Source organism: Amborella trichopoda, chromosome 2, assembly GCF_054954075.1.
Source record: "Amborella trichopoda isolate Santa Cruz 75 chromosome 2, AtrichopodaSantaCruz75HAP2 v2.0, whole genome shotgun sequence".
Taxonomy (NCBI): domain Eukaryota; kingdom Viridiplantae; phylum Streptophyta; class Magnoliopsida; order Amborellales; family Amborellaceae; genus Amborella; species Amborella trichopoda.
The window spans coordinates 34335399-34407487 of record NC_142337.1 but is presented as its reverse complement, the minus strand read 5'-3'; the positions used below and the strand labels follow the sequence as shown (position 1 = coordinate 34407487).

Sequence of the window (72089 nt, the reverse complement as noted above, 5' to 3'; positions counted from 1 at the left end):
TGTCTATAATCAATACACAATCTCATAGTCCCATCTTTCTTTTTGACAAACAGTACTGAAGCACCCCAAGGTGACACACTGGGCTTGATAAAACCTTTATCTAATAATTCTTCCAATTGTTGTTTCAGTTCCTTAAGTTCTGCAGGAGTCATTCTGTAAGGTGCCTTAGAAATTGGAGCTACCCCTGGCAATAATTCAATGGAGAATTCAATTTCCCTATCAAGCGGTAATCCTAGCAATTCTTCTGAAAAAACGTCGGGAAATTCTCGGATAACCGGAGTGGTATCCAAATTTATTTCTTCCTTCCTATCTTCTTTGATATAGGCAAGAAAGCCTTGACACCCTTTTCGAAGGAGGCGATTAGCTTGAATACAAGAGATTAAATATGATGGGAGTCTTCTCTGACACCATTGAAGTAAAATACTGGTTGATTCGGAATACTAAAGGTAACAATTTTCTTATAACAATCAATACTTGCATGGTATGAAAAAAGCTAATCCATGCCTAAGATTACGTCAAAATCTTGAATTTCCAGGAGTATTAAATCAACCAACAGTTCCTTTTCTTCTATCTTTATTATACATGATTTGTACACTATATTGGTATTAATTGAATTTCCCATCTGTGTGGCTACCTCTATAATGTATTCTAATTGTTTTGGTTCTACCGTTAAGTGGCATGTAAAGTGTTGTGACACAAATGAATGAGTAGATCCAGGATCAATCAAAACATGAGCTACTTTTTGGAAGATAGTAAGAGTACCTTGGATCACTGATTTTGAGGCCTGAGCGTCTTGCTCGGTAATCACAGATACTCTTCTCTTCATCAGAGGCTGTGGAGATATCTCTCCCTGCTTTGGAAGTTGTTGTGTCTGTAAGCTAGGACGTTGTCTAATTTGGTGTCCCAATTTTCCACATTTAAAACAGGCTCCGGTATTATAATAACAAGGGCTTGATCCATGGTTTTTCTTACATTTTCTACATAGTTCTATTGGGCTTTGAAATGGCGAGGGCCTTGGCTTCTTGTTTGGCGAGGGCCTTGGCTTCTTGTTTGGCCTTTCAAACTGTTGTCGATTAGATGATGTAGGTCTAACATGACTTTTCAGATTTTTCGTCTTTTGGTAATCTTCAAAATCTTTTTCGACAATTTGGGCTCGATCCACTATTTCAGCATAAGTTCTTAATTTCAAGACTGATATTCTGCTTCTAATAGCTGGCCTAAGACCCCTTTCAAATTTCTTGACCTTTCTTGCCTCATTGTTAATCATATGTGGTGCAAACCTGGCCAATTCAGTAAACTTGGCCTCGTACTATGCTACTGCCCGATTTCCTTGAATTAATTCCAAAAATTCCATTTCTTTTTGGTCTCGAATAAAATCTGGAAAATATTTTTCATTAAATGCCTCTAGAAATACTTCCCAGGTCAAGGGTTTATTTTCTTTGACCAATACTCCTTTTGCCATTCGCCACCAGTGTTGTGCTTCACCTTCTAACATAAAGGCTGTCAGGGCCACTTTCCTGTCATCAGGACATTCCATTACCTCGAATATTTTCTCCAATTGCATAATCCATCCCTCGGCTTGCAGTGGGTTTACAACACCCTTAAAAGAAGGTGGGTTTAATTTCTTAAATTGTTCGATATTACTCCCACCATTTCCTGTAACTGACTGCCTGGGTGGATTATTGTTTTCCATCTGATGTTGCATTAGAGCAACCATATTTTCCAAGGCTTTGTGAATTCCTTCCATATTGGCCTCAGCTATTCTGAATCATGACTTTATCCCAGTCTGTACACACAATAAATGTGATTTTAAGTACAGTCTTTTTAAATTTCCATTCCTAAGAATCTTAAACCTATTGCTCTGATACCATACTTGTCACACCCCAAGAATTTACAATACTGTTATTCTTGAGATGTGACAGACAAAACATATATACATCTATTGATAGAACAAATTTACAGTGGCGAGGTCTTACAAAGTAAATAAAGAAAGCTAGCACAACAACAGTATCTTCCAAGGTTGATCTTGACTAACACTCCAAATGAATCCGCAGTTATCCTGAAAAAATGTTTACCATAGTTTGATGAGTTTGGCTACTCAGTAAGTGATCATCATAATCCTAAAAAATAATCATGGTTTAAAGATATCAATATTTTCAAAAAGAAGATCTATTAACAGAAATGCATCAACAGTTTCACTTTCAATAAATGCATAATTAAGTATAATCCAAATAATTGAAATGCACATAACACTTTAACGCGTCAATGCATAATTCAAAGGATTTTACAAAAGACCCTACTGGCGTCTCAAGTAGGTCACCTATATACCCCATCAGCGTCCTGATAGGTCCACTTAATCCCTATCAGCGTCCCAGATAGGTCCACTTAATCCCTGCAGGTCCACTTATACCTCACCGACGTACCGGATGAGTCCACTTAATCCCTACCGGCGTCCCGGATAGGTCCATTTATACCTCACCGGCGAACCGGATCAGTCCACTTGCATACTTAAATTATTTCAAAATCTCTTTAAACATTCGAAAGCAGCAAATATCATGTACTCAACATATCACTGAAATCACTAATATGAATTTCACTGACACCATTAATAACAGTCACTTTCAATAACATTTCAACCAATCAAATATTTTGGGCTCAAATTTAGAAAGGTAGCAATTCGTAAAGACATTCTAGCATAATTGCCAATCTAATATGTATAGAAAAACTCTTATAGAAATTCAAGAATATGGAATTATCATAATTTATGAGATGTTAATTTGTAAATAAACATTTCACAACAATGCTATAATCAAATGCAAAAATATCAATTTTCAGATAATAAGGCAGTCATTCGCATATGAAATTTATAATGTCTAAATATTTAAAAAACAGTAGAAAGAAATCTCACAATTTTACTAAAAGCAGAAATATCACATTTATTTCTAATAATTTGATAGTATCTAAAATTTTCTGACAATTGAAAAATAAATAAATTTATTTTTCTAAGAATTTACAGCATTTAAAATTTCTAACATAGATAAAATATCACAATTTTTATTAAAAAGATTATTTTTCAAGATAATGAGGTCGTGTGCGCATAAAATTTATCGCACCTAAAATTCATGATAATAAGCAGAAATAATTATTTCATTTTATTTTTAAAAAGAATAGATTATTTTTTGAGACAATGAGGTCACTTACACACAAAACTGATAAAATAAAGATCCTAGACGAAAATATCACTATTTATTAAAAATAGACTATTTTTCAAGAAGACGATGTCACTTACATAAAATATTTAAAAAGGAACTTCAATAAAATTCGGCTAGAGAGAAGAGCGGTGAGAGCACCATGGGTAAAGTCCTTAGAGGAAGTAAAGCCGAAAGGCTTTTCAGTGACACTATTTAGAGAAGGACAACTTCTTTTATAAAACATACATGGCTTAACACGCATGATGCAAAACGTCACACATCATTTAAGTGTGTCAATAGAGGGTTAACTGCAATTTATGGCATTGCCACCACACAATATTACAATTAAGCAGCATCTTATGGAGGCACGTCAGCTTTACTTACGCTGGCAAGAAGAAAAGTTTTGGACGCTTGCATACAATTATGATAAAAGAGCTGATGGACCAAAGGTCCACCTTAAAGGAATGGACTAGCAAAAAAAAAAACTATTTGAAAAATAGTAACGATGAATTATTAATCAAATATCCAAGAAGCCTGGGTCCATATTTAAATTGAGGGGTAATTTTTTTGCGTAAGAGAAAGATGGTCCCCGTTGTGCATTTTGCCACCATGAATTATCGTTCTAAATATTTCACTATGTATTTTATTTTATTTGATTTATTTATTTATTTTTATTGTATTTATTCTATTAAAACTATTATTATTATTATTATTATTATTATTACTATTTTTTTAAAAAAAAAATTCCAGGATTATTACAAAGCTGTATCAAGAAATGGAGTTCTAGTAGGGCTTGAACTATTAGAGCTCAAATGGGACTGTTGAGGAGATATTTGAATCTCTTGAGCTTGCTTTCTTATTAAAACATTTGGATTTGATGACGACCCCAGGGATTTTTTTGGGGTAGAACTATTTGTAGCCATGTGTTTTCCTGGGCTATTATATAAAGTTAGGCGTTTTCCTGAAATAGGGACTATATCCATTGGCTGTATTCTTGGCTGTTGGCGTCTCCTTCCCTCCCTGCAAAGTTATATATATGGGAAAAGATGTTGTCCAGAAAATTTTCGGAGGGTATTTTGGTTATTGGTTTTTTCACGAATTATTTTTTTATAAATTTATTAAGTGTACCTTGATGAGAAGAACACACATCAAAAATTTCAAGTGATTTGGATTTGTAGAAAAAACTTTAAGATTCAAATACTATTGAACATCCGTTAGAGTTAGATCGACCAGAGAATGACCTAGCTTCAATCTCGGCCATTCGCGTATGGGCGTACAGTAGTGAATCCATATATATATATATATATATATATATATATATATATCTGGAAACAGCTTGGGTGAGCCCACTAGTTCACAGAAAAAAAGAACCCAACGGTCTATATTGAATTTGGGTCGATTTGACGATCACAAATGTCTGGTAGTGTTTAAATTTAAATTTTTTTTTACAAATCTAAATCACTTAAAATTTGAAGCATGTGTACATAAAAATTAGGTGAATCTTAGAAAAAATATCAAAAAAATATTTTACATAAAATAAATTGACCAAAATACCCCCGAAAAGTTTTAGGGGAATTTTGGTAAATTATTTTTTCACGAATTATTTTTTTTTATATTTTTATTAGGTGCGGCTTGATGAGAAGAATACACATCTAATATTTCAAGTGATTTAGATTTGGAGAAAAAATATTAAAACTCCAACACTACCGGACATCCATGATCGTCATATCGGCTCAGATTCAATCTGAGCTGTTGAGCTCATTTTTTTCTATAAGCTAGTGTGCTCACCGAAGATTTTTCTTATATATATATATATATATATATATATATATATATATATAGTAATAATCCTATGAGATCCTCCTATACCTATGTGTGAAGGACCCTAAAGGATTACCAATAAATTTGACACAGAATCAAGTCCCACACTCATGTGATAATTTTTCTCGAGATCTGTGCCAATGGTGATCATTTGGGGTTCTACACATGGATGTGGGAGGGTCTCATAGGATTATCACTATATATATATATATATATATATATATATATATATATATATATATATATATATATATATATATATATATATATATATATATATATATATATATATATATATATATATATATATATATATATATAAATGATAATCTAAACATCAAATTACAAAAGTTAAAGATATAGAGAAGTCTTGAATGGTGAATTTATTAATTTTGTAGTCTATTTTTTAAAAAAAATTATTTTTTGTTATATTTGCATCATTAAGTAAAGGCAATTTTGTAAATATTACTACGAGACAAAGAATACTTTTGTCATATTTATAAAGGGTAAAGTTGAAATTTTTACTAAAAGACAAGAGCACTTTACAAATAAAATTTCAGAACACTAACTTCCAAAATGACATTATACTGTTGTAAAAATTTCTTATTTGCCATTATTTAAGTTATCTATTCAAATAACATTTTAAACAAAAAGTAATGATCTCTTTCATAAATACACCTATCACAACTCTTTCTAACTTTAACATTTGTATTTTGAGAGGTTGTTAACTCTAGACAATAGGCCAAGGCCGAGTAACTCGGCCGGGTCCAAATTTCCTCAGCCAAGTCTAAAAACAGTGACATAAACCATAGACGCATCTAGGGCATACTCAATCATCTTTCTCTCTCTCTCTGACTGAAAGAGAGTCATACATACAGTGTACTCAATCTTTTCTAGAAAAAACAGCTTGGGTTGCCGAAGGATCACACCCCACTTTGGCATCAGCTTTTTAAAAGGTTATTCGGGCCTGATCCCGGCCCATGGTCCTAATGTGACCATGGGCACTGTTAGAAAATCAGGCCAATGCTCAGATCTTAAAAAAATTTGGGCCCACTAGTTACAAACGTCCAAGCTGGGCCTAGGTCCCTCTCGACCTTGACCATACCAAAGAAGGCCTGGCCAGGCCTTATCAGGGCCAGGCAGGGTCAAATAAAAACGAAAAATAAAAACAAAAAAAGAAAGGTTGTTGAGCCGGCCATATCCCAAGACCTGATTTTTTGGGGCCGGGCCAGCCAACCCACCTTGGTACTCCAACTCATCAAACTTCATCTAAAATTCGTGCAGTGGTGTGAGATACACTTACAACATATGCAAGTTATTGTGTACCAAATAAATTGGGGAAGCTTTTCTTTGTAACCCCACCCAGCATATGTGACTCATGATCTCAGCCGTTGGATCTAAGTAGATGGTTGAGATAGCTTGATTCACAATATCACAAGTTGTCTCTTAACAGTCAAATCTTGATTTCATAGCTATAATTTTTTATTTTTAATTTTTACTCTATAAATCATTTTGAAGCAAATTTTGGGGAATACATATATCTGATAGGGGCGCACATGATAAAAATTATACAAAATATTTTTATGGGCAATATTTCTTTTTAATTTTTTCTAGTTTTTCCATAATTTATGCTGGCACACCCAAAATTTCATCCAAAAATGTATTATAAAATAAATAAATAAATAAAACAGTGTCCCACATTTGTTTTTTATTTTTCTAGTTTCATCGTAATTTTATGCTGGCACACCCAAAATTTCATCAAAAAATGTGTTGCAGAAAAAAATAAAAAATAAAACAGTCTTTGGAGTGACATTGTGGCATGAACAATCATAGCTGTCGACTTCAGATCAAATGGCTAAGAAAATGGTTAAGAAATGGGGCCATATATAGCTTATATGTTGAGGTGTCGCACATAAACATTTCCCAATAAATTGCACATGCCTTTTAACTTAAATAAGTTTGAGGGGAAGGATACTCTCGTTATATTTATCCTCACATGTTTTGTCATTGCATGTAACTGAAGATTAGTTTTACCTACGAAAGTAGGCTTGTCATATTCATAGTAGTGATTCCAAAAAATATTTATGAAAGACATATAAATAATATCCTTCCATTTGTCAACCCTGAAACGAGGGAGAAGAAATTGGATTTGCATACTAACACCCATTCATGGCGCCACTATTCAACTATCATCTTTATCCACCCGAAAATCGATGCCAACCGCTTATCACATAAAAATTATTGGACAAAAATATCACATAATAATAATAATAATAACAATAATAATAATAATAAAGTCGTGGGACTTCAAAAGAGCATATATATATATACTATGCTACCGTGGGGAGCATATATTGTGCATCTACTCCCTAGCTCAAAACACTTATGTAGGAAATTTTTTGGTCTAAAATTTTGAGAACTATACAAGAATTACTACAAGATTTTTTTCAAACAAAAAAAATTGAATTTTGTTTTATGTGACACTTAGATGTAGCCTTTTAAAAATGAGAAAAGTGCATATAGAGCCGAGGCTACCTCAAAAATTTCACTAGAAGATGTTGTTTTGATGCCCAAATATCCTCAAATTGATCATCTTAACATCAAGATGCATGGGCATGAGAAAAAAATAGATTTCAAGTTTTGAAAATAGTGTATTTTGTAACGCATTTTTGGACTCTCAATTTTCAAGATTTTCAAGTTTTCATATATCTCTCAATCTACACTATTTTTTAAGCTTTAAACTTTATAAATAGAAATGAAAATATATTTTAAGGCTATCAAAAAGATTTCCAGCATTGAAATCACATTTTTCGACACTATTTGAAGGTAGGCTCTAATTTGATTGTTTAGAGCCTAGGCCCTATACAAAGCGCAGCTTTTAAAAATTAGACGATCTCTATTGAATATTGAGGCACTAGTTTGCTCGAATTTATTTTTAAAAAACATCTGCTGAGATTATTCTATGGTCGGTGGAGATTCCACCGAGTTAAAATTTCTTGTAAAGCAAAAGACTTCCTACCTGCGGGATTGGAAAACACATGCCATTGATACTTTTTAATGTGAAATATTGGCGATGGAATCTCTACGAACCATACAATAATCTCATCAATTTTTTTAAAACAATAAATTAGAACAAATGTTTGTATAAGGAACACCGTCAAATAGTATCGAGCAGTGGTTTAAAAAATGGATCGATGCCTCGGATCGAGCACCTCAAAAACCCATCCGAATCGATAAATCGGCGATCCAGATCAAGAATCGGTCTGATTAAACCTTAAAAAAAATTCAAACAAATTATGAAAAATTCATTATAAGTGTTATTTTTTAATAATCCAATAAGAAATACGGGTATTACATTATTAACTTTTATTTTTAATCAATTTACGAATAATGAAGATGTTCTTTTCTTGTATGAACTTATGTTAACCATTAAATTTGCATCACTTAAAACAAAAAACATAGAATTACCATGGATAAAGTATATAATCATACATAAACTACAATAAATAATGGATTAACTCGATGAAAAATGACCACTAAAATCTCGAATTGACTGAAAACCCTAATCCACTAAAAAAAAAAAAAAAACTAAATTATTACAGCCTATCTAACTATAATATTATATATTGCAACAAAAATTGTTGGTTTATATTTTATTATATAAAGAACAACAATTTTAAAATATTTTATAATATTATTTAATTTAAATTGTATTATTGACAACTGTGAGAAAAATAATACATTACAAGATTTATAATGCAAATAAATAAATAAATAAAATATTTGATTATCAATATAGAAATTATGCGAATGCGCATCACTTTTCGAAACTTCAAATTTTTTAAAATATAATATTTTAGAATTCTAGAATAAATTTAATGGAAGAGATTGTTAGAGACAGATAAAAATTTCAAATGTGTATGAATCATATCTTAAAATTAATATTCTTAAATTTATGTTAAAGCTTACCATATTATAAAAATAAAAATTATAATTAGATAAGTTATTCCTAGTTTGTATTAAAAAATATTTATTGTATTAAGAAATATCTTTTATTTTTTTGACAAGAAATACTTGTTGTATTTTTTTTTTAGAATAAAATATGATATTTGTTGTATTACCTTTTTTTTTTTTTTTACAAGAAAAAAAAGAAGATGTTATATTACCTTTTTTGTTTGTTTGTTTGTTGTATTACTTTTTATTTTTTTTATTTTTTTCACGATATTATTTTCTTCATTTTAGTTTTTTTTTTAAGACAAAAGTAAAAACCTATCTTCTTTTTATTTGTTTTTTTTAACGATATTATTTTTTTATTTTTTTATTTTTTATGAAGACAAAAAGTGAATATTACACAATAGGAATTTGGGATTCGAACTTGGGACATCAAGTATAAAAACACTACTGCTAACCACCGCAGCCCTTCACGTGCTCAAAAGAGTTCTCGATAATAATTATCTATATTGAATAAATTTTCAACATAATATCGCTTAACATAAGTCCCACATCGAAGAATTGGAAAAAATTTATATGGTATAAAAACCTTTACAAAAGCCCGCGGTAATATTGTGAACAAAATTACCAAAATGTCCTTAGTTAAGGACTGGCCCTGTGACATCACTAGGCGGTTGGAATCGTGATTTATGACGTAATCAGCATCTGGCATCGCGATTTATGACGTAATTGGAGCGATTCACTGTTCAAAATCGCCGATTCTCTTCTATCCTAGTTTTACAGAAGAATCGACGAGGGGTGACCCATTCCTGTGCGAGTTCGTTGCGACTCGTCGATTTTTAAAATCCTGGTATCGAGTGATATCTTTTCAATACTAGAAATCTTTGTGATAGCCTGAAAATTTATTTTCATCTCTAATTATAATATTTAAAGTTTCAAAAATAGTGTAGATCAAGCATATCTTTGAAAACTTGAAAATCTTAAAAATCGACGGTCCAAAAATACATTATAAGATGTACTATTTTCAAAACTTGAAATCCATTTTTTCTCGTGACAATGCATCTAGAGGTCGAGATGATCAATTTGAAGATTTTTGAGTCTCAAAGCAATCTTTTCTGATGAATTTTTGTGGTGCTTCTTAATTTGTTTGTTATATAAACTTTTTCCTTTATAGCCCTCGTTGTATGTGTTTTCATGCGGAGATCATAAGCGTTATATTTAGGAAAAATAATTTATTTTTTTTCCTCCTATTTTTTCAGCCATTCTAGAAGGTCGGAGCCGACGGTACAAGGGTAAAATCGTCAAGGACTATTAAATAATTGGGCAGCTTGGTATCGAAATCTGAACCTTATCATGCTTGATCAGGACCATCAGTTCATCCCTTGGGAGGAGTGTAGATCTCAACCATTCATTCTATCTTCCCACTTGCACATTTTGCAGTGTGCACATGCATGCACTGCGCACGATCTGTTTATATATTATTTTGTGTGATGGATGATGGGGAAAGCATGCATGCATGCAGGCATGATGATAGGTGTAGCATCTGCCACATGTATCCTCATGAAAGATGGATGAGAGCAGTTCATCCTAACCGTCTGATCTTGACACGGAAGGTTGACGATACATGCTGCCTCTGTTTGTATGCTACGTGCATCAATAATAACGACTGATTATATGTCATTATGCTACATGCATAATGCATTATAATATAATGATAAAAATAATTAATGATGTAGTAGCAATAATTAATGGCAGATAATATGTTTTTCTAACAATAAAATAAAAAATAATTATTTAACCGACTCTAAATAATTACGAAAAAAAAGTACAATAATAACGATAGAAGATGATTTCATATAAAAATATTAATGGAGTTAACACGGAAAGGTAGCAATAATACATTTTAATATAATGGATGATGGATAACAACTATAAGGACAGATAACTAACTAACCCAAAAAATAATGACTGATAATATGTCACTTTTAATTTTTAACACTTCTTTATAATTTTTAACAGTTCTTTTTTTTTTTTCTAAGGCTATTTTCAACAATTCAATAGAGAGGAGATTTATAATAAGAATATTAATGGAGTTAACAATAAAGGTCATGACAAAGATCACACGTGGAAAAAGGGACCAAAGGTAAAAGAACAAGTGTAAAAATATATAATATAATGCCACATGCCACTGATTTTCTGGTAAGGAAATTAGGTTACTGTCCTTTGCTTTTAGAAGCATGGCTCTCTTTTTCTCTCCATCATTTATGTTTTTTTTTACAATATTAAAAGACTTTATTGATATTAGAGTCAAGAAACATAAAAAGCACGGTCACAAACAAGAACACCAGGTAAATACATACCCCTTTGGGCGAAACTATGAGCCACATCACACCCCGTTGGGCTAAACCATCAGCCACATCATACCCCTTTGCGCTAAACCATCAGCCACATGGTTTGTTCGTTTGTGAATAGATGATAGATGTAAGTCAAAGAATGGAAAAATTATAGATACCCTCAAATTTGTATTTTCTAGGTATTGCCTGGTATTTTTTTTATACTACACTATTAACTCTATACTATTCTTTTGCAATCACCTCTAAGTATAAAAATTGACTTTTTTTTAGACCAAATAACCGTTTTCCTTTTGTTTCGGACCGGCACAACACATTTTTGTGCGACCTACACGTATTGGGTGTCATGTTTTGTATAGAATGAGACGATTTACTTTTAGTACAAGGTGTTTACGATTAATCTTGACTGGTAGATGTGAAATTGGGTGATTGCATTTATTCCATTGACCAAGCTCAAAGTTCAAAAGAAATTTTGTCAAACTTTGTGATACATTCAAGCTATAAAATTTCACATCGGAACGCTGGCGACCGCTATGAAAGTTACATACGGTGGCAGTAACTTGTCGATAACGTCTCTGTAAGTGTGGGTAGTCCATGTCCCACATCTTTTGTGAAGCCAATATGGTGGCTGATATTCTTGCAAAGAGGGCTACATCTTATCAAAGAGCTACTGTTTGACGTTCTCGTCCGCCGGATTTTACTTGTCTTGCTTTAAGTCATGATTTGGCACAGGTGCCTTGCTCTAGGGTTTTACGGTACTGAGCTGCAAACTTTTTATTTCTTACTTATTAATGAAAAATGGGTAGGGGGCTTTCTCCCCTACTGACTTACCCCAAAAAAAACAAAAAAAATAATATTCACATCGGATGGTTGTAAGTAAGTGTGACTACTTTGGACCAAAGATGCAACATAAAAATTATATACTTTCCCAAATCCAACCGTCCATTTTGAATTGAGGGTTAAGATGGCCCAAATCACAATGTCATGTCTCTACACTATTTTATTTTTAGTTTTTTCCATAAAATATTTTGACACCAAATTTTGAGCGTCCAATCCTCTAATAAAATTGTACATATAAAAAATATAAAAAATAGTTTTTAAAAAATAAAATAACCAAAATAACCACCAAAAGTTTCAAGTGTATTTTGGTCACTATATTTTATCAAAATTATTTATAATAGTTTTTTTGGAGGAAGTTAAAAATAAAATACCCTGAAACGTCGGATCTAAAATCAAACAGTGCGTGGCCCACTTTAACAAAATTGGATGGCTGGATGGTAAGGAAAGCATAGATCTTCTATGTTGTAGGAGAAGTATAGAAACCTTTCCCTTGTATATAATCCCCAAAAAAAAAAAAAAAAGTATTGAGGTTAATAATTTGGTATCACAAATATTAAGAAGAAGATGCCTAGAAAGTACAAATTAAGGATATTTATCATTTTCTCTATAGAGGCCAGCATCTTTCCTAATTTGGCTCGAATTAAGGATATTTATCCTTAGGATTGGATGAGTAAGTTAGGAGAGGGCCCCTGCCCTTTGCAAGATTTAGAGCCCTACCCTTTTGTAAGAATTGAATTGAGCATAGGACATAGCATTTCATATCGTCAAGCGCTAACCAATTAAGCCCAAGATCCTTTCCTATAAGTTTCAAAGTATAATATATTATTTTCAACACCACTTTATAAAAATGAGAGAGTCCCCTTCTCCAATTAAATGTCTTGTCACGAAAATTAAGAATCCCTTGTAGGAGAGACTTACTAAAAACAAAACATACTCTGTTCCTTCACTTCACGGGTTCATGAAAAATACTATTCTCCATCACTCTCGCTTTCTATTTTTCTCCTTTTTTTATTCGGTTAAGTATTTCTTATTTAAATCTCTCTGTCTCTTTCTCTCTCTTCGTTCTTATTCATAATCTTCACATAGTTTTTCAACGATTCAGGTCCCCAGAAAACTGTTTTAAGCTACCGGATTCTCACAGTTCACTAAAAATAATGGAAAAAACGAATACTAAGCAGTTGCCATGGAAATTCAGCATTTTCATAAGGAATATTAATAAAGTAGCCGAAAATACTGACTGCAATGGCTTTTCCAAATATAGAGCACGGCAAGTGTCTATCCTCCTGTCCAAAAATAGGAAAAAGCTGATGTCACTTATTCACCAGTGATCCAATCTAAAGCATTGTAACAGACACGAGTTAATCATCTGCCGTTAAAATCCACCCCACCCTTTTCAATAAGAAAAGAGCCCATCCCCATGACTGCAACAGATTTAGATCTCAAAAAGCAATTTTCATTTATGAAAAAAAAAAATTTAGATGATAATAAGAAGGAAGGAAGAAGCTTCTGTATCTTTGTTTGTTTCTTTCGTTGGAAAAAACAGATGTTATGTCTATCCAGACACCTCAGTGGTCCTCCTGTTATAAATTGGGCACACAGAAAGAGAGCCTCCATTATACACATCATCTTCTATTTAAAATCCTTTCCTTTCTCCTTTCTAACACACAGTAGTTCCAACCATGGCTGCAGCATTCTCAGGACCTTCCCTGGTGAGCCCAAGAAAAGCCTAACTTCTTTGTTTTGCTTATTTTTCTACCCCCTCCGCTTCTCTCTCTTTCTATTTTTTTTTTGTCTCTCATGTAATTTTTTTAAGCTAGGAGAAAGGTCTATGTCAATTGCTTCAATTAGACAAGAAAATAGAATTTTTTTTTAAGCTAGGAGAAATGTCCAAGTCAATTGCTTCAATTAGACAAGAAAATAGTCAAGGTTGTCTCAATCAAGGGCTTTTCACACCTTGAGAAACCACCGGACAATTCTCTCATTGTAATAAGCAGGTTATCGGTTTAGAAATAGTTAGTGGTTTCAAATGCGTTAGTAGGAATGGAACCTAGACCAATGTCTGAGACTCGGTGGTGCTACCACCACGACCTCAGCCCAGTTCCCTATGTATGTATAGTCCTTTTAGATCGTATTTGCTTGTTCTAAAGCCATGCATTAAACTCTTTGCTAGTTTTTACAATGAACTAAATTTGAAAGATTTTTAAATGCCATATTGCATTCTATAACGATCAAACCACAAATTCATGTTGATAGGGAAAGCAATTGGTATGATCGTTGTTTCTCTATGGTCATGAGTGTCAGCATCATAGTAAAGAGGCTGGGTCATGATGGCAGCACCTCCATACCTAGTTACCACGTTGTGGTTTTCAATCTTGCTGACAACACCCACTGACAACTTAAAAAAAAAAGTTCTCCATAATCTATCTGAGAAAATGGGTGGGCCAGTCTTCCCCACTGAATTATCCAAAAAAAAAAGTGTTAGCATCATCAAATTAATAGGTTAGAGAGCAATGGTACGTACAATTTCATGAAAGATCTAGACAATGATGACCCTAAGCACGATCATATAGTTCATAGTAGAAGTCCAATATACATATATGAGAACTTATAATAAGTAATCTAGGGTCTATGTAAATTCGTAGACCACCCAAATGATGGATAGTGATGGAGATGCTAGTACTTTAGCTGCGTAAAATACTTTGTTATATTTCAAAGTAATATAAGGTTTAATGTAGGCTTCCTAATCTTTTAATAATTTTGAGAGATAAAGTAGTGGGTTTTAACCCCACATTGAAGATTTGAATGGGTATTGAGTGATATTTATGTGAGAGTATTATCATATATCATGTTCATAGAATAAAAGTGAGAGTGCCGCGAAGCATGCGGAGGCATGACATTGGCTACTTTAGTTGGAAGGTGATTGTTGGGTTAGTAAGGCACCATAGTTCACTACTTTATCAAAAGGATTGTTTTTCTCACTTTTTACTTTCTTTTTCTCTCACTTTCACTCTCCTGTACTGTATCTCTCTACCCAAGTTTCTCTCATTCTCTAATTTGAAATTCCTCTCTCTCTCTACTATTACACTACTCTCGTATATAATGTAGGCTTCTGGTTCATGTGCATAGAACTTAAAATCTAATTTGAGACTTTTGTTAACTACCCAAACAAAAATTATGTTTTACACTCTTTTTCTCTTGCTTTCACTCTTCCGTATTCTCTCTCTCTAACTAATTTTATTTCTCTCTAAATTGAACTTCTCTCTCTCTCTCCTATTATAATACTCTCGTGCAAACTGTAGGCTTCTGGTTGACGTGCATAGAACTTATAAGCTAATTTGATACCTTATGTCTTCCTATATCTTGAGGACAATCCATTTTAAGCACACTTATTTTTAGTACACAAAAAGCGCTACTGTGTGCCTGTATTTCACCCAACTTATTCCAACAGCAGATGCACTGTTTATCACCAATTACCTCATAAACAAGTTACATCCCCTCGCCATTACAATTCATCATTTCAATGGATGTGATATCCTAATGACCATGTTAAAACATAGGACAATGTATACACCCCACATGTGCATGAGCATAGAGCACGCACATGCACGATGATTCTCACAAGCAAGATGATCCTTTCAAGTACGTAAATTGGTAAATAATCCTAATTTTGAAATGATTGCTAGATGATGGACGAGGAAGGGAGGTTTGGGGCAGAAGTCGCTGACGTGCAGTCATGGTGGAGCTCTGAGAGGTTCCGGCTGACTCGCCGACCCTACACTGCCAGAGAGGTGGTGGCATTGCGAGGGAGCCTGAGACAGAGCTATGCATCAAATGAGCTTGCCAAGAAGCTTTGGCGAACCCTAAAAACCCACCAAGCAAACAAGACAACCTCGAGGACCTTCGGTGCCCTAGATCCGGTCCAAGTAACCATGATGGCCAAATACTTGGACACTGTGTACGTGTCTGGGTGGCAATGCTCCTCCACCCACACCTCAACCAATGAGCCTGGGCCCGACTTAGCGGACTACCCCTATGATACAGTTCCCAACAAAGTTGAACACCTCTTCTTTGCTCAACAATATCATGATAGGAAGCAAAATGAGGCTCGTATGAACATGAGTCGAGAAGAGAGGGCTAGGACCCCTTACGTAGATTATTTGAAGCCTATAATAGCAGATGGAGATACTGGGTTCGGTGGGGCCACCGCCACGGTTAAGCTTTGCAAGCTCTTCGTGGAAAGGGGCGCAGCCGGGGTCCATATTGAGGACCAATCATCTATGACCAAAAAATGTGGCCATATGGCAGGGAAGGTGTTGGTCTCAATCGGAGAGCACATTAACCGGCTTGTGGCCGCCAGGCTCCAATTTGACATAATGGGGGTTGAGACTGTGCTCGTAGCACGCACCGATGCGGTGGCCGCCAACCTCATCCAAACTAATGTGGACTCAAGGGATCACCAATTCATATTGGGGGTCACAAACCCTAATCTTAAGGGGAGGGCCTTGGCCACTCTCCTAGTAGAGGCCATGGCTGCTGGGAAAAATGGCTTGGAGCTACAAGCCATAGAAGACGAGTGGTTGGCTAAGGCCGGCCTCATAACTTTCTCTGAATGTGTCATGAATGCGATAAACAGGTTGAATATTGGAGAGGGAGAAAAGCGGTGGAGATTGAATGAGTGGGAGAAGCTCTCAGGTTACAATAATTGCCTCTCTAACGAGAAGGCTAGAGAAATAGCCACGGGGTTCGGGTTGAAAGACTTGTATTGGGACTGGGATTTGCCGAGGACCCGAGAAGGATTTTATAGGTTCAAGGGCTCAGTAATGGCGGCAGTCGTTAGGGGATGGGCCTTTGCCCCTCATGCTGACCTCATATGGATGGAGACCTCAAGCCCTGACTTGGTTGAGTGCACCAAGTTTGCACAAGGGGTTAAGTCGGTGCACCCTGAAATAATGTTTGCTTACAACCTCTCTCCTTCTTTCAATTGGGATGCATCAGGAATGACTGATGCACAGATGAGGGATTTTATACCTCAGATTGCGAGGTTGGGCTACTGTTGGCAGTTCATAACCCTTGCTGGGTTCCATGCAAATGCACTAGTCATTGACACTTTTGCCAAGGATTTCGCAAGGAGGGGGATGCTTACTTATGTGGAAAGGATTCAGAGGGAGGAGAGAAACAATGGGGTTGATACACTTGCGCATCAGAAGTGGTCTGGTGCTAATTATTATGACAGGGTGCTCAAGACAGTTCAAGGCGGTATGTCTTCGACTGCAGCCATGGGCAAAGGCAAGTATCCCACCAGCTCAAAGAATAGTTTTATTTCCTCTTCTTCTTGAATATCAAACTAAATTTCAGTATAATTAATTTCTTAAAAGGATTTTTTTTTTCAATTGCAAAAATTAGATGGCTGATATGTGAAATTTCAGTAGTCTTAAATTTGAAGAAGATTGACACTACAAATATGCTCTAGGAACTTTTATTCAAATTTCAGTCAGAAATAAGATCAAATTCCATCCAAAGTTCAATTTAAAACGGTTAATCAGCACATGGGTGCTGACTGGAAATATGAGAAGCCAAATCATGCTTTGACTTCAATTTGTCTACAGAAGCGAACACCACTGCTACTTCAGAGACAGCAATTGTGCTATTTACGCCACTTCAAACTGTTTTTATTTATTCTGATCATTGCCATTTTTTATTTAATTATTGGTAAGTTGCATGCAGGGGTAACTGAAGAGCAGTTCAAAGAAACATGGGGAAATACCAGAGCTATTGACATGAATGGAAGTGGAGAAGTGATTGCCAAGTCAAGAATGTAGCAAGACTGTTAAAACCAAGATAGTAGAGCCTTGGTTTAATTTCACGTGTTTTATCGATGGGTGGCAGACATTTATATTCCTTCTCAAATGCAGCTTACTAGAATAATTTAATAAATAATTTCCAATTGGGATTTCACTCTCTATTATTCTCACTGAGCCACCAATTGTTCACTAGAAACTTACCTAGATATTATATATTCAGTTGAAATTTTGGAAATTTTATGAGTGCTGAGCACTTCCATCTTTACGGGTTGGGTCGTGGTGGTAGCACCCCCACACCTCAATCACCACGTTGTAGCTTTCATTCCTATTGACACCACCCTACTAACACCTTAAAAAAAACCTAACTCCTAGAATATTTGAAAAACGGGTAGGTACCTGTCCTCCGCATTGAAGTAACCAATAAAAACTCACCCATGTAAAACTGAGCTTCAAGTCTTGCTTTCAAACAGAGCACCTTAGTATTGTTTGTGTGTAGGGATTGCATATCATTTTACATAACCTATGCTACTTGCATCCTTCAGATGTTGGCCACCATCTTCTCAACAATATTCTACCACTGAAAATTCTTCACACATTGGAAGGATTATTCCAGACTGTCACAGGAAATAGGCATTGGAGACTGACATGAGAATACAAAAAGTATACAGTAAATATACAACTTCAGGAAAAAAAAGGTAAATTGCCGATTCGCTACTGTAGAATCCCTGATTGTTAGCTAATATGCTTTCTTCAATAAATTTCTAGTTTGTCTTAGTTAATAACTTTTTATATTTTAAAAACCTGCTAGGCCCCATCGATCTCCTCCACATGGAAGTCTTATTTTTAAAATCCAACCGACACATGTAAAAAGGATGGCCTCCTCCATACTTCACGTTGCAAATTCCTTGCCCACATTTACAATGTGGAACTAATTATCAACTCTCTCTCTCTCTCTCTCTCTCTCTCTCTCTCTCTCTCTCTCTCTCTCTCTCTCTCTCTCTCTCTCTCTCTGGTCTTACTTTTAAAATCCAACCGACACATGTAAAAAGGATGGCCTCCTGCATAATTCACATTGCAAAGGCATGAGTCAATTTTTTAAAGCCGCTTGGTTTTCCTTTCCTTCCCCACATTTACAATTTGGAACTAATTATCAACTCTCTCTCTCTCTCTCTCTAGTCTTATTTTAAAAATCCAAACCGACACATGTAAAAAGGATGGCCTCCTGTATAATTCACGTTGCAAAGGCATGAGTCAATTTTTTAAAGTGGCTGGGTTTTCCTTTCCTTCCCCACATTTACAATGTGGAACGAATTATGACCTCTCTCTCTCTTTCTCTCTCTCTCTCTCTATAGTGTAGACTTTGGAACTCAATTAGTAGTTGACTTAAAAACCAACGCTTGCATTAGTTCTTTCTCTCTCTCACTAACTAACACTGGGATTTGTTTCTACTCTCTCTCAATTATTAGATAGAGAATATTTACTCTTAACTTATTAGGTAGAGAGAATTTACTGTATGGTCACCTTTACATAGCTCATGTGTAGTTTTTTTGGAGGAAAAATAAGTTGAAAGTATGATTAAAGGGCTTCAATCATTTTACAAAACCAATAGTGGCCTTTAGAATTTAATTTTTAAGTTTTATTTCATAAAAATATTTTCTCAAAAAATTTGTTGAAAATTTATAAATTAACTCAGGGTTGAGATTCTTTAAGAATTTAGGACATTTTGATAATGTGACAAACTTAATTGTACTGAACGAAATTACAAAAATAATATCAGTTGTAAAAGTCATATATCAAAATTAATTTAAAAATAGTATCAAAATTAATGTTAGTATACACTTAGACAAGAAACAATGTCTCATTTTTCATGTATTTTTGTAAAATAATAAAAGTACATAATGTACTACCCTCGAAAAAAATTTAAAATATTAAAGCACAATATTTTAAAGGATTTTTAGTATTTTTTTAAAATAATTTCAAACTAGATCCGGCCATTCCAATCGGGACTGGCGATCTAACCCAGTTTTGCATATGGATGATTGGAGTCACCTATCAGCTTTTTAAAACCTTGCAAAAAACAATTTAGTGCATTAAGATTAGAGTGTTAAATAGAAAATCATTTTTCTTCTCACATTTAACTTTCTAAAATCAGCCACTACATTATAAAGTCAGGGGCAAATTCGAGGGAAATCCCTGACCTTATAGGAAATGGACATCATATAGAATATCATGAAATCTGACTAAAGACATGACTCTTAATAGAGCGGAATAAGAATAAGATTTGTGTAACCGACCCCAAATAGTTGAGATAAAGCTCGAATGATGATGACGATGATAACCATACTTACTTGTTGATATAAGGCTCGAGGGTCGAATGGTACTTGTAGGGGAAATTATAGATGCCCCACAATTTGCACTTTCTAGGCGTGCTCGCCCCACCCAACCCAAGAAAGAAAAAAAAAACACAAGGCCTCTCCTTAAAAACATTTTTTATACCAACACCTTTTTTCTTTTCTTTTCTTTTTTTGCAACTACCCCAAGTATAAAAGTTAACTTTTTAAAACTAAAATACCCTCTCTTTTTTGCCAAATTTTCCACTCTCTCGAAGTTGTATCGGACCGGCACAACTTATATAGTCTATATTCAACTTGTATCAGTACAACACATTTTTGTTCCGGACTAGCACAACTTCTACAAAGCTGATCCAACAATTTTTTTATGTCGAACCCACTCTATATTTAACTTATGCTAGTCCACCACATTTTTGTGCTAGACCGACACATATGGGTATCATGTTTTGGAAACATGGTTAAAATGAAGGGTATTTTAATCCAAACAAATTGACATTTTTACGTTTTTTTTTTTGAAAGGGAGGGGTAGATGTAAAGAAAAACAATGTCGGAACTAATAATGTGATAAAAATTACTGGGGGAGAGGATACCTAATTCAAATGGTATCTAATATAAATATTGGGGGGCGAGGATACCTAAGAAAGTACAAATGGTATCTATAATATTCCCCTACTTTTACCTCCTATTCATTTTTTTATTCATTTTCAATAAACAGTAGCTGTCGGGTCTCCATCATTGTTTATTATGGAGATGGAAGCTGACTGCGCATCAATCATAAACCTTATAATACAAAAATTAGGTCAGGCCGGTGGTTGCTCCTTATGTCTATAAAAAAGAGGGCTTGGATGGAACTCCCATCCATTCCGGAGATTGGGGAGTATAGTAGAGGCCCACAGTGCGGATATCGCTCCTTCACCAGTTCGACTTCCCCCGAGCTAAGCCCTACCCTGAAAAGGTAATGAGATCACCTTTCTGCTTAGAAGACCATTCACCAACTTCCATGATGCACTACACTAATATTCTCTCCCTTCCTCTCTCAACTTCAATGGTGCATCAGAAAAATTCTCTCTAGACAGAGGAAATATATATATATATATAGACATGAACTTGACCACACCTAACCTCCAACAAAATTGGCAGGCATCTAACAAAGTTGGACGGTGGGTGAGGCAACTGACTATGCAAGTAAGTCCACATGGTAACCATATCCTAAGGTTGCAACCTTAAAATGTATAATTACATGTGATACAATTTGGAGGTGCGCCTTAATTGGTGGATTGTTTAACGTTGCAACCTATCACCTAGGTCACAATCTATATTGGGTCCTTCATATATGGCAATGATATAATGCAATGGTCGTATCACAGTATGATGCAACCACACTTCTAAAAAACCATGTTTGTAGTATTTGTATAACTCAAAATTTTGCACACACACTCCCTTCATCTCAATAATCAATCCAAAAAAAAAAAACTTCAATTTGAACCCTAGATATGGTAAAAAAAAAGCCTCTCCAACAACAAATCTAGACCATTCATTTGGTGAATTCCAAAAACTTAGCCTTTACAAACTCAAAATCATTTTTTTCTTTTTTAACATTGTTCATCTAATGATAGTAAAGCCATCTAACAAAATTGGAAAAGAAAAAGTCTTTCCAAGGCCTAGATCTAAGCATCTTATCAAAATGGACTGCCTATATTAATTGGACTAACAAAAATACTTTCTAAATTGTATTTTCAAATTTTTATTTTTTGTAATTGTTCATTAGAATGAAAAGAGTGTATATTTTAAATTTTGTATCAAACAAAAAGCCCTAACATGGTTTTTGAATATTGTTGCATCATATTACTATACAATTGCATAAAATCATTGCCCATATATATATATATATATATATATATATATATATATATATATATATATATATATATATATAAAGTTTATATAAGATTGCAACCTTAAAATGTAGAATCACATATGCACCTAAAAAATCTACCGTAAATGTTGTTTTAATGTTAAAAAAACCCTCTAATCGATCATCTCGTTCTCGACATCGAGACGTATGAATATGAAAAAAAAATGTTTGAGTCCCGAAAATAGTGCATCTTGCAACACATTATCTAGACCATCCATTTTCAAAATTTTCATGTATTTATAGATCTACCTGATTTTAACCATTTTTGAAATTTAAAAATTTCAAATTAGGTATGAAAATAGATTTTTAGATAATACTAAAGATTTTTTACAACAAAGTTACATGTTACGATAAAATTTTAAGGTGCGCCTTATTAGATTGTTTAAGGTTGCAACCTTATAGAAACCACACCCATATATATATATATATATATATATATATATATATATATATATATATATATATATATATATATATATATATATGATGTGGATGGATGAAACCCTTCCAATGGTTGAGATTTCACAATACTTACCTCCAACGGCCAAAAATTTGACTCATTTTCTTTTTAATTTAAATAAGTTATTTATCCGAATTTGAGGGAAGAAGTGTATTTTCTTTAATATAACCACAACAAAATTACTCAAAAATATACCAAAGTATCCGTAAAAGTTTTTTTTTCAATTCTTTAGTATTTTAATTCAAGTCTACTTATGAAAATGAATCTATAGGCTAAGTTTCATATTAATAATATTTTTAAATTAAAATTGAAAATAAAAAACAAAATTCAATTTTGGCCCTTGGATGAGGCTGGTTCAATTCCAATCATTAAAAGGAGCGCGTCTAAACGAAAAAAACCCACGCACGCGTCACCCTCATTTCCATTTTTTTCTCTGTTTTGGCCAGTATCTGTCATTTCGATGATGCTGGGGAGAAAATACTCTCTCCCTCAACTGCAATTTTGCATGTGAAAATACTTTCTTTTTTTTGTTTTTGACTGTTATCTTACAGTTTAATACTCTCTCTGGTTCTTCTTCATGATCTTCCAGGTCCCAAAGAATCAGAAAACTATATTAAAGTAGAGGCAATTTCATAGTTTACTAAAATAATTAAAATAATAATAATAATAATAATAATAAAGAGTTAACAAGGGAAATCATTGTTTTCACAAGGAAATATCAATCAAGTGGCAAAAAATACTGACTGGAATGGCTTTTCCAAATATAGAGAAATCAAAGGTCTGAAACACGGCTAGTGTCTATCCTCCTGTCCAAAAATAGCAAAAAAAACTCATTTAATCACCATTGATCCAATCTAAAGCATTAACAGACACGCATTAATCATCCGCAGTTAAAATCCACCCTTTTTAAAAAGAAAAGAGCCCATCCCCCATGACTGCAGCATATTTGAATCTCAAAAAGCAATTTCCATTTATTAATAAAAGAAATTTAGATGATAATAAGAAAGAAAGAAGAAGCTTCTCTATAATTGTTTCCATTCTCGAAAAAAAAAGAGATGTCATATTGATCCAGATTTATCTATCCACAACTTAGTGGTCCTCCTGCTATAAATTGGCCACACAGAAAGAGAACCTGTATTATACACATCATCTATTTAAATCCTTGCCGTTCTTCTTTCTGACACAGTAGTTCCAACCATGGCGGCAGCATTCTCAGGACCTTCCCTAACTTCTCTGTTTTGCTTCTTTTTCTTTACCCTCTCTCTCTCTCTCTCTCATGTGATGTTAAGCTAGGAAAGAGGTCTATGTCAATTGCTTCGATTAGACAAGAAAATAGTCATGGCTGTAGCTCAATCAAGGTCTTTTCGCACCTTGAGAGATCAACCGACAATTTTCTCATTGCAAACCAACAATGACGAGATTCAGAAACAAATTCATTGATTTCACCAATTGGGTTTCCTCATGTAGCAGTCAAGAATCATAAACTATGTATACTCCTGTTAGATCGTATCCGCTTGTTCTAAAGCCATGCATTGAACTCTGTGCTAGCTGTAATAGTGTACTAAATTTGAAAGATTTTAAGTACCACACTGCATACTAAAGTGATAAAAACACAAATGCATCTGAATAGGATGTGATGGTCCTAATGACCATGTTTTCCATATGTTAAAACATAGGATCATGTATACACACGCACATATGCATGAGTGTAGATGAGATGATTCTTACATGGAAGATGATTCTTTCAATTTCTGTGTTTCGAAATGGTTGCCAGATGACGGAGGAGGAGAGGAGGTTCGAGGCAGAAATTGCTGAGGTGCAGGCATGGTGGAGCACTGAGAGGTTCCGGCTGACCCGCCGCCCTTACACTGCAAGAGAGGTTGTGGCATTGCGAGGGAGCCTGAGACAGACCTATGTATCAAATGAGCTCGCCAAGAAGCTTTGGCAAACTCTAAAAACCCACCAAGCAAACAAGACAGCCTCGAGGACCTTCGGTGCCCTAGACCCAGTCCAAGTAACCATGATGGCCAAGTACCTGGACACTGTGTACGTGTCTGGGTGGCAGTGCTCTTCCACCCACACCTCAACCAATGAGCCTGGCCCCGACTTAGCTGACTACCCCTATGATACCGTCCCCAACAAAGTTGAACACCTCTTCTTCGCTCAACTATATCATGATAGGAAGCAAAGGGAGGCTCGTATGAACATGAACAAAGAAGAGAGGGCTAGGACCCCTTACATAGATTACTTGAAGCCTATGATAGCAGATGGAGATACTGGGTTTGGTGGGGCCACCGCCACGGTGAAGCTTTGCAAGCTCTTCGTGGAGAGGGGCGCAGGTGGGGTCCACCTTGAGGACCAAGCATCTGTGACCAAAAAATGTGGCCACATGGCAGGGAAGGTGTTGGTCTCAGTAGGAGAGCACATAAATAGGCTTGTGGCTGCCAGGCTCCAGTTCGACATAATGGGGGTTGAAACTGTGCTCGTGGCTCGCACTGATGCAGTGGCTGCCAACCTCATCCAAACGAACATGGACTCAAGGGATCACCAGTTCATATTGGGGGTCACAAACCCTGATCTTATGGGGAAGGCCTTGGCCACTCTCCTTGCAGAGGCCATGGCTGCCGGGAAAACTGGCTTGGAGCTACAAATCATAGAAGACGAGTGGTTAGCTAAGGCCAGCCTCATGACTTTCTCTGAATGTGTCATGAATGTGATAAACAGGTTGAATATTGGAGAGGAAGAAAGGAGAAGGAGATTGAATGAGTGGGAGAGGGCCTCGGGCTACAATAACTGCCTCTCTAACGAGAAGGCTCGAGAGATAGCGGAGGGGTTGGGGTTGACAGACCTGTTCTGGGACTGGGATTTGCCAAGGACCCGAGAAGGATTTTACAGGTTCAAGGGCTCAGTTATGGCGGCTGTAGTTAGGGGATGGGCCTTTGCCCCTCATGCTGACCTCATATGGATGGAGACCTCAAGCCCTGACTTGGTTGAGTGCACCAAGTTTTCACAAGGGATTAAGTCGTTGCACCCAGAAATAATGCTTGCTTATAACCTCTCTCCTTCTTTCAATTGGGATGCATCAGGGATGACTGACGCACAGATGAGGGATTTCATACCACAGATTGCGAAGTTGGGCTACTGTTGGCAGTTCATAACTCTTGCTGGGTTCCATGCAAATGCCCTAGTCATTGACACTTTTGCCAAGGATTTCGCAAGGAGGGGGATGCGTGCTTATGTGGAAAGGATTCAGAGGGAGGAGAGAAACAATGGGGTTGATACACTTGCGCATCAGAAGTGGTCTGGTGCTAATTATTATGACACGGTGCTCAAGACAGTTCAAGGTGGTATTTCCGCAACTGCAGCCATGGGCAAAGGCAAGTATCCCACCAGCTCAAAGAATAGTTTTACTTTCCTTCGCTTTTTGAATCTCAAACTAAATTTCGCAACAATGAATTTCTCATAAGGAAATTTGTTTTTTTCTATTGCGCAAAATAGATGGCTGATATGTGGAATTTCAATAGCACTTCGGTCTTCAACTTGAAGAAAATTGCCACTACAAATATGACAAAAAACATTTCTTAGATTTTAGTCTGAAATCAGATTATATTCCACCCAAAGTTTATTTTAAAAGCAGCCAATCAGCATATAGGTGCTGACTGGAAATAATGATATTCCAAATCATGCTTTGACCAAAGGTTGAAATCTTACCAAACTCATGAATTTGTCAACGCAAATGAACACCACTACTACTTTAGAGATAGCAATAGTTCAATTTACGCCACTTTAAACTGTTTCGATTTATTTTGATCATTGCCATTTTGAATTTAATTATTGGTAATTTGCGTGCAGGGGTAACTGAAGAGCAGTTCAAAGAAACGGGGACTAATAATGGAGCCATTTACATTAACGGAAGTGGAGAAGTAACTAATAACGGAGCCATTTACATGAATGGATGTGGAGAAGTGATTGCCTAATCAAGAAGATAGCAAGACTGCTACAATCAAGATATTAGAGCCCTGTTTAGTTTCATGTGTTTTATCAGTGTGGTAGACGTTTATATTCCTGTCAAAAGAGTGGAGAAGTGCTTGCCTAGTCAAGAAGGTAGCAAGATTGCTACAACCAAGACATTAGAGCCTTGGTTTAGTTTCATGTGTTTGATTAATGTGTGGCAGACATTTATATTCCGTTCTAAAAGCAACTTACTAGAATATATTAGTAAATAATTCCCATTTGGGATTCCACTCTGTTATTGTCATGGAGCCACCAACTGTTGACCAGAAACTCACCTATATGGAGAGTCTGAGGTCAGTCCACTAGCTGACAATCACAGTAAATACCCAACGACCCAGATTGAATCTGGACCGATCCAGTGGTCATGATTGCATTTCGTATTTGAATTTGAATTTATTTTATTTTTTTTACAAATCCGATTCACTTGAAATTTTGAGCACATACTCTTGAATAATAGATGAACCTAATAAAAATATCAAAAAAATATTCACAAAGAATAAATTGATGAGCAGAGTGGACACGTCGAATTTCAAGTGATTTGGATATTTAGAAAGAAGATTAAAATTCAAATACGAAACACAATTATGAACATCAGATTGGCCCAGATTTAATCTGGGGTGTTAGGCTTACACTATTCCATCAGCTAGTGGGCTAACATAATCATTTCTTAGTCCGGGATCAAGATCCGTACAACTTATCTAGCCCTGAGCTAGATCCCATATATAAACATTTGCGCTCCCGCTACTCATGGGATCTAGAAACCATTTCGCAAGGGCCGCCTCCCCCACTTCTCATGGGATCTCGACCTCAAATACCCACGGACCGCGATCCGTATAAATTATCCTCGATTCATAAATATAAAAGATTGCAGTCCCATTGCTCACGGAAATTAGATCACATTATGCAACAAACGGGGCTCCCTCTTCCCATTGTTTTAAATGCTTTAATTATTTAAATTATTGATATGGTTTATGCATTTTACAACCCTAGTAGCAATCTAAGTAATTTAATTCGTGAAGTTTGGGATCAATACAAAAAAAGGATGGAGATCCACAAATATAGGGATCGAGATCTTGATATGGATGAAGATTCACAAACATAGGGATCGAGATCCCTTAATCCAGGGATTGAGATTCCAACATGATGAGGATCAAAATCCACAAATAGAGAGATTTGACCACCATGATTGGGAAGGATCCAAGTCCCTATGATTAGGGAATCGAGATTCTGGGAAAAAGGAGTGAGCTCCCTCCAAAAAAAAAGGGCTCCGGATGAGATCCCTGCTTTGGAGCATGGGATCTAGATTTTGGAGGTAGAACAATGCCCGTTAGGGACGCTCCAGGTATATATATGCATATTTATTCAAGTTGAAACTTAGGAAATATTATCAGTACACTAAGCAATTCCTTCTTATGCGAAAGGAGCCCAGGAAATTAAATCCCACCTCCAACCTTCTTTTCGATCTTGAGATAAAAACAAATCAACAACAAAATGAGAATGACTATGGCTGTAAATCACGTAATGGCTGTAAATCAAGCCAAGGATGAGAAGAAGCACTTTATTCTTTCATGGAAAAAAAAAATCCCTAGAAAAAATACCAAGTCTCTCTCCAAAGGGGGCATCCCACTTTTTCTTAATACAAATAACGTAAAATAAAAAACAAAATAAAATAAAATCCAAAAAATATATCTCTTTTTATGCACATAAAAAAAAAATAGGCAAATATTCCCCCTCCTCTCTGAATCATGTACCACCTATCCCCTTCATTCTCTAACTCTTCTATTTTTTCTCACCCTAGATCCACTTTTCTAGGATTTCTCACTCTACCTCATGTGAATTTCTTGCCACAACAATTTAAGCCCAAGACACTTCTCTTCTAAGGAATGAAACTCCCTCCTTTTATGGATCTCATGTACTGTCTTCTCTACCCATTATTCTCTTTCTAACTTAGCTAACAATTCCCATTAAAATAGGACCATCAAATCCAAGAAACCAGGTAAGCCTTGCATGCCAATCTTAAAGAAACTATAAACCTTTAGATTTGTCCATGACATAAAATGAAAATCCCTTCTTAACCACTACTTGGACATCCCTGAAAATTAATACCACCAATCATGAAAATAAATAAACAAGTCTAAGGTCATCCCTATAAAAATAAAATAAAATAAATTCAAACTAGCCCTACTCCTAAACGTCCCGGATGCGATTTGCATCATACTTCCCGGGTTGGAAAGAACTTCTCCTCGGAGTCAGCTATTGATCACCATCATCCTCCCTTAGCTGGTGGTGAAGCCTACATCTCCACGCAAGTGTTATTTGCAAAGCATGAGATTAAACAACTGGGATGCACCTCCGATGGTCATCCATTTGGCATATACAGTGGGGAACACATTGCTGACTTGGAGTTCAAAGTCATAAGCCTTCACCACATTGTTGACTTGGAGTTCAAAGTCATAAGCCTTCATTAAAAAAGAAGCATCGCTTCCAACTAAAGATGTTTAGGTTTGCATCTGGGAGAAGATCTCCCAGATGGGGTCCAAATTCACCAGAGGATAGAACTTGAGCGCTATTTCACAAAGGTCATTTTTTCCCATATTTGAAACCACTTCACCACATGTGGTTAAACCTCTGTGTTTAAAAGTTTAAACCTATTAAGTCATCTTTTTCCAACTCACCATTATAATGCACCATAAGAAGAGAACTCGCTAAAACTAGGTCAAAACCAAGCTCCAGCTTTAGCTGTTCACAAATTTGATTCTAATAAATGGGCCCTTTATGGCAATTATAGCCTCTGACCAGAACTACAAGAGAGCGCCCATTGGAATCAAAAGAAATTTGGAGCTTTAACCAAAAGAATAACTTCACCATCTCTATTGAAGCTTTAACCAAAAGAATAACTTCACCATCTTTAAGCCGTTCGAGAGAAACGAGAAGAAGCTTACCATACCGTGAAAGACTTGTATTGTTGTCACTAAAAAGACCTACTCCAAAACAAATTTGGAAAATAGCAATGACCCTAAAACCACCTTCCTCAAAGAGCTCTATGGGTTCATATCAGCACCAAGAACCATGGTCACCCCATTGAATAAAAACAAAATCAAAGCAACTCCATGTTCCTGTAAAAGAAAATCAACACGGGTCTTCTCATGATACGGGACCTCTCCAACTTTATCTCTCCTTGTAGATTTGTCTCTTCTCTCATATGTGTTAACAATGGGTTTTCTCCATTGCCCTTAGGAGCAGTTTTGAAAATAAATAAAATTATTTTATTTCTCTTATTTCCTTATAACCAAAACATCATATCTTACTTGGGCCCTTTTTAGTCAAGTCTTCTTGAAAGCACCTCCACTCTTTCCCTTTCTATCTGTTGAAGCAAGGGGGGCCAAAAATATATTGAGGTAGGGTTTGGCAAGAGTGGTATGATGCACTTTTCATTCTCTCTCAACATCCCTGTTCCCTCTCTTTCTCACTAAGCATTTAGAGGGTACCTTGAGCTCAATGGTGCATCCATAGCCTTGCAAGGGACACCCTAATCATCTATTGTGAAGCCATCTTACACCATCATCTCTCTATTACTTTTCTATCTCTACAAAGCTACTAATATCTTTTTTATTCAAATTTTCAACAAGGTTAGGATTGCTTGTGATGCTCTAAAAGTGGATATACTTGTTCTCTACAAGCCCTAACTTGAGCACTTTGGTGAGTTCATTCCATGCTTTATATTTTCTCATCTTGTTATGATTCTTGACTAAAATAGAGTATGAAATTGATCATATTAAATTGAGGATTCAAGTTGATGATTTGAGCAAACACTTATTGTAGATACATGCCTAGGTTTATTATGTGATTGAAGAATATGCTTGTGAAGTGTTCGACTATATATTCAAGTGGGATTTAAAGTGTGATCTTGGTCTAAATTTGATTGCATATTAATCCATATTCGTAGCCCACTTTAATCGATCCTAACATTTGGTATCAGAGCTCTGGTTGGATACGAGAAGCATACTTTCAGAATTGGTAAAAATAGAGAAGCATGATGGATCTAATTTTTCTTTATGGAAAACAAAATTATTTTTCTTGCTTCATAGTATGGAATTGTTGTATGTGATTAATGAATAGAAACCTAGTGAACCCGACGATGACTCTACTCTTAAAGAGAGGCAAACATATTTGAAGTGGAAAAATGATGATTTTTCATATAGAGGTGCTATCTTAAATTGTTTGAGTGATAGGTTGCACAAAGTATTTGAAACGTATGCTAATGCCAAGGACTTATGGGTTGCAATCGAAAAGAGGCACACCAATGATAATTATGTTGCTAAATGTGAGCTTTATAAATATTATGGCTAATCAACTTGCTAGTTATGGTGAGCCCATAAGTGAGCACCAACAAATCATGAAAATTATTGAAAACCTTCCTAATTCTTGGAAAGCTTTGAAAGAGAACTTGCACCAAAATGGTACAATTCATACCTAGGATGACCTTAGAGGACATTTCAGGATGGAAGAGAATGATAAAGTTAAAGAGAAGGATGAAAGAGCTAAAAACCAAGCTTATTTAGCAATGGCTAAGAAAAATGATAACTAAGTTCCTAATAAGAATGCTAAGAAGCCTCTCCATCTTAAAAATTCCTACAAGTTCAAGAAGTGCTATAATTATAACAAGTTTGGTCATATTGTTAAATTTTGTAGGGAACCCAAGAAGAAGAATGTTGGACAAAGTAGTGGCTCCAAGGACTTCTCCTTTGTGGTTGAAGAGTCATTGATGGTGAGCTCCCCCGATGAATGGTGGGTGGACTCCAAAGCTACTAGGCACATCAAAAAAACACAATGAACAATATGGTGGAGTTCAAAGAAAAGGGCAATGGCGCTGGGAAACTCTTTATAGGCAACTCGTCTAGTATTAACATTCTTGGAGAAGGGACAATTAAGCTTCCACTCCCATCCTGTGACAATTTAACTCTTAATGATGTTTTGTATGCTCCGGATATGATAAAGAATTTAGTTTCTCTCTGTAGGATTGATAGGGGTGGGGGTGATATTTATGTAAGGGATGGAAATATTACGCCACGTTCATTTGTTGTATGATCAATAGGGAAGGGGGGAGTCCATTCTAGTTCGAGCCTCTCTTTCCGTACCTTCACCTAATTAACCACCGTGACCGCCCGCAATGTATCAAATCCCAATCGTCCAACACTTTCTTTAGTTTAGTGTTATCCAGTCATTTCAACTCTTATAGTAAAGAAGGATAAATTAACTTAAATAATATAGTGGGTTCCTTCGTTTCTATGATTACTTCTTAAACGGTGAGGCCCTTTCTTTTTTTACTACTACCAAAGGCCGGAAGATTGAAATTACGTCTCCGGGTCGTACGCCTGGAACAAGAAGGCCTGATCGTCGTACAATTTCGACGATTCAAAAAAGAAAGGACTCTCCCTTAGTGTCTTTCCACTTCCGTCAACCTCCCTATTATCTTTTGATATATTCCGATTGTCAGTCAATTCTATCCACTCCATTCAATCCAGTTGGTACCTGCATCTCGATTCAATTTTTCCCCCCGAAAGAGAAAATCAATCAAAACAATGTTTCAAAAGTTCCATCCGTCCCACGAGTGATCCATAGAAGTGTGTTGCAGTAGTCAAAAGGAGTAGCGTATTCCAAGATTGAATTGCCCTTACTATCATTCTAAAGACCTTAATGATCGGAGAACTACCTTGATGTGCCGGATCGATTTAACAACACTTCGAAACCCTTCGTGATCGGGTGGGACTGCGCTTGTTGCTACTTTAGGCTTCTGTTCGATCGAGGGAAGGCTTCCCTTTGCTCGGAAGGAGCCTTTCCGTTTTTTTTTCTCATGATATAGGAGTGATGCAAGCATTGAGACTCACTCTGGTTCCCGCAACCACTTTTGTACTTTGACTCTATCTATAGGTAGGTGTGGGGCTTGCGTAATGTAGTTAAGGCTGATTATCAAGCAAAATGATGCTTTTGTTGTAAAGGCCACAATGGTTGGCAATATGTACAAACTTGATCTTGATAATGGAATGAAAAGGCCATTTTCTTATGATGAGTATTTTAATATACGGCATAGAAGGCTTGGTCATATTGGTTATGAGAAATTAAATAGATTAATGAGACAAAATGTTATCCCTTATCTAAAAAAGGAATATTTCAAATGTGAAACTTGCTTAAAAGGAAAAATGAATAGAAAACCATTTCCTAAATGTAAAAGAGCTCAAAATCTACTTGAAATTGTTCATACCGATATGTGGAAAACTAAACCCAAAAGTATAGGGGGAAGTGAGTAATTCATTAATTTTTATACTTACTTAATTTCTCATAAAATGAAGCACTAGACAAATTTAAAAGGTATAAATTAGAAGTTGAAAACCAATTAAATAGAAACATCAAGATTCTTAGAAGTGATAGAGGCGGAGAATATAGATCCAATGAATTTAGTGAGTTTTCTAATAACAATAGAATAGTTAGGCAAACCTCTTTGCCTTACACCCCTCAAAAAAAGGGAATGGCAGAGAGAAAGAATTGAACTTTAATTGATATGGTCAATTGTATGATTCAAGAAGCCGGTCTAGAATATCAATTTTGGGGAGAAGCTATTATGGCGCTCTTACCCAAAAAAAGCTATCATGGTGGCAACATATATATTAAATAGAGTGCCTTCCAAATCAACTAATGTAACACCCTTTGAGCTTTGGTTTGGTAGAAAACCCAACCTAGACCATATCAAGGTATGGGGCTCCATGGCACATGTTCATATTCCCCGTGAGAAGAGGGATAAGCTAGGGCCCAAAACTATAAAGTGCATATTTGTAGGATACTCAAGTGACTCTATGAGTTATAAATTTTACAATGAAGATCTAAAAAAATTATAGAGAGTAGAGATGCTTACTTCTTTGAAGATGTTGAAACATCAAAGGTAAAAGAAGCTAGAATTTTAGAACAAAATGAGGAAGAAGAAGAACCTCAAAATCCTAACATAATTGATGTAGGAAGCTCTTCTCAAATTGATTACACTAAAGCATTTGAGCCGAGAAGAAATACTAGGAAGATTGACAGACCTAGTTATTTAGATAATTATATATACTATAATGAAGTTAATGAAGCACAATGTAATTTAAGGAAGCTATTAGCTCACCTGAAGTAATGACTTAGATGGAAGCTAGGAGGACAAAATATAAGTCTTTGATAAATAATGAAACATAGGTATTAGCAGAGTTATCTACAAATAGAAAGGCACTTGGTTGTAAATGGGTATATTCAAAGAAGCTTAATTCTGATAGAAGTGTAAATAGCATAAAGCAAGATTGGTGGAGAAGGGGTTTAGTCAAAAAGAAGGCATTGACTAGAAGGAGACCTTTTCACCTGTAGCTAGAAAATCTTCCATTAGAATAATATTAGCCATAGCTAATCATTATGATTTTGAGATTCATCAAATGGATGTTAAAATTGCATTTCTAAATGCAGAATTAGAAGAAGAAATTTACATGTCACAACCTAAAGGTTTTGAATGTGAAGGTCAAGAAAATAAAGTATACAAGTTAATTAAATCATTATATGGTTTAAAACAATCATCAAGACAATGGTATTTGATATTCTCATATACACTTAGATAATATGGATTTAAGAATATCACTGCAGATTATTGTGTATACAATAAGAACAGTGGGGGTATTCATTTAATTTTGATCAAGTATGTAGACTGTATAATCATAACAAGAAATGATGGAAAAGCCATTGAAGAATGTAAAATGTGGTTGTCCTCTAAATTTGAGATGAAAGATATGGGACATGTTGACTATATTCTAGGAATTAAAGTTACTAGAAATAGAAATAAAAGATTATTATATCTTGACCAAGAGCAATATACTTTTAACGTACTAAAGAAATTTAGAATGGAGAATTCTAAACCCATGGCTACCCCAATTGATAAAAGTTGTAAATTAACAAAGGAAATATGTCCTACGACTAATAAAGAGAAGGAAATCATGCAGGATTATCCTTATGCATAGGCGGGTCACCTAATTATTTAATGAATTGTGTTAGACCTGATATAGCTTATGCAGTGTGGGTTGCTAGTAGATACATGATCAATCCTGGTATTGAGCATTGGAAACTAGTCATGAGAATATTTAGATATCTAAAAGGGACACATGAATATGGCTTATGTTATGGTACTAAGGATCTAATCCTTAAGGGATATAGAGATGCTAATCTAGGAGGTGATGTTGTTGAATATAGATCAACATATGGATGGTTATTCACTTTTGGTGGGACATGTATCTCATGGGGTAGCAAGAAGCAAAAATATATCTCACACTCTACTATGGAAGCTGAGTATATTGTATTGTATCATGCTTCAAGAGAGGCAATTTCCTAGTAAAATGCCACTAGCCAAATATGGGCACGAGCCTACAATGATATATTGTGATAATCAAGCAGCAATAGTCATCTCAAAATACCCAATGTGTCATGGCAAATCAAAGCATATTAAGAAAAAATATCACTCCGTAAGAGAATTTGCAGCAAATAATGAGGTAGAAGTTAGCTATCTCCCTACACAGTTGATGGTTGCTGATCCATTAACAAAGGGTATTAACATTGACGCATTTGAAAGGAGTGTGGCTGCCATGAGACTTAGATGAATTAATAGATCGTCATAATTGATGCCTTGGTGGAATGTTAAAGCATTTGTGAGCCAGTTGATAAGTCTTTGTGATTATGAGATTTCATTAATAGCCTATGTGGCACTGTGATGATTATAGCTTTTGTGATATTACATGCCTTTGTGGCATATGTTTGAGCCTCCGATGGTAAAAATGTTAGGTCATTTGATTGTTAATGGTTCATTATGTGATGAAAATCGCTCGAAGAGATGTAGCCACGAACCACCGCCAGCTAGTGTGCATTTGCACACATTTTACCACTATCCTTAGTTAGAGGGAAGTGATGAGCTAGTTGTTATCAGGGCAATTGAGAATCTCTTAGTGAGATGCATCTCTTTGTGAGATTTTGTGGTGACTCGCTGCACTAATGAAATGGCACCACATATGATGGGTGCATGTATGACATAACAGTAGAGGGTATCCACTATTATTTGTTTATGGATACCTGGTGGAGAGATTATATGGATCTAGAAGCACATGCATGAAGTTCATGAAGTGGTTGATGATCATACAATACGTCACGACTATGATGAGCGTTGGAAAGAGTGTGGTTGATGCCATTGAGTGAGTAGATTATATGTGTGGATAGATCGAGTGCTTGAGGATGTACAGCTCAAGGGATCACGATAGACCTTCTTGCTTCAATGGATGGATGTTTTATTATGCCAAAACCATGTCGAAAACAGTGGGGGACAGTGGGTTTTCTTCATTGCCCTTAGAGGCAGTGTTGTAAATAAATAAAACTATTTTATTTCTCTTATTTCTTTATAACCAAAACATCATATTTTACTTAGGCCCTTTTTAGCCACGTCTTCTTGAAAGCTCCTCCACTCTTTCCCTTTCTATCTGTTCAAGCAAGGGGAGCCAAAAATATATTGATGTTGGGTTGGAGAGAGTGGTATGATGCAATTCTCATTCTCTCTCACTAAGCATTTAGAGATGCTTTGAGCCCAATGGTGCATCCATAGCCTTGCAAGGGACACCTTAATCATCTATTGTGAAGTCATCTTGCTCCATCATCTCTCTATTACTTCTCTCTCTACAAAGTGTTTAAGGTCATTTTCCATCACTTGTATCCTCGATGCGAATAACGAGAGAGCAAACCTAGATCCGCAGGTACCAAAATGCCACTGGACTACGGAAGCCATAGGTCAATAAGCCCTGATCCAGAAGTGAAATTTTCGACAATCTCAGAATGGCTCAAGAAGGTTCAAGATCGTACCTGTTTCCTAAGAACACCTGCCAAGTTTTGTCGCAATCCGACGAGTTACAAGCAGTACAGACGACAAAACAGTTTTGGGAAATTTTGCCTCTTTCGTGCTGAAAATAGACTCTGAACTACAACACCATTATCGGAGTGTCAAATGGCCTCCAGACCATCGCCGTTGGATTCAGAACGTTCGAAAACCCCCGCGTACCAATTTTCGACGCATTTGGAGGCTTCTGGAGCAAGTTATGGCCAACTTACCCAAATGGGTAGGTCGTACACTATTATGGTGCACCCTCAGTGAACCAGTTTCCATTAATGAAAACTGTGCTTCACCATTTCGGAGGCAAACTTTACATGGCCGTATCTTCCTCATCCCGGGTCAGATCGAGCCCAAATTTTGGGAGCATGTTCGTCTCGTCGACCCGATCGATTTGATATGTGGCACACATAATGACACAGCCCGAGCCAGAAGAAATCAAAGAGAGAAGTTCGCTGGAAGTTCCAAAAGTAGCAGGAAACTTCCAGCAGCACTTCCTCTTGATCAAACACCTGCATCACAACGCTTGAGGTCGGATCGTCGCGAAATAGGACCCGTTACGACCACAAGGTCGAGAACTTCCTCCAGGTCAAACCTTGCACGTGATGGACGGTTAGATTCCTTAAAAATTAGGGATGAACAGCGGCAAATTCCAGCCACCGGAATCTAGATTCCCACCAAAGTTTTTCAATTTGGAAAACGGTCATCTGGGCACCAAATCAAGCCATTCTTTTGCATAATGAACATGGCGACTTGCTCGTCACGCTACAACAAAGAACTCAACGAAAAACATTGAAAAACGGGCTGAATCCTGAATCTAAAGTTGCACGTTTTTCCATGTTTGCCGCGTCATGATCATGGTCCAAAACTTTGATCCATGGCTCGAAATGGATACCAAAATGACTGTCTTCTCGAGCTTGTCAAGAATACAGTATGCTTTTGACCGGATGGTAGCCAAAAAGTCTTCGAATCAGCCACGGAAAGCTTGCACGATTGAACGACCATTACAGGGACTGATTTGGAACTTCACAAATTGTTGGTGTAGGGGCCAAATCGTTATTTTTCTCTGTTTTTTTAGAATTTCTTTAATTTACTTAGTTAATTTTCAACAATTAGGTCAAAATTTGATTGAACACCCATGTTTGGGACCCACTCTATATATATCACGTGATGGCATTATACTAGAACTCCACTTTGGCTCCATATTAATTCTATCTTTTGTTCATTGTTGAGTCACGTTTGAGAGAGAGAAAGAGGAGAGAGAAATTTTGAATGGATACCCTTAGGCTTAAAGGTGACTTTCTCTCTCTTCTTTCTCTCTCCTCTCTCTTCTTTTTTTCTCTCTTTCTCTCTCCTGTCTCTCTCCTCTTTCTCTCCTTTGCTTGCTTGACTAGAGGGCAGGCTGAACCTTGTGCTGCCGTGCCAATCTTGTCGCCGAGCAGCCTAGCCGCCGTGCCGGTCTAGTTACCATGCCCATCTAGCTGCCACGTCAAACCAGCCGCTGCGCCAGACCTGCCGTCGTGCCAGTCTTGTCGCCGAGCAGTCTAGGTCTAGTCACCGTGCCCGTCTAGCTACCGCGTCAGACCAGCCGTTGTGCCAGATCAGCCAATGTGCCAGTTTTGTCGCCGAGCAGTCTAGCCGTCGTGCCGGTCTAGTCACCGTGTCCATCTAGCTGTCGTGTCAGACCAGCTGCAGCGTCAGACCAGCCGTCATGCCTGTCTAGCTGACGCGTCAAACCAACCGCTGCGCCAGACCAACAATTGTGTCAATCTTGTTGCCGAGCAGTCTAGCCGTCCTGTCGATCTAGTCACCGTGCCCTTCTAGCTGCGGCGTCAGACCAGCCGCCGCGCCAGTCTTGCCATTGTGCCAGCTTGACTGCCGAGTCAAACATCTTCTCTCTTTCTCTCTTCTCTCTCTTCATTCATTTTCTCTCTTCTCTCTTTCTCTCTTCATTCATTTTCTCGCTCTTCTCTCTTTCTCTCTCTTCATTCATTTTCGCTCTCCTCTCTTTCTCTCTCTTCATTCATTTTCTCTCTTCCCTCTTTCTTTTTCTTTCTCTCTTTCTCTCTCCTCAATTTTATGGACGGCAGCATAAGCTGTCGTCCGTGTTTCTTCTTCACTTTCTCATTTACTCCCTGCACGTCCATTTTCCCGCCACGCACCCTCACGTTCACCTTCTCTCCTTTCCTTGTGGTCCCTCACGTCCACCCCCTTCTGTCCTTCAACCCACACGGCAGCAACCTCTGTCGTGCACTCTCTTCAACCCACATGGCAGCAACCTCTGCTGTGCCTCTTTTCAACCCACACGGCAGCAACCTCTGCCGTGCCCTCCCTTCATCGCCGAGCCCTCTCCCACTGCCGTGCGCTTCTCCCACTGCCGTGCGCTTCTCTCACTGTCGTGCCTTCACCGCTGAGCCCTCCACTGCTGTGCCTTTGCTGCTGAGCCCTCCACCCTATCGTGCACAGCCCATACCAGCCATGACCACCACACTGCCATCCTCTACACGACCATCTCAGCCATCCCGCTGCTGCCCCCTGCTCCTCTCTTCTTCACTGCCACCTACTTGCTGTCCACGCTCAGCCACCTCCTCTTCTCTCAATCGCAGCCCCTCCCCTTCTCTCAGCAACCTCCGCCTTTCTCAATCGCAGCCACCTACTTGTCATCTATTCTACCCATCTCCACATCTCTCTCCACCTCTGCTGCTCTCATCTCAGCCACCTCACTCTCTTCCTTCCTCGCTTCCAACTCTCCCACATCATCGCCACCTCCCCACGATCCTTCTCTTCCATTCGCTGCCTTCTCTCTCTCTGTAAAAAGTCCCACAGCAATCTTTCCCACTCTACTTTTGCCTCGTACTCCCTCCTCTCTCTACTCTCTCTGCTCTCTCAGCTTTCTCTCTCTAAAACCCCAAAGCAAACACCCCCACTCTTTCTTTTCGTTTGTTTCATTTCGTTTCGTTTCTTTTCTTTTCGTTTTGTTTCGTCCAACATCCCTCACTCAAAACAAACTCTTCATGTCTCCTACTCTCTCTAAACCCAATAACCCAATTTCAAGCCTCTCTTTCTCTTAACCAAATCCCTCCCTTTTTATTTATTTCATTTTAACTTCTTTCATTCATTTCCTTTTGTTTCATTTTACCATATTATTTTTTTTTTTTATTTTCCCTTTATTTTATTCTATTTATTTTACTTTACTCATATTATCCTACTATACCATCCTTTATTTCATTCATTTATTTTATTTTATTTTTATTACCTTATTTATTTTATTTTATCCCTTTAATCTCTTTTATTTTATTTTACTTTACTCTATTTTATTTTATTCCTTTTCTTTTACCTCTTTCATTTTATTTTACCTCACTCATTTTATTGTATTTTCCTTTATTCTATTTATTTTATTTTGCTGATTTTATCCTACTTTACTTTACCTTATTTTATTTTTTTTATTTTATTCATTTATTTAATTTTACTTTACTTTATTTTATTTACCTACTTTATTTTATTTCACTTTACTTTATTTCCATTACCTCGTTTTATTTTATATTTTTACTCTTTTATTTTATTTTACTTTACTTCATTTTATTTTGTTCCATTTCTCTTACTTATTTCATTTTATTTTATTCTAATTTTATTTTTTAATTTCATTCATCCCTTTCCATTTCATTATTTTCATTTCATTTTATTTCACCTTATGTTAATTTCGACAAGTCTGGGTCCCCAGATCCACTTGTTGGGACATCTCACGTGTGTGTGTGCGTGCAGGAACGCAGAAAAACAAGTGAAGGGAGTTGAAGCCGTATCGGCCACAGGCCAGGGGGGCATTCCACGTGATCTAAGAGGGCGCCCACGCGAGCATCCTGAGTGTGTCACGGACCCACGTGAGGTGAGTCCCTCCTCACGACCTAAATTCCTCTCTCACTGGTTGGTATTCCTGTCCGCATCTCCTTTACACGGTTTTCGAGAAAGCAATCTCAGGTTTCAGGTCCATCTCGAACCCGGAGCCATGCCAACAGGTCATCCCGACCCGGAGGAGAGATCGAGGCACCTAACCACAAAGCTCCTAATATCTTCTTGATTCAGATTTTCAACAAGGTTAGGATTGCTTATGATGCTCGAAGGTAGATATACTTGTTCTCTACAAGCCCTGACTTGAGCACTGTGCTGAGTTCCTTTTATGCTTTATATATGCTCATCTTGTTATAATTCTTGACTAAAATAAAGTATGAAATCGATGATAACAGATTGAGGATATAAGTTGATGATTTGAGTAACACTTATTGTAGATACATGCTTATGTTTATTATGTGCTTGAAGATATATACTTGTGAAATGTTCAACTAAATATTCAAGTGAGGTTTAAAGTGTGATCTTGATCTAAATTTGATTGCATATTAATCCATATTAGTAGCCAACTTTAATCGAGCTTAACATTATGTGTACCCTCCAATAGAAAGTATTAATTGAGCCAGGCTAGTAGTGTAGCAACACAATAGAATAAAACCGATTGTGACCAACAGTACTAAATTTTCCACCACAAGGATTGGAAGGAGGGACGACAAGGACCAAATTAAACTCTTTCCAATAATCACAGGAAAACACAAGTTTAGTGTCCAGTTGATTGCTCATCTTCTTTTTTTTCTTTTTTTTTGTGGGTAATTCAGTGGGGAATACAGGCCCCTACCCATTTTTGAAATGGTTAGTGGTTTCTAAAGGTGTCGATGGAAATGAAAGCCACAACGTGCAACTGAGGTATAGGGGGTGCTACCATCACCATTCCCATTTGATCTCTCATCTTGATTGCAAAGAAATAGGAAGCGAGTTGATAACGTAACTTAGGTGAGAACGAGTAAGTAGATTGCCACTAGTACCAATGTAAACAAATTTGCCTCCACTCAACACACCAGGGATGGCAGTGTTCATCATCAATACATTCCTGAAGCAAATTGTCGTCCTCCTATGTTTAAAACATATCAAATCAGTAATAGTAACCACTAGTTCCCACACAACATGATGTTGTTGCACCCACACTTCAAAGTTACCACACCAATTATGAAGTGGTTCAAATAAACGACCAAACCAACATCACAAACATTCCACATGTCATGATTAGGCTTTCTCGAAGCAGACAACCAACCAGAAGTTTCCATGTTCATACCGCCATTCCCAACACCTCCACTAAACTACAATGTGCATGCATCATCATTACCACTAACATCACCATTAACCACAACATCAACAACAGTCTGAATATTATCAACTTCTTCCTCAAAAACTTGTCGAATTGAAAGTAGAGTCATACTTCTTCCCCCCCTGGGAATCTCCATCCTGCACTTTGAGTGATTGGATCTCGATTCCAGACGATTCCTTGTGTATTTGGATCTTGTACCCGGATTTATGAGAACTTGATTCCTATTATTCAGGAACGAGTTCCCTAGCAAGTGGGATCCAGATCTGAATGCCCAAGATCATGGCTCCAATATCATTCGGAACCATGATTCCATCATACCAAGAACTGAGTATCCTATGCCATGGGAGCGAGCTACACCTACAAATATTTTATTTGTATATAGTATTCGGTTTTCCACAAATTTCCTACATGCACATTTTGCAATGAGTCTAGTGTAGTATTTTGAGTCTTTTGAATGAGGGAGTAATGCACAATATGCTCTTGCAAAAGCACAATACATGTGCTTAATCGTCAATTACAAACTTAGTCGAAATGGGAAATCCAGCCCGTCCTTGAATGTCAATAGTATGGACTTGGGAAGGGTAAATCTTGTTAGCATCAAGTGCCAGTTTAGAGAAGGGTATTGTATAATTAAGGTGTAGTTGTGCATTCTATACTACAATAATGTTGTTAAATGAATTTGGTGTGAAATCATGTTCCAATGCATCACCAGAAGGTTTGTCACTGAATTTGGCATGAAATCATGCTCCAATGCACCCCAATACTGTTGTTTGCTAAATTCAGTATGAAATCATGCTCCAATGACATAAAAAATTCAAAGGCAATCTCAATGCCATGTTTTCTTATTACATTGATACCTTGGAACTGTGGATTTGGAAAGAGTTAAACATGCTATCTAACGAAACTTGCTCCTAGTTTACAATATACAAAAACAGTGAACTCCAGAAACCCGATCTTAAGAACGGCACAACGCGATCCCTTTTGGTAGGGAACTGCTCTTGTTCAGATAGCAATGCACTCCCTAGAAGTCATGGAACTCTCTCCCATCCCCAGGCCAAGTATGGAGCTCACTCCGCCGCCCAAGGAACTTTGAGCTAGACTCGCTCTGCGCTCCCGTTTCTATTCCTGGAACTTCTCACATTCCCGTTCTCGATAACTATAGCCTGACCAGCAACACATGATAAAAAATCACTACCCTTGTTTTCTCATCGAATCCCAAATCCCCTTTAGCTATAGTTGCAGGTTGCTCTTCCCTATTCACTAAGAGTGAAGCACTTCCAAATTCAACATTCTTTCAGACATCCAAACTATGTCTCCTTTTTCAGCAGATTGATCTAAAAATACATCTACCACTATACATCTACCCTTTCTCATTAGATTTGGCTTTATGTATCTTTCAATCTATCAACCTCTCCAGTGACAAATCTGGGGTTTTCTTTGGTCAAGAAATTACATACCTCTTTTTGCATACTCCTGTGATGCTCATGTTGTAGTTTTGTTGTAAGAATAACAACTCTCTGGGCTGAAGGTGTCTCTTAGCCTGGGATGATTCTGCTCTAGGGATGGATATGTATGTCATAAAATTCTCTCTAGTCATCTCTGCACTTACTTCGGTTTACTTCCCTACGCCAATCACATGGGCTTTGGGGTAGTCATTTATCCAACTTTTCCCTGCATTCATGTTCCTGTTGATGTCGTCGTGCATCAAACCCATAAGTGAGACCAAGCATAACATCAAACCGTTCCCACTCAAACTCGTGCTCTGATTTACGAAATCTTCACAAAAACTCGCACAATATGGATCTAACACCGTACATATCATCTTATTTGATGTATACCATTGTCATCGTTCATTTTGAAACAACTTTTCAACCATCTCCGCCAAGTTGTCGATTTTCTTGTATACTTGATTTAGATTGTCTATGCTACTTGCATATTCTATATGGTCACCAACATATTCTCAATGATAGATTATTGAACCATTCATCTCTACCATTGAAAATGGTTCGCACATTGGAAGGATCATTCCACTGATTGTCATAGAAAACGAGCATTGGAGACCAACATGAGAATACAAAAAAGTATATATCAACTCCAGAGAAAATTACTTTTCTTGCATTTAATTTCTAGAATATAGTTCTGAAAATTATGTTCTAGCATATAGTTATGAAAATTATTTCACTTTTCTTCTCACATTTAATCTCTAGAGTTATCCACTTCAGCGGCAAATCCCGACCTAAAGGAGATGGGCATCATATAAAAATATTATTATGAACATATCAAATCTGATTGCAGGTCTGGCCCTTGATAGAGCAAAATACCAAAACAAAATTTGCGTAGCTGAACCGAAATAGTTGGGATAAGGCTCAGATGATAATGATGATGATGAACATATGACATACTTTTACCTTCTATTCTCAGTTTTTATTCATTTTCAATGAAACTAAATAGCTGCCAGCTCTCCATCATTGTTTATTATGGAGATGGAAGGTGACTGGCTTTCCACCACAAACTTCATAATATATACATTAGGCATAGGGGTGGCAAACCCCATATCCCCATGAGAGGAATGCTCCTTCTCTCTATAGAAGGGGGAATATCGGGGTTAGCAATTCCTTATGGATGGAACTCCTGCCTCATCCCATGCTGTGGCAAGTCCTTCAATCCCCTTTCCGGAGAACAGGGACTATAGTCTCCCACTCTCCCCATAGAGGAGAAGGTGCCAATATCCCTCTTTCTAAAGTGGAATGCCTTATTCATGTATCCTTATACTAAAAAGATTAATTATTTTAAATATAAAGGACTATGTTCCCAAATGGAAGAAGAACAAGTTTCCAAGAATTGAGGAGTAAAAATTCCTTAAGAGAGTTGCCTAGGTAGCCACTTATAGAAGTTGAGGGCAGCAGATTGCCAAGGGGTAATGTCAAAACGTGGTTCAAAAGTTTGAGTTCCCCCCAACTAAGTCCTATCCCTAACATTCTTGGATCTTGTTTTATTCAAGAATAATGATTTGACTTGTGCTAACCGCTAAGAATAGATTTAGAACACAATATGGACTGAACTCCCAAGGGCAGGAATGTCAAATAAGAAGGAACAGTAAGTAGAAAAACTCTAATAACCTAATATATGAATAGAAACATGTCACAATAGCAGCTATTATTCTCAAGGAGATTACGGAGTCCTAAGATCAATCTTTCAATGCTCTAATCAAGAGTCCTGTCATCATCCTTGATGTATTAGATTCATTTCCTTTCTTTTCATCATAACTTGAAATCCTAATAATGCTTATGAGTGCAAGAGACGAATTATAACACTCCACGTTGCCCGAAGGACCATCCATTACACTATCACTACACTTCGTGCTTAAGTCGCAAAATCAATACAACATTTCATGATAGGAAAAATAAATAGGAATCATCCAAATAGTGAAATGACAGAAGTTTCTTAACAAGGCATCATAGACCAGAAAGAAAGTAGAAAAAGTGATTGTTGCAAGACTTTATTCCAGTCAATGGATATAATATGGAGATAGCAAACCTCCCATTGTATCAACGAGGATAGAATCGATTACCGAATGTTTTTATACATGCCATACAATTTCAATAGTTAGATTTTAAAGAGTAAAGGTAGCCCAACAGGTTATAAAATATGTTGGCAAATAGAGGGGATAACAAGAACATAGAGAAACCGGTGGGTGGTACTTACTATTTAGAATTACCATTTCACCATGTTATAAAATGTATCTTCATGGTTTCTCCCTCTTTTTCCTTTTCGGGCAGGTAAGCTGAAATTCAGAGGCTGTCATGCTGCAAGCCATATGCCAAGAGCCGAAGACCAAGTGTCATCAGTGTTAACGTTTCACCAACTTTCATAATCAGTACCTAACATAAAGAAAGATCCTAGGGAATTAGTCTCACTCATACATTACAAGTTTAAATTTACACAACTATGAATACTAAAAGGACATTTCAAGATGAAAAAACTTTTAAAGAACATTCTGATTTGAAAGGAAAGGCATCATAAATGGAGATCAAACCAAATCACCAATGAGGTCAAAAATGGCATAAGCAAATGATGTTATCAGCAAATTCGGCATATATGAACTTTTTCTACAGCCCATGCTACTTGCAAAATTATACACTACTATGAAACCATATTTGTCAATGTTCTTGATCCAAATGACACAAATTCAAAATCTTCAGAGTACAAACGACAACGAAAAGAATTTAAACCCCTAAATCTTCCAAGAATATAATTAGAGTGTCATATTTTGAAGAAGGAAAGGTGGGAAATTAAATCCACCTTTTCCCGTACCTCATACAAATAAAAATCAGCAATAATGGAGAATAACATTTTGTAAATCAAGCCAAAGAAGAAGAAACTTGCTTTTTTCATATACTCAAATTCATTCCAATTAATATAAGCATCCCATAATATAAAGTTCACCTTTTATAAGCCTATGGCACCCTAAACTTAACTTGAGATCCAAATAAACAATTTAAGACTCTAAAATACCTTTAAATAATACCAACATTCCATAAATATCTTTATGAACAGTAAACCACAAAAGTAGCCGTAAATAATAACACATGAATAGTATCTGTGAACAATACCATGAATACTAACCAGTGAATAGTTAACAAAAAAAAAAAAGAAACCAAGTGTTGGAGATTAACCCTACATTATAATGCCTAAAAAAAGTTTATCCTAATAAAAAATAAAATGTACAACCACATCTATGAAATAAAAAATAAAATAAAATTTTTAAATCAACTAGCTCTTGATATCCATCATTCTCCCTTGGTTGGAGAAAACTTGCCCTCGAGTTTTGAAATGGTTTAATACAAATCATCCTCTAAACATGTCTCTCCCAACCTGAATATTACGCATTGACATCGGAGCTTGATCATGAGACCTATGGGCTATAGGACTGGTATCCTCAAAATATCCTTAAACAAGTCGATGATGATTTTGGTGTACCTAGCTATAGTAGCCCGCCTTTGTGGGATGGAAACCTCTAAATGGAAATAGGAAAGGTCAGCCCCGCCATTGGTGAGAGAAAAGAGCTCTTCACAATCGGTGCCTCAAGTTGCCTCCCCTTTTGCCTCTTCACCACTACCATTATCGCAATAATAACCATCATCACAACAACCATCACCATCGCCTGCAACTTGTTCTTCATCATAGGTAGTGATGGAGGACACAATTATTCTTATTTTCTACTTTTATTTAATTCGAATGATGTATATTATAGTGTTAATTCTAGGGTTTTTTTGTTGTTTAGGGATTTTAGGGTTTTTATTTACTTCATGAGTACTATTTACAATTATTGTTCACAAGTACTATTCATGGGTACTACTCACAAGGGTGAAGTTGTCATTACAAATTTTAAGTTTAGTTAGGATACATGGTGGGTCAATGTGTAGTTTGTTTAAACACTTTTTGTACTTGGAATATTAAATTATAATATGTTAGAGATATGTGGGGCCTTGAGCGAGTCATCTACATGATTTTTAGAAATTGAAAAAGAGAAGATTAGGCTTTTGGAACCCTAGCTTGGGGTATAGAGAAGAGACCCTAGGTTTCTTCTACTTGTGCTTGTGTTTGGCTTGTTCCTTGCTAATTTTACTATTCCATCAAATTTCCTTAGATCAAATTTTACTGTAGCACGATATTGTAGCGTCAATTTTTGTTCCTTTCTTAGCTTGGGGTATAGAGAAGAGACCTAAGTTTCTTTGACTTGTGCTTGTGTTTGGCTTGTTCCTTGCTAATTTTACTATTCCCTCAAATTTCCTTAGATAAAATTTTACTATAGCACGGTATTGTAGCGTCGATTTTTGTTCCTTACATCAACAACAATCCTAGATCTTTCTGATTTTAGTAGGTTTTGTTGATCATATGCCTAGGGTTTGTGATTTTGGTGATCCCATGGCGGCAAGAAGGGGTCGTGCAAGGGGGGTTCATAGATTCGCTCCATGATCTCAGATATTAGAGAATTGAGGAACTTGAGAGACAAGTTCAGCAGCTGATGCAGCAATTCGTGAGCCTCAATAATGGGCAAGATGGTGATCTTTCAGCCCAAGAGGATCTTGAGTAAAGCCTTTTCACTTTCGTGCTTCGCGTGTGGTTTGAAGTTTACTACATGATTTTCTGTGGGAGTCCAAGGATAGCTGTATTCGATAAATTTGCATTGATTCTTTAATATACATATTAGGATTTGTTTCTTGAGGAATTCTTTTTACCTAGAATAATACTTGAGCCGACAAAGAAAAAGGTTAAAGAAGATGGTTTTGATGTTGAATTCATCTTAGCACATTTCAAAACTCAAGAATGAGTATTCTCAAACCAGGGGAGAATGATGGAGGACAAAATTATTCTTATTTTTTATTTTTATTCAATTTTGAATGATATTATAGTTTTCGTTTTAGAGTTGGTATGCTTGTTCTTGTCTTGGTTTTCTATCTGTCAAATGACTCGAGGGGTAGGATAGACCATTCGTCTATTACCAAGGTTCCAGACACATATATCGCCTTTGCCTTAGTTGCCTAGCAAATAGAAGATTTGGCTGTGCCGGTCCTCAAAAGCTAGTTATTTTTTTTAGTTACTTCATGAATAGTATTCACAATTACTATCATGGGTACTATTCGCAAAGGGTAAAACTGTCATCACGAATTTTAAGTTAAGTTAGGATATATGGGTCAATGTGTTATTTGTTTGGATGCTTTTTGTCCTTGGAACATTAAATTATAATATATAAGAGGTGTGTGCAGCCTTTAGGGGGTCATATTCCACATGATTTTTAGTAATTGAAAGAGAGAAAAAGCTTAGGCTTTCTTGACCATGGAGAAGAAACCATAGGTTTATTCGACTTGTGCTTGTGTTTGGCTTGTTCCTTGCTGATTTTATTGTTCCCTCAAATTTCCCTACATCAGGTGGGAACTCCAGGTTCTTCATTTCCATTCAATAGTTCCTTACAAATAGAACCACCATCAACTATAGAATTACCTGGTTCTTTATCAACATAGGATCGATATCAAAGATAAGATCATTCACTAATTCAAAGAATTTTGAATCCAATTGAAGATCGGATCCTTGTTGTACTCCTTCAAAATTATGCTTTGGTCGATGCCATCACCATCAAACCCAACAACATGATAAATCATCAATCCATTCCACTCAAACCAGAGTATGATTCGTGTCAATCTCCATGAAAATCCTCATGATTTGGATATATCCTTGTAGAATCTTCTTTGTTTAAGGCATGTTGTTGTTGATTTCGCTTGCACAACAACTATCTAGCTCTCTCCGTCAAGTTATGCATTTCCTTGCACAATCGAATCAGATCAGCATCCCTATGATTAAGACCTCCACAACTAGCCATCTCAATCTCTAATCGCCTTTTGAACGGTGCTCTGATACCACTTGATGCAGGAGCAAAGGTAGGAAATTAAATCTATCTTTTTCAGAGCCTCAAACCAATAAAAATCAGCAATAATGAAGAAAAAGTATAGCTATAAATCAAGCTAAGGGAAGAACTTTTTTCCCTCAAAAAATTAATTTACTCCAATAATATAAATATCCCATAGTATGACGTCCCACCTATTATAAGCCTATGAAACCCTAAAATTAACTTGAGATCCAAGTAAACAATTTAAGACTCTAAAATACCTCTAAATAATACTAAAATTTCAGAAATACCCTTGTGAACAGTAACCAATGGACAATACCAGTGAATCGTGTCTATGAAACCCATGAATAGCCCATCAATGAATAGTAAAAGAGAATTAAAAAAATTAGAAACTAAGTATTAGCGACTAACCCAACATTATAATCCTTGAAAAAATAAAACATCAACATCCATGAAATTAAAAAATAAAATAAAATTTAATTTTTGAATCACCCAGCTCTTGATTTCCATCATATTCAAAGAGCTTGAAAGAGAATCACCATTTTGTGTTAGTAAGAAGTAAATAACATTTCTTATAAGGTGATATACGACCCATGTTCCAAATCCACATGTAGAAATGACAAGTACCCCCATATAGGATGTTTACAAGCAAAGAAAAACAATCACCATAAGCAATAATGATACCCCCCGAAAAAAAAAAAAAAAAAAAAAAAAGATCCCAACCACCCACACACAAAAGTGGGACCGCATACTCAATTTTGATTTTGTGTGCGTGTACACAAAAATATATACACAAACATGTAAGCAATTGCATGCACACACAAATAAAAGGATCTCGACTCCAAATTTATTATTGAGAACGGTCTCATACAATGGAGTAAAAACAAAGCAATGCATCCAATGTTAAATCGTATTATTTTCAATCAAGACACAACTAAGAAAATAGTGTATGTAAGGCATTATTTTTAATCATGAATAGGATAAATACCTAAAAAACATTATAAGCATGAATAAGATAAATATACGTAACCAAACAAAGAGAGATCTTATCCTCTTGTTCAGAAGCTTACATAATCAGCAAAGGTCATAGCATTGAAAATATATTGTAAGCAAATGACTCACATATGAAAGGCTATACAATATTGCTTCCAAGTAAAGAACCTTTAAAATGAACCAGAGTTAGCAAAACTAAGATTACGTACATAACAACAATTTAAGTAAAAGGCTTGAACTTTTCGGAGATCATATTCCCAACCTTGAAGTGTATGATTATCTAGGATTATATTTTCTCTTTAAAGTAGGGATCTCCTAATTTATAGCAAGCAAGCAATGCAACTATAGTAAAAGTATAGTTGTGTTGCTAGTTGGCTATAAATAAAGAAAATCATCAATTTAGTCATTGTCTTGATTTTAAGGTTGAGATCAAGATCCCTAACAATAGGAATCTAGATCCCTAATAAAAGGGATCAAGATCCCAAAATTTAAAAATTGAGATCCATTAAAGATTCCTTTCCTGGAGCACCAGAGAGATTCTAGAGCAGAATCTCCACCTATGCAGGAAGATCCCAATAACTATGATTAGTGGTGCATGTGTGTCTGTGTTGTAATGGCTCTGCATGTGTCTTGCACCTATACATACAGCATATGCCATGAGTGCATGCGCAGATGTTTGTATTTATTAATTTGTTTAGTACTCCTACATTTAATGTTCATACATTTATATATCATCTAATCCCAGAGCAAGTAGAGTCATAAAGTAAATCAACTGCACAACTATATGAGTCAACTCAGTCCAACTCCAAGGATGGGTCCTTTTAGAATTTAAAAAAGGTAAGAGTAAAAACGGTTTGATGGAGAAGTCTGAAATCTGAAGAGTCATAAGAACATATAAGAGAGAGAGAGAGAGAGAGAGTAAGACATACAGAGAGGCAAGGCAAGTCATGATTGCAAATATTGATAACTTCGCATACATGAGTCAAGCCCACAAGTGAGTCCTGTGCTGAACACCATGCCATGCAAACTATGAAACATAGTTGTTGAGATCGGAAGTGGGAACGGTACCGGGATCGGGATCAGGAGTGAGGGACCGTGAAATGCACCATCCGTACAATGCACATGTTAGGGATCGAGATTCCAACCTTTTGGGGATCTTGATCCCCAACCTGTAGGGATCTCATCCCAACTTTTTGGGGATCTTGTTACCAACCTTTAAGTGTATGATAATCTGAGATTATGTATCCTCTTTATAGTAGGGATCTTATTGTTGATAGCAAGCAATAGTTGTGTTGCTAGCTGGCTACAAACAAAAAAAATCATTAGTTTGGTTGTTGTCTTGGACTTTAAGGTTGGGATCGAGATCCCTAACAACAGGAATCGGGATCCCTATGAGTGGGGTTCGAGATCCTAACATTTAAAAATCAAGATCCTTGAGAGATCCATTCCAGGAGCAACAGAACCGAGATCCTAGAAGGTATCGCCTACCAAAGTAGGAGATCCTGGTAACTATGCTATGGAATAATTATTTTCAGAAATTGTAGGGGGATGAAACATAGTTTGCCTACAACTCAGTTTAAATGTGCATTCCCTGCACCAGGTTTGCAAGTTTGAGGTACAACCATTAAACCAATAAACAGTTGCAGGGATCTTTCCAAGAAATGGTACCAAGTACCAACTTACCAAATTTATATGTATGTACAATAAAACCTGTCCCATATAAATTAGTGTAGCAACTGTTATGGGCTCATGCCCATTAAAACCTGTGTAAGAGCTGTAACTCCTATGCATAATGGACCTCATGTAGTGTCTATTATAGTGTTATGGGCTCATGCCCATTAAAACATGCAAGAATAATGGATGTCATGCCCATTAGAACCTACTGCAACAGTTTTTTTAACTCCTGCCACAATGGTTGTAATTCTTTTGCATGTTAACCTATCTATATTGTAACCCCCATAGGAATCTTTGTATATATAAGGCACATTACCCATCAATTTGTAGAGTGTGAAAAACTCATGTATTTACTGCATCTTGTACTAAAATATTACCCTCTATCTGTCTTCTCATTCTTAACATGTATCAGAGCAGGGCTTGAAACCCTAGGATATCCAAGACTTCCGGTGACCTTAGAATCATGACTTCTCTACCTTCTTGGGCTTGATTGAACCTATGGTGTATCAGCAGCCTTGTATTTCCAGCAAGATCATCTCATGTTCTTTTACCAATAAGTAAGTTTTCATCCCAAACTCCTTTCCTTTTCAGCAACCTCATATTTCCAGCAATCTCAAATTTCCAACAACCTCACATTTCCAGCAACCTCATATTTCTAATAATCTCACATTTCCACCAACCCCACTAATCCCTAACTCTTTTCTTTGTCAGCAACCTCATATTTCCAGCAACATCACATTTCCAATAACCTCATATTTCCAACGATCTGACATTTACAGCAACCTCACATTTGAAACTAAGGAATTAGTACCCTGGGAAAAAAAAAAAGCCTTTGGGTTTCTAGTTCTAGAGAGAGAAAATGCCAAAAATCAAGCACAATATTTTCATGGGAAGCAGTCAATCTAATCACCCAAGATTGATAATTACTACAGTTAAGCTAGATGGGACAAACTACTTATAATCGTACCGATCTACCAAAATGTTCATAGGAAGCCGAAGGAAATTGGTTTATATCACAAGAAAAGAGAGCCTCTCACAAAAGATCCATCTTATAATGAATGAGAAAGTGCGAACTTGACAGTAATGGCATGGCTTCTTCATTTCATGTAGCCAAGTATTCTATTTCTTAAGACTACAAAGGATATAGGGCATGCAATAGCCAAGACATACTCACAACGAGATGACATTGCTGGGACTTACCAATTGCAATGTGAAATAGCAAATTTGCAGCAAGGAGAAATAGCTGTGGAAGATACTTTGGGATGCTAGGAAAAAGTGGGAAGAACTAAACCACTTATCAGCCTATCAATCCCACAATTGATGACATTAAAAAACAAGCCGAGCAAAGAAGGATCTTTGAGTTCTTAGCAAGCTTACATCATGACTTTTCAATTCAGAGAGTACAAGTTCTAGGAAAGGACAAAATCCCGCTTTTGAATCAGTATATAATTATGTAACGGGGGAAGCTAATAGAAAAGCTATTGCTGAAGAACAAAACTCAAGCATTCAGCATGAACGATCAGCCTTGGCAACAAGCTTCAAGGGCCTACAGCAACTGTTGACTACTCTCAAGGCTTCACTCAGCTCTAAAACACTGATGGAGCAGCAGCCAGGTACATATGCAACTGCAAATCATGCTTCCAACTCCACCTCTTCTACATCATGGATCATTGATTTAGGGCTACTGACCATATAACCGGTAAGAAAGTTGGTTGTCTTTTTCTCCTGCTCCTAATGAATTTAAACTTGTTAATGGATCCATGACCAGTGCCTCTGGGAATGGAACATATATATTTTCATAATCCTTGTCCTTACCTTCTATAATACATGTGCCTTCTTTTCCATCCATTCTTCTCTCCACTAGCAGCCTGACAAAACAACTAAGTTGTAATGTCACATTCTTTCCCTCACATTGCCTTTTTCAGGTCATAAAAACGAGGAATACGATGGGTTGTGGTCGTGTAGACAATGGGTTGTACCTGTTCAACACGAAATGTACTTCTACTGTTCTCTACTCTGAGTCTAGAAGTCATGAGCATGTCCTCTTGTGTCACACCCCCTTAGTTCACATGTCTCTAAAATCTTTAAGTTATTCTTTCCAAATAAGCTTGTTTCTTTGGATTGTCCTCAGTTATAATGTGAGACATGTCAATTGTCTAAACATTGTGGTGCCCCTTTTTTTACTTGTGAAAATAAAAGTTCCAAGAAGGGTTTGTCAAAAAATGATGGGAGCACTTTGCCCTGCCCCTCTTGCATCATCCCCTTATTCCATGGCTGCTCACTTCCCCCTACCCAACAGCCCAAACACCACCCTATCCCGCGTCACCCCTAGTCCACCTCAAAGCATCCTCAGCGCTCTTCCTCGCCTTCCCCTTTTCCTCTGCTTTACGACCATTACACTCACCTTATCTAGTCTGCTAAATATTCCCTCCCTCAACGCCAGCCCCAACCTACCGCAAGCACTCGCTCCCCGCCTCCTCCCCCAACCACCTCCCCTCTCCTCGCCTTATTGCCCCTTTCTCCATCTCACCAGGGAGTATTCACTCTCATCGCCATGAGAGAGCCATGCAGCTTTCTCTTGTTCACTAGTTCTCACCCTCCAGAGGCGACACAAAAGGTATTGAAGTTTGGGGCAGAGACCTCTAGAACTCCACGAACCATATGTCTCCAAAGCCCATCCAATGCAATGTTTCATCGAGGATGTTCTAGTCAACATGGTCATAGGCCTTCTCCAATTCGAGCTTGATGACTACACCTGGAGCCTTAGCCAGATGTCTAGAGTGCATGAACTCATAGGCCACTAGTGCTCCGTCAAGGATCTGTCGATCCTTGACGAAAGCTCTTTGGTGCGGGGAGATGACCCAACTAAGCACCTTAGGCAGGAAGCAAAGACCTTGGATAGAATTTTGTAGTAGCTATTGATCAAGCTAATAGGTCTAAAGCAAAGGTGTTAGGATCAAGAGCAGGTACGGTACTAGGATTGAGATCGGGAGCGAGGGATCGTGAAATGCTAGAAGATCCCTATGGTTGGGAAGACCATCTGTACAATGCACATGTTAAGGATCGAGATCCCCAAATGTTAGGGATCGAGATTCTAATGTTTTGGGGATCTTGATCCAGACCTTTTGGGATCTTGATCCCAACTTTTTGGGGATCTTGTTACCAACCTTAAAGTCTATGATAATCTAGGATTCTGTATATTCTTTAAAGTAGGGATCTCATTATTTATAGCAAGCATGTAATAGTTGTGTTGCTAGTTGACTATAAACAAAGAAACTCATCAATTTGGTTGTTGTCTTGGTCTTTAAGGTTGGGATCGAGATCCCTAACTGTAGGAATCGAGTTCCTTATGAGTAGGGTTCAAGATTCCAAAATTTAAAAATCAAGATCCCTGAGACATCCGTTTCGAGAGCGACAGAATCATGATGAAGGAAGTCCTAGAAAGTGTTAAATAGGACAACTGGGAAACCATCTGGACCCGAGGGCCTATCTTGACCAAGAACAAAGATTTTTGATGGCCCTAAGATCTTCTCTTTGGAGAATGAATGTTCGAGCCAGGCCACTTTTTTAGGTAGGATGCAGTGGAAGGATAAGTCTGCCATCCTAAATTTAGACCCTGAAGGGGCAGAGACGAGCTGTTTGAAGAAGTCAATGACATTATCCACTGGGAAGGGGGGGGGTGGGTGGGGTTCATCAAGGATTACCTCTTCAGTTTTGATATGGGTGATGGTGTTTTCCCGCCCTCAACAATTGGCAATGTCATGGGAGAAAGCCATATTAAGGTCACCGAACTTGTGCCACTTGATCCTCGAACGTTGATACCAGATATCTCCTCTTTCCTGAGAAACAATTGGTAATTCATTTTGGCTTGAGATCTTAAATCTCATTCTTAGGGGTCAAGGGTTGGCTTTATTCAATAAGGTCACAGCTGTTGATAAATTGAAGCTAAGTACCTTTCTGGGCACAAAAGTTGTTAGGGAAATGGAAGCTCTAGCTTTTGAGGGACTCCTTGAGTTGAAGTTTGCATTTTACCGGAAAGCGACACCCAACCGTAAACCCATGGGTTATAGGATTCCCACAAGGAGGGAATGAAGGAGAGAATATTAACCCCCTCAAGCCACGCTAGTTTGAATCGAAAGGGTATAGGCCCTTCAATTGCAGGCTGAGTGTCAAGGAGGAGAGGCCGATGGTTGGAGGTGAGCTTGGAAGGGCTAGGGCATGGAAGCTAGGAAATGAAGCAACCCATTACAAGCTAGGTACCTGTCGAGTTTAGAGAGGGACTGGATTGAGGAGTTGTTGGACCAGGTGAAATCGGCTCCTTGGAGGGATGTCACTAAGGTTGTTTAAACAAAGCTTGAGAAGTCCATCATGCTTTGAGTAACTCCAGGATTAGAATTTCGCTTGAAGGACGGCAGGGTGACAATGAAATCATGACCTATACATCAAGATGAAGGGGTCATGGAAGCAACCCTGTCAAGTTCCGCTCAGAATTGATCCCTGAGACTCGCTGAATTAGGGCCATAGACTGCTAAGAATTTCTAGGGTAGACCGTCTGAAATCCTAGTGAGGGCTACTGTGACCAAGACAAGGGCCACTTGGATAGAGAAAAGCAAGAGAAGGGATGGGGCCCACACCAACCAAATGCCTCCAATTGGCACAGTCTGTTACACCAGACCTGAAGAATAAGACAAAGGGGTGGGACTAGGTTGTTTAGTTTCGACTACAACAACAATGGACAGTTGATGTTTTTGGAGAAATGATTGTACTACATTACATCTAAGAGAGCACCTGAGGAGCTACCGGTCCAATGAGACTAGGCCAGCTGAAAAAGTACTAGAAGAGGAGGGATCAGCCCAGTTGTAATGCACTCCAGACATGAGGTTAGGGACTTCCAGCTCATCCTTACTTTGAATCTAGTTTGTGCATCTGCCTTGAGGAATTCTTCGATGTCCGTCTTAGGTCTATCATGCTGGAATACCATAACTATTTAAGAACTTAATGGATATCACCCTGAGAGTGATCCACCCGTTCTACGAAATAGAAATCAACCACGAAATTGGAATCAGTAGAGCATGAATAAGCCAAGGGGGAGCTAGCAAAGGAAGACACAAGTGAGCCGGGGAGTTGTAGCACAAGAATGGGGGGGCGGGGTGTTGGTATCACCTCAAGATGGGGAAAAATCCACAAGAGCAATGGAATGGGAGGGGGCGGATGGCGCGATGAAGCAAGGTGAGGGAGGAAGAGTGAGGGAGATGGGGCAACGTTGTATTTTTTGGGATTGTTGCTGGGGGAGGGGCGAATTAAAAAAATTAGGGTTGGTAAAGGAGGGGTGAAGGGAAGAATAGGTTGGCATGGGGCATGCAAGAAGGGTAAGGGTGGGGTTGAAGGAGAGAGGAAGATGAATGTAGTACCCCAGGAAGGGGTACGTACCAGCGAGAGGCTTGGAGTGGAAGAAGACTTGGAGTGGAAGAAGATAGGGAGAGGGGAAAGGGAAAGGTGGGGTAAGCTGAATACTTGAGACGTAGCAGACAGAGAGAGAGAGAGAAGGATAGGAGGAACGAGGGATGGGGTTGGTAAGAAGGCTAAAACACGAAAGATTGAGAGGGGCCAACGTTAGTGGGCAGAGGTCAAAGTAGTGAGGTGGGGCAAACCAGTGTCTCCATAGAATCAGGCAGGAGGGCATGGGGGCAGACCGGTAGTTTGACCGGCAGAGGTTCAAGACAAGGGGGAGAGGAAGGGGGGGAAAGGTGGAGAGAGGAGGAAGGGGAGAGAAGATGACTGCCAAGAGGAGTAGCATGGGGTGAGAGGAAGTGGTAAGACAAAGGGAAGAGGGGCTGAGGGCTTCTCAAGGGTAGGGAGCTGTTGCAGGGGGCTGGGAGAGGACAAATGGGGTTGGCCAGCCAGGGCCTACCTAAAGAGGAAGTCGATGGATGGTCAACCAGAGGGGGGATAGCTGAGGTCATAGATGAGGAGGATCGAACGCTAAAGGGGGGAGATGAAGGTTGATGATAAGGGAAAGACCCACATGGGGATAGAGTGAGAAGAGGGAGAAGTTAAGGCCACATGGCAAGGCCCCATGAAGGCGGTATTGACATCATGGGGCTCAAGGCAGTTAAGTTTCAGTGCATGTGGGGGAGACTCCGAACGGACATCTCGAGGGGGGGGGTATTGATAGGGAGTCGTCAATCACCAAGGATGAGGTCTCAAATCGAGCAGCAGCCAGGTGTCGACTAGATGGAAGGGGGGAAGCTGTCACCTATCATAAGGCGATGAGTTTGAATTTTGAAAGGGCTTGAACGACAAGTGAAGGCATCGGGTAGTGGGTCCACGGGGTTGTAGTCCATAGGGTTAGTCACGTGGGAGAGAGAGAGAAGAATGGGGCTCCACACGATCAAGCACGCTGAGGAAGGGCATGTGGCTGGATATAGGCTCGTCCAGGCTGAGTGGGCAAGATGAGGATTGGAGTGAGGAAGTGATTGGGCCAGCGGTAGCAGGGCTGACATCAGCCCTAACTGAAGGAAGCAAAGGTTTCGGTGGATTAGGGGGCCTAGGATCCTGAGGGTGGATCTTAGTTGTCAGTTAAAGGGGGGGGGATTAAGAAAGGTACCCCTTGCATGATTACTGCATATCTTATGATGCTTTCTCTTCTTGTGTCTTTGATGGACCATGGTCCACCCTTTGCAGTCTCCACTGGTCTCCCTACTCTAGTCCATATCATGGTCTGGGGCATGGTGAGGAGAGAGGCAATGCCACTGTCCAAGCTAGTTCAATGCTAAAGAAACACCCTCCCAGGGCCAGCCAAAGCTCTGAAGGGATCACCTTGTGGTCTAGAGCTTAGATGAGCATCTGGATTGTACCCAGGGGAACGAACTCAGCAAACTTCCAATGGACTGATATTAAACCGCCACAAGCCACTCCAATGGCTCTGAAAGTGTCTACATGCCAAAAATGAAGGAGGATGCGGGAGGCACAAATCTAGAATCTGAGTTTACAGGCTGCTTCCAGGTCTTGGTTCCAACGGATCAGGGAGAGGAGAGCTCCTTTGAACTAGGGGTATTTCCAGGGCAAGGACCTAAGGGCACTAGCTTCTGACAGAAAAGAGAAGAACACCGCACCATTTAAGAGTCTATGACAGGCATGTTTAGCTCATCCCAAAGTCTTCTACTCTATTCTTCGATTCCCCTAATGTTCTCTTTACAACTGAAAGTGGCCTAGTAAGGAGGATTGCATTTGCTTCTCCATGGCTGCATATTGTCGAAGCTCGAGACAAATAAGGTTGGGAGCTTGCATATAAGAACATGGCAGGAGGGAGGAAGGGGCTGAGGGTTTGAAATTTTGGGGAAAGAGCAGGGTTTTACAAATGGAGGGGGTTGAGGGTCTGAGAAGGTGTGCACAGTTGTGGTAGAGAGGCGAGAGAGGAGAAGAGGCACCTTCAAGAGGTGCCATTAAACTGAAGTTACAAAACAGACAATTTTAGGGAAGGAGATTTGGAATTCCATTCACCTGGATTAAAAACCAATCCTGCTCATTCACAGTATATCTTGCATCCCTCTCTTCATCCCTTGGAACTGCACAACCTCTATAGCAGTCTCTATTTTAAACAAGACTGCCAATCTGGAAAGATCATTCTCCTTTCTAAGGGGGCAGATGAAGCAATTCTTCCTTGTGCATGTTCTTGTATTTTTATTGTTTAATCTTGAGAATCTTTAGAGTGACTAAAAGGTTTATAACTTAATAAAATATTGTTACAAAAGATGTGTGCATTTCCTTTAGTGAACTTTCCTCTGCATGTATTCCTGATTATTTCTATTGTATCGTGTTGATTCTTGCTTATTTCTAATTGGGCGTATTGACCAACAATAGTTTATTGGAACTATCTACCATTTGTAAAATTTAGCTTCCAACTAAAGCTTGAGTTCACTAGAACATCAGCTTAGTACTTTTTAATTATTAAATTGCAAAAGAATATGTCATGGCATCATCAGTACAATGAAATCAAATATATATAAGAAAGTGTGTGTTCGAATATTTATTGTATATCATGTGTGTTTGTGCTTAATATCTATGATTTGGAATTCAATAACGAAAACTAGTGCACATTGGGAACCAAGTACACTTCCTGGCCTTCCATTTTCATCAATTTATCTATTGACAAAACACTAACTTCCATGATCTTGTGGCTTGCTTATTACTTCATTCATCAAGTCTCTTGCGTTTCTGAAACCTAGACTACAATCTCCAACAGTCATTATTGCATGTGCAAACCACCTTACGTTGAAAAGAGATACCCCTTCAATACTTACGGAACCGATAGATTAAATTCTACTCAAACTAAAAATGGTGGCACCAGATCTGATCGAGAACCACTGACCCCTAATGGGCAGCAATGCAATTCATCTCCGTCACTGTTCAAGATTAACCAACAAAGCCATCAGGACCAAGATTAGCGCTTGACCTGTATCTAAATTCAACTTTCCTGCCAATCCAAACTGAAGTCCAATCAATCTCTGGTTTATTCTTCCATGTAAAACCTCAACTCTTCAGATTATATTTTGATATTTCTCAATTGAAGCTCCTTTGGTTGTGAAATTGAATTTTAAACAATCCACTCATTTTCATGCTTATCTAATCGTGTTTAATGGGTTTCATCCCCCATCGGAGAAAATGTGAAAAATCAAATTTTGTAGCAAAAGTTATTCCACTCTTTATACTTCACACTAAAACGGGTAGTCAAAGACTATCAAGGGCATCACTACAAACTTAGGATACAATCAAAGCATCATCATCATTGTCATTGTGATCGTCATCCGCGCCTTATCCAAACTATTTCGAGTCGGATACACGAATCTTGTTCCATGATCATTGGATCAGGTTTCATAGATAGGCAGCAAAAGTTTAACACTAGCTGCCAACCTAACACAACCCTCCTTTTTCATCCGAGCTTCGGACTGCTGTGGTGGAGTTAATACAATCAAAGCATATAAGATGCTCCATTATAACATTAAAGAAACTAGAATTTGGTAGCAATGTTATAAGATGCCCCATTATAACATTAACAGAGATATAACTCACTTTTTGGAATAAATTGTACCTAAAAATGGCAATCACCTGTAGTTGAAGAGCAAGGAGGTAGTAAATAATCCAAAAGAGCAATGTAATGCCAAAGCCACCAAACTACTTGATCAAACTGATGCAGGGGGAAAAAATAAACACAAAAAAAAAAACAAAATAAAAGGGTTCAAAGATTATTCTCCATTTACCACCTCTACATGAAGGGACCTCTTTCCTTGAAAGATTATCCTTTGCACAGATACCCTTGATGTGGGAAAAATAATAATAAACAAAAAAAATAAAAATAAAATAAGAAAAGGTTGAGAGATTTACCTTCTCTGGGTATGCAAGGGAGTCCACCCCAAGATCTTTCCACAAGATCAAACTTTCTTTGTTCTCCAATTCTACCACTTAAATCTTTACAACTTAAAATGATCAGAATACCCTTAAATAAAACTAAAAATCCAATACATATTTTATGTCTTAGAAAATATAAAAATTTAAAAATTAAAAACATTTTTTATTTGCATCCTTCTCCTGAGGTTAAGAGAAACTCGACCTCGAGTTTACATCCTTCATAAGCCAATTGTATAATTGGTGATGAAGTCCCACCATTCTTCTCGGTACTTTGTCTTCAATAAACAAATTCATCAAATAGTTTGTGCGTAACTTGAAGCAGAACTCTAAGATCTCAAGCTTAATCTCGATTTCATTTTTAAGTTCCCCATAAAACTCCTGAAGATCAAGTTGAATACCTAGATCGATGTTCCTCAGATCATGGTTCTTGCATCACAATGTGCTCGATATATACAGGATCAGCATTTGGAATCAATTGTGGAGGTAGTTTTGTCTCTAAGGTAAAAGTTGGCACCAGATGTATGTGATTGCGAACACCATCTTCTCGAAAAATAGTGTTCTATAACCGATGCAACCACTAATTCATATCACAAACATCACATTGAATATCCATGACTTTGGTTAGATTTTCTAAAATCTGTCCTAGGGGATCTTCCATAGTAGGATTAGCTTTCGGTAGCATCACAATAGCTAGATCTTCTTTGCTATGATACCAACTGATGCAGGGGAAAAATAAACAAAAAATTGAAATTAAAATAAAAGGGTTGAGAGATTATTCTGCAATAACCACCTCTACAAGAAAGGACATCTTCCCTTGAGAAATTATTCCTTGCTCCGATACCCTTGATGCAAGAAAAAACTAATAAACAGAAAAACAAAAATAAGATAAGAAAGGGTTGAGAGATTATACCCTCTCTCTAGGTCTGCTAGAGAGTCCACACAAGATCTTTTCACAAGATCAAACTTTTTTTATTTTTCAATCTCTTAAAAACAAGTCTAACATATCCTAACCAACCCAACCATACTAATCCATATCCATATCCATCTTTTAAAAATAAAATACAAAAACACTAAACTTCCAATTCTACCACTTAAATCTCTACAAATTAAAAAGACAAAATAATCCTAAAGAAAACTAAAAATCCAAACAACATACTTTTTAAGAATCATTTTTTATTTGCATCACAGACCAAAAGAAAGCAGAAAAAAGAAGTATAATCAAAATATATGGGAGATACAAATAAAGGCAGCAAAACCTCAGTTACAATGCAAAAAACTGACTCTAGGCAGAGTGAAGAAGCAAAGCAAGACATGACTAACATCATTTGTACAATCAGAGAGAATATTTTTGAAAGTGTGTTATAGCATCCCCTAGCATGTAGGACGATTTCTTCAAATACTCTTTCTTTGTTTCCACATGCTGGGTCATATTATGAGCCTGCTTCTAATGGTGGGAGCAGGAAATTGATTTGTAGACATGCTTGATATGCTTGGGCAAGTTCTAGCCATGAGCACTTGAACGCTCTAGACCCCCATCCAATATGTGTGCAGATAGAATCACCAAAATCCATCCTATTAAGAGATCCCCAGTCTGTGCAATTAGCAAGAAGGGCCCAATTTTCTTAATCCCAACAAGAATCAAAACGCTAAAAACACCAACTGAGCACCTTCCCAAATCCCCACCTTCATGTTGAAGGTCATGAAGTTGTATGCTTCTTGAATTATGCCATGGGGATCAAGGTTTGACTCCCCATATTTGCCTTTAGCAGAACCAGAAGGTATTAAAAGGTGCCCCTGCTATGTTAACAAAACCAGATAAAGGGTTCGAGTGCCTTGTCAAGGAAACCCAGATATGACATATTTGAAAGAAGCTTCATTGGGCTTAAGTCCCTTCTTTAACATTTCATCATGCATCTGTCTAGCTTCTCTAAATTTATTTTCCCAACCAAACCAGCTTAATATAGTCACGAAACTTGCACTACTCGTCACATCTTTATTTCTCATATAAGCAAACATCTTGGTTGCCTCCTCTAATTTCCCTTCACCATAGAGCCAGTCCAGAAGGACATTATTGAGAACATTTCCCGATTTTGCTAACTTTTCATGTAATGACAGAGCATAATCAAAACGGCCATCTTCACAGTAATGTCTGATGAATGAACTGCAAACAAACCCATCAGGTATCACTCCCCCTTTCAATATGACCCACAAAAGTTCATTTGCTTCCTGCCACCTACCTTTGCTACACCGAGCAGATATATATGAAGAAATAGCCGATGGGTCTAGATAAAATCCCTTTCCAGCCACACTTGATTATATTATTGACATCTTCTGATGGTTCTTCCTTGAAAAGTGCATTCAGAAGAACAATGTGTTCCCTAACACTCAGAGATATATCACTTAACAGTAGCAAAAAATACATTCTCACAGTTTCCTTAATCCTTCTATCTCTAGAAAAGGCCTTCAAGAAAGCAATATAAAAAGCATTTTGCAAGGGAACCAGAGCATTACGGCTATCCCAAAAACCTATTCTGGGGCATGGGTCATTCCTAAATTACAGAGTTTGCGAATGAAAACATCATAGTGTAAATAACTAAGGGCTGCGACTATGCAATTGTTATGGTTTAATGTGATGCAATCATTTGGACTAAATTCACCCCCAACAGTTGGCACCAATAGCTTCTCTAGCATAATTCTAAGAATTCAAACAGCACTGCCCATGTTCCCAAATCTGCAGGACCCATGAAGACTTAATTCATAAGATGCAAAATAAGGCTCCAAGGCTTTAACATAAATCATTTCCATAACTTCAAAAGCATTGACAAAATCCCCATTTCTACACCAACCATCTACAATCAAATTATAGAGAAAAATTTCTGGTTTATATGATTTACCTTCCATGCAATCCAACAGATTGAGAGACCTTACCACCCTGGTTTCTTTGTGAAATAGGTGGAAAATCACACGAAAGGCTCCCTAGTTAATCTCGACTCCATTCCTAATCATAATTCCAAAAATTTCCTTTAATATCACCCAACTCATGAATTAAACAAAAAAAATGCATTGTAACTCTCCACTTATGGGATATAACCATGAATCTTCATAAGTTTGAATACCTCGATAGCATCAGTGTTGGACTTTTGTTGGGAAGGGATGAAAAACACCAAGCTCCCAACATTAATGGTAGTGTCGTGAAACTAGGGATCGCAGAGATCAGGCTTTACCAAAACAACTGAGAATTCAAAAGATTATCTGCGAGTGCCTCTCCATGGCCATGAAAAGCCTAGTTATATAGGGATGGAGGAGGTCGTTCTCCAACGTTCGGCTTCTTTCAGGAATCTCTAAGAAACGTGGCCCTCTAATCCTGAGAGATGGGTAGTTATCATCTACCCGTTGGATAAAGGCATATTCTCTCTTTAGAAGCCTTTAAAGTGATAAATATGAAAAACATTAAGATAAATAATAAGAGAGAGAAATATGGGACATGTGAGGACCCATGGCCACTCACACATACCAACATCTCCCACTTGGCCATGAGGGCCAGATACATTAAAATATCATAAAGTTTATACCACTTAATGGGTTTAACATTTATGAGCATATCCTTGTCATGAGGCTTTTCACGTTAGTGCAGTTGTACATCTCATTACAAAAAATATTCAAAGTCAAGTCATTTCGTTTTTCACGGTAATGTGGTTTTTCCTCTCATGACCAAGACATCAAAGAAAAAAATATCCCATTTGGGAGTTCCTGACTTAGATATTTATAAGTCCCATCAAAGCTATATGCTTTGATAATATTTTTGAACTTAATCCCTTTGTCAAAGGGTCTGCAGTCATATCTAAAGATGGCAAACAACTTACAGTTATTTCACTCTTTCCAATAATATCATAAATATAATGATAATCAATTTCAATGTGCTTACCCTTGGAACTATAAACTCCATTTCTTAATGATGAGATAGCAGCCAGATTACCACAAAAAAATTTAACAGGTCCGTCAGCTATATCCAGTGCGTTTAATCCAGACGACATAAGTTATAGCACTGCTACAAGTAATATACTCGGGTTCCATAGTATACCAAGCTACAAAACCTTGTTTCTTGCTAGACCAAGAAACACATCCACCTCCAAAGAGGAATACAAATCCTAACGTTGATTTTCTATCATCTGAGTCACCCACAAAGTCTGCATCAGAGTACCCAGTAACCTCTAAGCTTTTTTACGGCTTACCAATTAGTCATCCCAGGATTACTCTAAAATTTATTTATAAGACCATATGCATGATTCAAATCAGGTATTGTACACAACATGGCATAATTTATGCATCCTACAACTTGAGCATATGGAATTCTTTTCATTTCAGCTTTGTCACTATCATTTAATGGACACATTTTCTTTGACAATTTCAAGCTTTTACAAACGTGTATCTATGGGCTTGCAATTTTCCATCTTAAATCTCTTTAAAATACTTTCTAAATAATTTTCTTGAGATAAACATAGAAGTCTCAAACTTCTATCTCTTGTTCTTTTAATGCCCAATACATATGAGGCTTTTCCCATATCTTTCATCTCAAAATGGAAACTTAACAATGATTTGGTATGGTTAATATTGTCAATATCATTACCAGCTATCAAAATATCATCTACATATAATGACAATATAACAAAATTGCTCCCACTATTCCAGACATATACACACCATGGTCTAACCTATTGGCTACATAGCCAATTTCAGTGATTGCATTATGAAAAGTAATGTACCACTACCTAGAAGACTGTTTTAGATCAAATAAAGATTTCTTAAGTTTGTATACTTTGTTTTCTTGACCTTTAAATACATATCATTTTGGTTGTTTCATGTATATATCTTCTTTTAATTCTCGATTTAAGAAAGTTGTTTTGACATCCATCTGGAATAATTCTAAATCATAAAATGCAACTAATGTTAAGATGATCCTAATAGATGAAAATTTGGCTACTGGCGAATAAGTTTCTACATAATCTATGCCCTCCCTTTGGGTAAATCCTTTAGCTACCAACCTAGCTTTATATTTATTAATGGATCCATTTGTATTAAGCTTTTTCTTTAGGACCCATTTGCAACCAATAGTTTTTCTATCTTTAAGGAGGTCTACCAACTCCCAAACTTGATTTTTTTTAATAGAATCAAGTTCATCATCCATGGCTTGAGTCCACTCAGCTGAGTCATGTGAGCTAATAGCTTCACTGTAGCTTTGAGGTTCATATATTGAATCCTCGCTCATTGAAGAAAAATTATCTTCATTCATAAATACATAAAATTCTTCTAAAGTCATAGGTGGGCTCTAGTTCTTTTAGGCCTATCTGATATACTTGATTCTTGATTCAATTGAATCATTCTCACCAATTGTAGAGGGAGACTGTGAAATAAGGTCTTGGAGACCCTTATCTTTATCAATTCCAGGTAAGTCAATAGGCTTACTTAAAATATTTTCATAATCTATATTTTCTAAAAAATGTGCATCACGGCTCTCTATTAATGATCTAGTACCATGATTATAGAATCTATACCCTTAGAATTTTTTGAATAACCTATAAAAGAGCATTTTATAGTTTTACTTTGTAATATATCTCTATTTTGTGGTGGTATAAGCACATGCGTCCAAGAACCCCAAACTTTCAAGATAGTAAGGTCAAGTTTCCTGCCTGTCCATAATTCATATGGGGTCAGGTCTATAAATTTAGTTGGAACACGATTAATAATATACATTGCAGTGTTGAGAGCCTCAACCAAAAAACGAGGTGATAAATTTGAATGGCTCATCATAGACCTAACCATGTCCATTAGAGTTTTATTTCTCATTTCAGCTACACCATTTTGTTGTGTTTTATATGGCATGGTTATTTGGTGAATTATACCATGCTCCTTACAAAATTCGGTAAATAAAGTGAAGCAGTATTCACCTCCCCTATCTATTCAAAGAATTTTAATGTCTACCTAACTGATTTTCTACTTCAGCTTTATATTATTTAAATGTTTCTAAAGCATCTGATTTTTTACTAATTAGGTATGCATATCCATAACGTGAATAATCATCTATAAATGTTATGAAATATTTCATACATTTGTGTGCTTTTACATTTAATGGGCCACATATATCAAAGTGAACAATACTTAGTAGTTCACTAGACCTTTTCCCTTTAGGGAAAGACTTCTTAGTTAATTTACCAGAAATACATGGCTCACATGTTTTGAACACAATTTCTCCTAAACTAGGGAGCAGGTTTCTTTTAACCATTTGATTCATTTTATCTTTATTTATATGTCCTAATCTTAAGAGTCATAAATATGAATCATCCATACATGCAAAAGCATCAAAAGAGGTATCAGAATAACAAGAAAAATATGAACTTTCATTAATATTCAATTGGTACAAATTATCAACTTTAGTCCCATACACTAATGCTCTACTTCCCAATTGTGACCCGACCAGACCTGAACCTTATTTCATAACCCTGGTCGTCTAGCCTAGGGACAAAAATCAAGTTGTGCCTAATATTGGGCGCATACAAAGTATCAGTCAATAGCAGATTTGTTCCTCCTGGTAAACACAGCTTGAAAGTACCGACACCAGGTACACCACAGTAGGTGTCATTCGCCATATAAATCCGCTGGTTACCAGTTGCGATCTCCTTCAACTCCGTGAATCCGTCCTTAGTCCTCGAGACATGTCAAGTGCAGGCTGAGTTGACCCACCAATTTCTCAAATCATGGTCGGCTACTAAAGATTTTAGGACTACACAGATCAAGTCCTTTCTTTTATTTTAATTATTTCGAGAATGGTTGTTATTCTGGTTCCTATTGAGGTGCATGGGAAGATTCAACATAGTTATCCCTTGTGCAGAATGGTTTAATGCAATTACAACAAGCTCCCAAGATGGAGGGAGACTGTTAAGGACAATGAAAACTTGCATGCGATCAGAGACTAGATCCCCAGCCGCAGCAAGGTCCTTTGCGAGCACTGTCATTTTTTGACATGCTCGATTACTGAGTTTGATTCTTTCATTTTGCAAGAATTATAATTTTCTAATAAAAATTGCACATGGGTCTCAGAAGTGGTCCCATACTTTTCAGATAGGGCACCCATCATACTTTGAGCTATGGTGTGATCCTCAAAGACTCTAATTAAATCGTCTTCCATAAAACTCAACATAGTAGTCCTAGCCACTTTGTCATCTTCTAACCATTTTTCAAGTCCCCTTCTGGCTTGACCATTGACAGTAGGCTCTAAAATTGGTGGTTCTGCATCTAGAACATAGTCCACCCTATCTTGGAAGAGAATCTATCCGATTTTTCTTTTCTACATAGAAAAATTGGTTCCATTGAGTTTTTCAAGTTTTGATAGTTCAGACATGACTAGCCTAGATGCCATTTTAAATTATAGATAATACCTAAAGGTTCAAAAAAAATTAATTGTGTTTAAGAACAGGGTTGCCTACTAGTCAAATCAATACATTGCCTACTTTGTATGGGCAGTGACTTCAATGAAGAATTCTCTCAAAAGGTTTATGTTCACACTGCTGTGACGCAAGAAAATCAAAAGGCAATGCAACAATCTACTTTATGTAATTCTTGCACAAGACTAATTTTCATAAATATATGAATATGTTGTAGCACAAGAGAGAGAGTCTACAATGATATTTGATATTTTCAACAAAAAAAAATATGGCATAACATAATCACAAAAAATGAATTCACAAAATCAAGATTATGAAATTTTTATTTTATTTTACTTAAAGAGACCAAAGCATATGATAATTATGCAAGGCAATGACAATTAGTATACAAATAGAATATATATAAATATCTCTATATCATAAACTAAGAAAATGCAGGCAATTGATATGAAGACCTTTACTCAAATAGTTATTGTGTGCATAACAATTTTAAATAATCCAAGAAAAATATGCACCAATTTTCAGCAATAGTTATGTCTCTGTCTCTCTCTAAAATTACAGTAGCAGCTCTATATCTCTCTCTGTCTCTAAAATTTCAACATCTTTCTCTCGCTAAAATTACAGTAGCAATTTTTTTTTATTATTATGATCGTCAAATTTAGAGAGAGAATTACCACTTCGCTTTGGCCGAGTGGTTAAGGTGTTTTCCTGCGAATTGCATGAGGTTTCTAGGGAAAATACTTGAGCGAACTCTTTTGGGCAAAAGTTAAAAGAACAGAAAAGAGAAGCCTTGAAATTCACTGAAATGCAGTGAGTTTCATTGTGATATTCAATGAAAAAGAAAAACGTTCAAAAGATGAACTTTGGTTGTGAGATGGAGGGCTTAGCAAAAAATACACTGAACTTCTGCGTGGGTAAAGATTAATTCACTGCAAGAGGTAGGTAGCTGGCTCGACCAAAGGGAGAGGAAGCACTACATAAAGAGTTTGTAACAGCAACAGGGACAGTTATCTATCTATCTATCCAGATATATACGAGATCTCTGACCTATCAGTCACCGACTTGATGCGTACGGGAACAATGAATCAATAAGATACGATGGATATATATAGAGGGAGGTTGTTAAATTAACAATAACTTTATCATCCAATATGTATGAGCTTCAAGATAGGGGTAGTAAAGTACCGTGCACCAAAAATCGTCAACAATGGAAAAAATTACAACTCAGGCAATTGTGAATCACAGCTCAGGCTGCAGTAGAGAGCCAAAATTGAGAACAGAAAATTTACAGCAGCCTCACTCCGATACCAATGTTGGACTTTTATTGGGAAGAGATGAAAAACACCAAACTCCCAGGATTAATGGAAGTGGTCGCAGAGATCAGGCGATGTAGATTAATCTTATCTTTTGAGTTCTCAGTTGTTCTGGTAAAGCCTAATCTCTGTGACCCCTAGTCTCACGAGACCGCCATTAACCCTGGGAGCTCGGTGTTTTTCATCTCTTCCCATCAAAATTCCAGTAACCCTTCGTTTCCTGGAGTAAACCTCTAGGATGAAGAAATCCCCAAAGTAAGTGCCTCAACCATGTTTTATCAAAGAAGCTGGCCATAATCGGATGGGGTGAAAGAAAAGAGGCCTTACTGGTTCTATGACTCCTGACCTTGTTAGTATTTGGATCACGAGGCAGTAAGATCCAAAATAATGGCAAAACCTTTCGTTGGGTCTTGGCCCAATTGAAGAAACCCAGGGAAATTTTGGGGTGATTTAGGGTTTTCTTGAGAATTTGGGCCACAACGTGATGGGTGAGTGTGTTTAGCAGAGAGGTCGATCAGGCTAAAGATAGAGACCCAAGAATGTCTCTCGGACAAAATGGAGGAGATTGTGCTGATAAAGTTTTCGCAGTGGACTTGCTCCTCCGTTTGATGGAGGTTAAGGCGCAGGACGGGGTCGAAAAATAAGGCGAGCTATGAAGTGAGAGGAAGCGTTTGAAGATTGTAGGGAACATGGTTTATTCCTACTCCCTAATATGGTTAACCGAAAAGATTTTTTTTAATTCGAAATTTTGGTAGAATTGCCATATGGATGTTCTCCAAAAAGGCAAAATTTTAATTTTTGAATTTTAGATCTTACCCTCTAGATAATCAAATATGGCAAAAAGTTTCACATTAAACCACCCTAAAAAGGGAAAAGGAAAGAATAATTTCGGCGGAGTAGGACAAAATATATATATGTCGTTTAGCATCATTAAATTTGGACGCAGATCTCTAAAAAACTTATTCACCCAAGTCTCGTACTCATGTCATAACTTTTCTAGAGATCTGTGTCAAATTTTAATGGTGATCATTTGGGGCATAACTTTTTTAGAGATCTGTGTCAAAATTTAATGGTGATTATTTGAGGTCCTACTCACATGGGTGTAGAAGGATCTCATAGTGTCATTTTTATTTTTATTTTTTTCTCCCTCTATATATATATATATATATATATATATATATATATATATATATATATATATATATATGAAAAGGCTTTGAAAGAGGTAGAGTATTAAATCCAAATTGTTCGCATAAGTCCCCTAACTCCTTGTTCCCCATTATTATCTGTTTTTCTAATTGTCTTCGAAGTTTCAGGTCTGTATATAAAGCTAGACCCTTAGCACAGATTTCAACTATATATATATATATAAAGATTACAGTACTTCATCTATGACTTTATCACCGTTCAAAGTTTATCACACGGTCGAAGATGTTTGATAGTGTTTGAATTTTAACATTTTTTTTTACATATCATAATGATCTAAAATTTTACAAGTATGTGCGCCTTAGTGGGATGCACATGAATAAAATATAAAACAAATAATTTGAATGATAAATTTTTTTTAAAATACCCCTATAAAGTTTTAGGGGTAATTTCATCATTTTATTTTATGTCAATTATTTTTTTAATATTTTATTTTGATGCGACTTGGTCATATGTATACACGTCCTAAATTTTAGATAAATTTGATTAGTATAATAATTATAAAAATTAAAATAATACCTTACAACTGTAACCGTATGATAAACTTTGGACGGTGATGAGGCGTAAGTGAAGTACTGTAGAACTTCACCTATAGGCATTTTATAAATGTTATATATATATATATATATATATATATATATATATATATATATATATATATATATATATGTATAAACTACAAGATGATAATAAACTACATCTACTATCATCTTGTAAGATGTTGATTTTTTACGTCTGGACAGACATCTTTTTTGGAAAAAAGCAAGATTCCCTACAGTTTATTATCATTTAAAACTGAAATCAAACCCAGGACTACAAGATGTAGGGAATCTT

General features: G+C 37.1%; 2 protein-coding genes and 1 long non-coding RNA gene across 7 annotated transcripts; 2 read left to right on the top strand and 1 right to left on the bottom strand.

Moving 5' to 3' along the window:
* Nucleotides 1-13769: 13769 nt before the first annotated feature.
* On the top strand, nucleotides 13770-18114 carry LOC18421648 (isocitrate lyase). Its single transcript, XM_006826426.4, has 3 exons — nucleotides 13770-13863; nucleotides 15838-17440; nucleotides 17879-18114. The coding sequence occupies exons 1-3, from the start codon at nucleotides 13834-13836 to the stop codon at nucleotides 17971-17973; spliced, it is 1728 nt and encodes a 575-aa protein (XP_006826489.2). The 5' UTR covers nucleotides 13770-13833; the 3' UTR covers nucleotides 17974-18114.
* Nucleotides 18115-18550: 436 nt separating this feature from the next.
* Nucleotides 18551-70732, bottom strand: LOC110008082 (uncharacterized). Of its 4 annotated transcripts, none has more exons than XR_016050548.1 (5): nucleotides 70377-70731; nucleotides 69922-69987; nucleotides 45520-45695; nucleotides 23426-23487; nucleotides 18551-18569 (listed from the first exon to the last, which is right to left on the bottom strand). It is a non-coding gene; the product is annotated as an uncharacterized LOC110008082 (long non-coding RNA). The 4 variants fall into 4 exon arrangements; XR_002282591.2 differs by lacking the exon at nucleotides 18551-18569 and adding an exon at nucleotides 20301-21253 and having other exon boundaries at nucleotides 70377-70732; XR_002282586.2 differs by lacking the exon at nucleotides 18551-18569 and having other exon boundaries at nucleotides 23321-23487.
* Nucleotides 21114-26928, top strand: LOC18421613 (isocitrate lyase). 2 transcript variants are annotated; one of them, XM_020673290.2, is made up of 4 exons: nucleotides 21128-21261; nucleotides 21447-21491; nucleotides 24456-26058; nucleotides 26534-26928. In XM_020673290.2, exons 2-4 carry the CDS (start codon nucleotides 21486-21488, stop codon nucleotides 26656-26658), a joined length of 1734 nt encoding a protein of 577 aa, XP_020528949.1. In that variant the 5' UTR covers nucleotides 21128-21261; nucleotides 21447-21485; the 3' UTR covers nucleotides 26659-26928. The 2 variants fall into 2 exon arrangements, with proteins under 2 accessions (XP_006826488.1, XP_020528949.1); XM_006826425.4 differs by lacking the exon at nucleotides 21447-21491 and having other exon boundaries at nucleotides 21114-21261.
* Nucleotides 70733-72089: the final 1357 nt, after the last annotated feature.

Bases quoted from the DNA above. Each gene is read 5' to 3' on its own strand.
- LOC18421613 (XM_020673290.2), top strand. The intron at 26,059-26,533 runs GCAAGTATCCCA...ATTTGCGTGCAG, and splicing joins AACTGCAGCCATGGGCAAAG to GGGTAACTGAAGAGCAGTTC.
- LOC18421648 (XM_006826426.4), top strand. From the start codon at position 13,834: ATGGCTGCAGCATTCTCAGGACCTTCCCTG. The intron at 13,864-15,837 runs GTGAGCCCAAGA...AATGATTGCTAG, and splicing joins CATTCTCAGGACCTTCCCTG to ATGATGGACGAGGAAGGGAG. The intron at 17,441-17,878 runs GCAAGTATCCCA...AGTTGCATGCAG, and splicing joins GACTGCAGCCATGGGCAAAG to GGGTAACTGAAGAGCAGTTC.